The 72089-nt window shown below is 36.9% G+C and overlaps 1 protein-coding gene across 1 annotated transcript; it reads left to right on the top strand.

The window, feature by feature from the left end:
- Window positions 1–25025: 25025 nt before the first annotated feature.
- On the top strand, window positions 25026–71855 carry LOC102919158 (cytochrome P450 3A4-like). Its single transcript, XM_076560640.1, is given in 14 exon segments — window positions 25026–25332; window positions 27168–27261; window positions 34693–34745; window positions 36286–36385; window positions 43441–43554; window positions 43814–43902; window positions 44441–44589; window positions 59096–59223; window positions 60461–60527; window positions 62730–62768; window positions 62771–62889; window positions 64916–65142; window positions 67989–68151; window positions 71619–71855. Coding segments are annotated over 14 exon segments (1509 nt in total). The 5' UTR covers window positions 25026–25261; the 3' UTR covers window positions 71715–71855.
- The last annotated feature ends 234 nt before the right edge of the window (window positions 71856–72089 follow it).

Below are 72089 nucleotides of genomic sequence, written 5' to 3'. Positions count from 1 at the left end.
AAAAGATAATCACATTAGAGGAAATCTACAAATCCCATAAAGAATGTCAAGAAAGCAAAAATAAAACAAACAAACAAAGAGGTGAAGGAAACTATTCATGACATGAAAATTAAAATAGAAGCAATAAAGAAAACACAAACTGAGAGAATTCAGGAAATGGAAAATCTGGGTAAGTGAGCAGCTACTACAGACACAAGCATCACCAATAGAACAGAAGAGATGAAAGAAAGAACCTCAGGCACTGAAGATATGATAAAAGAAGTATATTCATGAGTCAAAGAAAATGTTAAATCTAAAAAAATAAAAGAAAAAAAACCTCTTAAAACAACTATCGCCACCTTTGACACTGGCTTTTAGTAGCACAGGGCTCAAAGGGAATCGAAAGAGTTGGCATACTATGACTTACTTTATCTGAGGTGGTAAGGGAATACTTACATATTCTCTTGAAGGTTTCCTTCAGACCTTTATATTCTTCTTTTTTATTCTGAGTCTGTATTCTGCATTTTTATTTTTCTTCTACACCTTATATACCCCAACATTAATCTTTCAGGGAATATCAAAATTACAACACAGTTACATTTATTTTTCAAGTAAATGATTACAATGAATAAAAGTCAAAAGCAGCATGGTATCCATAACCCTAATATGAGTAAACATTTTACATAACACAGGTGAAAAAAAATTATCCCCATGAAACCAGATAAATTCATACCCAAGCAATTTGTTATAGATTAACAGAGTATAAGCAAGCAAGGTATTTTTCTCAGCTAGTTTTTCTTTTTACTGGCAAGCTACATTTACATTTGCAAAGAAAGAACCAATCATTTTATTATTTATCTTAAAAGGCAATGTTATAAGGAATTTTAATGGGATGAAAATCCCTAAATTTTTACACATGAAAAATAATTGATCAGCCCTACTTTAAATTTTTAAGGTACATATCCACTCATCCATAGCTTTCTATATCAGCAGAGTGGGAGCAAAAATGGGTAGAAAGAATTAATCATCACCTTTGAACACCAAACAATCCTCCCAAGGAAAGTACATCAACTAATAATAACTGGGCTGCTTTGTTTTTGATCCCCAACCTCCAAGGTGTTATCACAATATCTTAAGCTACCAGAAGACATTCTAAAGCTTTGTTTCGTCTATGATGCACACCAAAACCCGAGAATACATCTCCCAACATTAGGGTTAAAAGAATTCTAGCCAACCTAGCTCCTGGAACTCATTTGTTTTTTAATCATTAACCTAAGCCAGAGTCTATAGGATTCATGTGTTCTAACTATGTGACAATTCCTTGTTTTATTTTTTATCCTCTGTAGCCTCTGCTTTATTAGGGGCAAGGGCAACATTTTGCCCTACCTTTACCTATGTTAATTTTCTACTAAACTAACCTCTATCATAATTCCTTAGTATATTTATTAAACAACCTCATCATCACAATCCTATTTAAACTAATACTATTATTGGATAAAATTACTGCTTCATTTAAACAGTAAAACTTAGGAGGAAATAATCTTCATAATAATCCACAGTAAAATACCAGTAGAATGGAATATTACCATGAGATAAATACACTACATTACAAGCAGTGGTGATCTCCCCACACCAATTCATACCAGGCCAGTCACCAGAGAAAGATGGCAACAGCAAACATGTATAGGTACAGCAGAAGCAAAAGACATTCTGCAGTTTGTTATCTGGAAGACCTGCTTATGTGAGAGTCACCCATTAGTGATTTGCCTTCTGGTGAGCTGACATTCTGAAGTCAGTTGCCATCCTCAGCTCCTCTGACATGGCCAATGGAACCTTTGAATTGTAATTGTGAGTTAAATATATTTTATTAACATGCCTTCTGAAATGACTTTATATATAAAAGCTTTCCTATTTAATCCATACCATCTAACCAAGCAAGTGAATGATACTAATATTTAAACATATATATTTTATACTAATATACATAAAAATATTTATTGTAGATGAATTTCTAAACAGTGTTATTAAATAAAAAACTCGGCACCAAATACAGGGCTGAAAGCTGTAGAAATCAGAGAAATAATGAGAATAACAAGCTAACCTTTGCTCACCAAGCTGCTGTAGCTTCCCAAGTAAATGAGCTTCTTCCTGTCTAACCTGCACTTTATTGCCTTGCTGTTCTGCCTTCTCATTGGCTCTTAGTACAGCTACCTCACTTCCTCATCACTGCCTGTCTGTACAGACCTCCAGGGCTCTATAATTGGTACTGGGTTTAAAGGTGTGGGTTATCACTCTTGGCTGTGTCCTTGAACACACAGAAACTCTGCCTGCCATGTGATCAGATTAAGGGTGTGTGCTACCACTATCTGACTTTTGTTTATGGCCAGCTATCTATGTCCACTGATCTCCAGGCAAACTTTATTTATTAACATACAAATGAAATATCACCACAATAAATAATATAAATATAAATAATAATATAAATAATATAAATATAAATGATAATATAAATATAAATATATAAATATAAATGATAATATAAATATAAATGATAATATAAATATAAATATATATAATTTAAAGACATTGAAGAAAAACACCAGAAAATGGAAAGTTCTCCCATGCTTAAAAACCAGTGAGATAAATATTGTGAAAATAATCATGCTCTAAAAGGCTATATACCGATTTAAAGCAACATCCACAAAAATTCTGATAAAATTCTTCACAAAAATTTAAAACAGCAATGTTCAACTTCATAGGGAACACACACACACACATAAACAAGAAAAAAGCAGAATAACTAAAGCAATACTGAATAATAAAATACTAATGGAGATATCACCATCCCATTTTTTAAGCATTACTACAGAACTATAGTAATAAAAACTGCATAGTATTAGCATAAAAACAAACATTGATCAGTGGAATTGAACTAAAATCTAGTTCACACACCTATGAACATCTGATTTTGAAAAAAATAAAATACACACTGGGTGGAAGAGATAATCTTCAGCAATGACACTGATCAAACTGAATGACTACATGAAGAACAATAAAATTAGGTCCATATTTAATTCTTTGCATAAAATTCCACTCAAAATGAAGCAAGGACAGCAACATAAGGCCAGATAAACTGAATATGAAATAAGAGAATGTGGAGAATAGATTTGAATTCATTGACTACAAAATTACTTCTTAATACTTCAGCTATAGCACAGGATTCTAAGGGCAAAGATTAAAAAAAAAGAAACCCCATGAAGATAAAAATATTCCATATTACAAGGAACACCATTATCCAAACAAAAATGCACTCTACAGAATAGAAAATTTTTTTAATAAATTATACAGAAAACAAACCATTAGTATCTAGAATACATGCAACTTAAAAACTTGAAAGTGAAATAATTTTTATTTGCATTTCCCTGATGACTAAGGATGTTGAGCAATTTCTTAAACGTCTTTAAGCCATTTGAGATTCTTCTATTGAGAATTCTCTGTTTAGTTCTGTAAAATAAGTAACCCAATGTAAAGTGGGGTATTGAAATAAGCATGGAGTTTTTTGGTTTGTTTTTTCAAAACTGGATTTCTCTATCTAGCCCTGGCTATCTTGGAACTCACTTTGTAGACTAGTCTGTCCTCAAATCAATGGCTGAGATTAAATAATGTGCCATCACTACTGAGTTAGCATAGAGTTCTTGAAAGATGAAACACAAATAGCTGAGAAACACTTAAGGAAATGGTCAACATCCATAGTTATAGGGGAAATGCTAATCAAAACAACGTTGAGATTTTGTTACACCAATCAGAATGCCAAAGATCATTAAAACAATAAAACTAATGACAGCATAAGCTGTTGAGAATGCATGGAATTGGGACAATATATTCACTGCAAATTGGAGTGCAAACATATATAGCTACTGTGGAAACCATAGCAAGATTCCCAAGGAAGCTGCTAATTGTCATACCTCAAGATCCTGCTATACTAGTGAGTATACACCATTACAAGGACACTTACTCATCCATGTTCAAAATAACCAGAAATTGAACACACCATAGATATTCATCATTGATGAACACATAATGAAAACATGCTGTCTTTACACAATTGCATAGTATTCAATAACTAAGATAAAAGAAATGCATGATAGAAGGAATGGAGCTAGGAAAAGGAGAGGTTTCTGGGCTGCATGAAGCATACACCCACTGCTTCCCAGAGTGACCAGTGAGCATGGTTCCCAGATCTGGCTGTAAATGCAGTTCCACCATGTTGAGAAGTTGAGGTGGGCAGAGTCAGCAGCCAAAGCTGCTATTTTAGCCCTAGTAATGCTTCAGTTTAAAGCAAAGATTCACAATAAGACAGGTTGTGATAAAATAAGACTTTAAATGGTTTACAATGTATGTAAAAATGCATGTATGCTTGAAAAAGAGAGGAAAAGGAATATAGACAGTTATATAAAGAAATAGTTTTAAAACATAAAGTCTTTAAAGAGACAGTAGAGGTAATATAAAAAAATAAGCCACATAAGGACAGCTATTACACAGAGAATCTGGATTAAGTTGTCTCTGTGATTTTTAACTGCAGAAAGATATTTGATTGTAAAAGCTGCTTAGTTAAATATAAATATTAGTTAAAGATATCTTGATTTCAAAATCTTTGTTTAAGGATATGTTGCTTTGGATAAGAGGTTCTGCTTTTGAAGACAAGTACCTGTGGGTTGCATCTAGACTAATATGATTTGACCAGCCAAGACCCCCTGAAAAATCTTCAATGACACCATGGCCCAGATCTTCCAACACTCAAAATCAACCTTCAGGCAACTGGCTCAGAGACTACAGGCTCACAGACTGCTCCAGTCAGGACTTGACCATAATCCTAAAACTTTCTTTGTATCCCCATAAGAATATAGTGCCCCTTTCAGCAGTAAGCAGCTTAGGAAACTACACCCACATTCCCAAAATATGGATTATGGATATTTGTGTTTGTTCAGGTTGTTGGCTACAAATTGTTATTGATCATAGTCAATATCTTTCTAAAAGAAGAAAGGGGGGCAGGGCGGTGGTGGTGAATGCCTTTAATCCCAGCACTCGGGAGGCAGAGGCAGGTGGATCTCTGTGAGTTTGAGGCCAGCCTGGTCTCCAAAGTGAGTTCCAGGAAAGGTACAAAGCTACACAGAGAAACCCTGTCTCAAAAAAACCAAAAAGAAAAAAGAAAGAAAGAAAGAAAGAAAGAAAGAAAGAAAGAAAGAAAGGGGGATATAATATGGAGTATCAGTATGTAGATATGATAGGATAAAAAAATAGATTGTTGAAACTACTTTTAAAGAACAACTTGTTTAAAATGTTTTACCTTGGTATAGATTTTAGTTTATTGATATAAATTTAAATTTGTTATACTGTATGTATACTTCTACTCTTTTTTTAAAGTATTATGTTTGTGTAGCTCATTTCAATTGTAAGGGATAACTAAGAAATAGAGATTAATAATTAGTCTTCTATGATAGTCAAACTTATAGTCATGTTAAGTTTTCTAAGTATACATAGATATATTTCAATTAGGTAGGTAAATCTTGAAACACTTCAAAGACCCACAGAATGTGGCATTTAAAATGTTTTAAAAACTTAGATTTTTTGAACATTGAAACATGTCTGCTCCTGGTAACACCAATCTACCTCAGAGAAGATAGTGGGCATTGAAGAAACTCATTATGGACTTTGCCTTCTTTGTGGCAAAATTTAGCCACTGGGCAAAAAAGTGCACTTGCTTCACCTGCTTGATAATATGTTGTATCGACTGGATATTCAGGGCCCATAGGAAGGTGAATACTGAACTTTGCAAGGTGAGATGGTCCTTCAGGTTGCTGCTTCACAAAAGAAACTGCCTGACATTCTATAGGACACAGGAAGAAGTGACTAAGAAACTTGAGGCCTGTGGCCTGAAGATAAATGCCTCAAAGTTGTAGAGAATCTTTGGATGTCTGCCTAGGCAGACAGCTTTTCTGTCATTCTAGATTTTTGAAAGTTGCTTACAATGCTATTCCTGTTTACTTAGATAATATTGTATCCTTCTGAAGTCTTTGATTTAGTTGAAGACTAGATAGTTATGATTTTCTTTGGTTATGATAAGAGATAAGATAGATATGAAACCTTAGACTCACAAATATAGGATAGGTAGGATATCTTTTTTAATTTTGCCAAATACAAATAGATTAGATACTTATTCATATAGTACTTGAAGTTCTAGCCAGAGCAATAAGACAACATAAGGAGATTAAGGGGATTCAAATTGGAAAGGAAGAAGTCAAGCTTTCCCTATTTGTAGATGACATGATAGTATACTTGAGTGACCCCAAAGATTCCACCCAGGAATTGATAAAGCTTATAAACACCTTCAGCAACGAAGCAGGATACAAGATCAACTCAAAAAAATCAGTAGCCCTCCTATATACAATGGACAAAGAAGCTGAGAAGGCAATTAGAGATACATCACCCTTTACAATAGCTAAAAATGACATAAAATACCTTGGGGTAACACTAACCAAGCAAGTGAAGGACCTATATGACAAGAGCTTTAAGTCGCTGGAAAAAGAAATTGAAGATGTCAGAAAATGGAAAGATCTCCCATGCTCATGGATAGGCAGGGTTAACATAGTAAAAATGGCAATCTTACCAAAAGCAATTAACAGATTCAATGCAATCCCCATCAAAATACCAACACAATTCTTCACAGACCTGGAAAGAATAATACTCAACTTCATATGGAAAAACAAAAAACCCAGGATAGCCAAAAGAATCCTGAACAATAAAACAACCTCTGGAGGCATCACAATCCCCGACTTCAAGCTCTACTATAGAGCTACAGTAATAAAAACAGCTTGGTATTGGCATAAAAACCGACATGTGGACCAATGGAATTGAATTGAAGACCCTGACATTAACCCACACACCTATGGACATATAATTTTTGACAAAGACGCCAAAAGTGTACAATGGAAAAAAGAAAGCATCTTCAATGAATGGTGCTGGCATAACTGGATATCAACGTGTAGAAGGCTGCAAATAGATCCATATCTGTCACCGTGCACAAAACTTAAGTCCAAGTGGATCAAAGACCTCAACATAAATCCAGCTACTCTGAACCTGCCAGAAGAGGAAGTAGGAAATAGTCTTGAAAGCATTGGCATAGGAGATCACTTCCTAAATATAACACCAGTAGCACAGACACAGATACAAACAATCAATCAATGGGACCTCTTGAAACTGAGAAGCTTTTGTAGAGCAAAGGATACAGTCAACAAGGCAAAGTGACAGCCTACAGAATGGGAAAAGATCTTCAACAACCCCACATCTGACAGAGGACTGATATCCAGAATATATAAGGAACTCAAGAAATTAGACATCAAAAGGACCAACAGTCCAATTGAGAAATGGGCTTTAGAATTAAACAGAGAATTCACAACAGAGGAAACCCAAATGGCTGAAAGACATTTAAGGAATTGCTCATCATCCCTAATCATCAGGGAAATGCAAATCAAAACAATTCTGAGATACCACCTTAAGCCTGTCAGAGTGGCTAAGATCAAAAACACTGAAGACACTTTATGCTGGAGAGGATGTGGAACTAGGGGAACTCTCCTCCACTGCTGGTGGGAATGCAAGCTTGTACAACCACTTTGGAAATCAATATGGTGCTTTCTTAGAAAATTGGGAATCAATCTCCCCCAAGATCCAGCTATACCACTCCTGGGCACATACCCAAGAAATGCTCAATCATACCACAAGAGCACTTGCTCAGCTATGTTCATATCAGCATTGTTTGTAATAGCCAAAACCTGGAAACAACCTAGATGCCCTTCAACTGAACAATGGATAAATAAATTGTGGCACATATACACAATGGAATACTACTCAACAGAGAATAACAATGACATCATACCGTTTGCAGGCAAATGGATGGATCTAGAAAAAATCATCCTGAGTGAGGTAACCCAGACTCAGAAAGACAAATATGGTATGTACTCACTCATAGGAAGATGCTAGATGTGGAACAAGGATGACTGGACTGCTACTCACATCACCAGTGAGGCTACCTGGAAAACAGGACCCCAAAAAATGACACGGAGAAGTGGACAAGATCTACATGAACAGCCTGGTCATGAGTGTGAACAATGAAGGGCGATGGTTGAGGGAAAGAGATTGGAAAATCCTAGCTTGATCAAGAAAAGAGAGGGAGAACAAGGAATAGGAGACCAGGGTAAATGAAGACCACATGAGAAAGTGAGAAGGGGAGGAAGAAGAGAGCTAGGGAGGCCCACGGAGATCCACAAAGATACCCCCGCAAAAGACTGCTGGCAATGGTTGAGAGATGGCAGGAACTGACCTACTCTGGTGATGGGATGGCCAGACACCCTGATAGTTGTGCCATAAGCCCCATCCAAGGACTAAGGAATCTGAATGCAGACATCCACGGCTGGGCCCCTGGTGGAGCACTGGGAGTCTGATTAGTGAGAAAGAAGAGGGTTTATATGAGCGAGAATTGTTGAAGCCAAGGTTGGATAAAGCACCGGGACAAATAACCAAATGAATGGAAGCACAGGATCTATGAACCAAAGGCTGAGGGGCCCCCAACTGGATCACGCCCCCTGAATGCATGAGACAGTCATTTGGCTTGATCTGTTTGGGAGGCAGCTGTGCACTGGTGCCAGGTCCTGGGCTCGTTGTATGAGTTGGCTGTTTGAATCCTGGGACTTATGCAGGGACACTTGGCTCGGTCTGGGAGGTGGGGGAATGGACCTACCTGGACTGACTCGACCAGGTCGACCCTGGTCCTTGGGGGAGACCTTGATCTGGAGGAGGTGGGTATGGGGGGTGGGCTGGGGGGAGGGGGGGCGAGAGGGGGAGAACAGGGGAATCTGTGGCTATTATGTTTAACTGAATGGTGTTGTAAAATAATAATAATAATAAAAAAAAAGATACGCCATTCAGAACCAATGAGTGACCTGTGGAGCAAAATAAAACCAAAATGCTTTCACCCTAAAACTAAGGCTTAAGATTTCTCCTTTTAGGTACAGGCCATAAGTTACTGGAACAGGCCATGAGTTACTGAAACCAGTCAATCTAGATTCTAGAAACCAGGAAGTATAAAAGTACAGAGTCACAAGATAGTCATGAGGTAATGACTGCAGGACTATGGAATACCTCCCTGGTTCCCTAGGTAACTTTTTGACCAAAGAACGTTCCAACCCTGATTTCCAGGGTAACTGATCATGGAAATGCTCCACCTGAGGGCAGCCAATGACAAATGGTGGCCCGCAATTACTCCCTTAGAACTAAGATTAAGCCATTATTTCTAGCAAGTCCCTAGAAGCGAGCAAATTAGAATTATATCCATACTAGCACCCCTAAATGATGTAACCTTGTGGTTTTTGCAGGTAAAACCTGAGCTTTCAGAGAGGCGGGCACTTCCTCCCGCCTCCACTACATTGTGTCTGTTGGATGAAGTCGCTCCCTAGGCTTGTATTGCTTTTGGATACCCCAAATTAAACCTTGCTTTTGCACTCTGGCATGCTTGTCTTCAGTGGTCTCTTTGGAGGTTGCAATCTGGGCACCACATAATCCACCTGTGAGTGGAACTGCACCACTCCCTAGATTCTATATTCTACAACCCTTCCCACAGCCTGTGACATCCTAGCTCCTCACTGCTTGCATACTGGACCCTGCTCCCAACTCCACTGGACTTTCTCCACTCTGGCATAATCCACACCATTCAGAACAGGCACAAGCTGTAGTAGTAACTCCCATGCTACCACCACCCATTCACCATGTCTGAGCAAGGGGCTGTGGATCAAAAAACAGAGACAGGAGACAGCAGGTCATTTGCCTCAGAAGAATGCCGAATGCCATTTATTGAAGGGAGGAAGAGGACTTAAATACAGGCTTATAGCACAATGGGAGAACCCTGAAGGACATAAATTTGCTACTGATGTTCTACATTCTTGCACCTAAGTTGTTAATGCCCAATATGCAGGATACACAAAGAAGGAACCTCAGTTGAGCATTCAGGAGGAAGGAAACCAGCAGGAAATCAGCATAGAGAGGACATCTGGTCAAGGTCAGCAAGCAAGGCAACAGCTACTCAAAACAGGGGGCCAGGGCCCTACAAGAAGCCACACCAGCTTGAACAGAATTCAGGTACTTGGGTGCAGGCCACTCCAGTCAGAAGAAGAGGTCAACACCACACCAATCAGAACACCTGCTGCAACAAATGACAAGCTAACCACAAAAGACTGATATTTGGACAGAGCCTCCCAGCTAGACCAGAAATCCAGGTCTCAAGTCCAGAAAACCAAGGTTGACAGAGACCAAGGAACAAAATCCTCACCTAACAAAGACAAACTCAGAAACCAGGGACTAGAACTAATCAACCCAAACCCAGATGAAGAAATGTCAGTATTATGATACAATCAACAACAGACAGGGCAATATGGTAATACCAGAGACCAGCTATCTATTGACAAAAAGACCTATACATTCCAACACAGCAGAAGCACAAGAAAACCTCCTTAAAAACAATTTCATGAAGATGATAGATGTCTGTTAAAAGGAAATGGAAAACTCCATTCAGAAGTCAAGGAAAAGATAATCACATTAGAGGAAATCTACAAATCCCATAAAGAATGTCAAGAAAGCAAAAATAAAACAAACAAACAAAGAGGTGACATGAAAATTAAAATAGAAGCAATGAAAACACAAACTGAGGGAATTCAGGAAATGGAAAATCTGGGTAAGTGAGCAGCTACTACAGACACAAGCATCACCAATAAAACAGAAGAGATGGAAGAAAGAACCTCAGGCACTGAAGATATGATAAAAGAAGTATATTCATGAGTCAAAGAAAATGTTAAATCTAAAAAACAAAACAAAACAAAAACAAAACTCTTAAAACAAGTATTGCCGCCTTTGACACTGGCTTCTAGTAGCACAGGGCTCAAAGGGAAACAAAAGAGTTGGCATACTATGACTTACTTTATCTGAGGTGGTAAGGGAATACTTTCATATTCTCTTGAAGGTTTCCTTCAGACATTTTTATTCTTCTTTTTTATTCTGATTCTGCATTCTGTCTTTTTATTTTTCTTCCACACCTTATATACCCCAACATTAATCATTCAGGAAATATCAAAATTACAACACAGTTACATTTATTTTTCAAGTGAATGATTGCAATGAATAAAAGTCAAAAGAGCATGGTATCCATATCCCTAATATGAGTAAACATTTTACATAACACAGGTGAAAAAAATTATCCCCATGAACCCAGATAAATTCATACCCAAGCATTTTGTTATAGATTAAGAGTATAAGCAAGCAAGGTATTTTTCTTAGCTAGGTTTTTTTTTTTTTACTGGCAAGCTACATTTACAGTTGCAAAGAAAGAACCAATCATTTTATTATTTATCTTGAAAGGCAATGTTATAAGGAATTTTAACGGGATGAAAATACCTAAATTTTTACACATGAAAAAATAATCGATCAGCCCTACTTTAAATTTTTAAGGTACATATCCACTCATCCATAGCTTTCTGTATCAGCAGAGTGTGAGCAAAAATGGGTAGAAGGAATTAATCATCACCTGTGACCACCAACCAATCCTTCCAAGAAAAGTACATCAGCTAATAATAACTGGGCTGCTTTGTTTTTTATCCTAAACCTCCAAGGTGTTATCACAATATTTTAATCTACCCGAAGACATTCTAAAGCTTTGTTTCATCTATGATGCACACCAAAACCCGAGAATACATCTTCCAACATTAGGGTTAAAAGAATTCCAGCCAACCTAGCTCCTGGAACTCATTTGTTTTTTAATCATTAACCTAAGCCAGAGTCTATAGGACCCATGTGTTCTAACTATGTGACACTTCCTTGTTTTATTTTGTATCCTCTGCAGCCTTTGCTTTATTAGGGGCAAGGACATTTTGCCCTACCTTTACCTATGTTAATTTTCTACTAAACTAACCTCTATCATAATTCCTTAGTATATTTATTAAACAACCTCATCATCACAATCCTATTTAAACTAATATTATTATTGGATAAAATTACTGCTTCATTTAAACAGTAAAACTTGCCGGGCGTTGGTGGCGCACGCCTTTAATCCCAGCACTCGGGAGGCAGAGCCAGGCGGATCTCTGTGAGTTCGAGGCCAGCCTGGGCTACCAAGTGAGCTCCAGGAAAGGCGCAAAGCTACACAGAGAAACCCTGTCTCGAAAAACCAAAAAAAAAAAAAAAATAAAAAATAAACAGTAAAACTTGGGAGGAAATAATCTTCATAATAATCCACAGTAAAATACCAGTAGAATGGGATATTACCATGAGATAAATACACTACATAACAGGTGATCTCCTCACACCAATTCATACCATGCCAGACACCAGAGAAAGATGGCAACAGCAAACATGTATAGGTACAGCAGAAGCAAAAGACATTCTGAGCTGGGGGTGGCGGCGGCGGTGGCGGCGGCGGCGCCGGCGCCGGCGCACGCCTTTAATCCCAGCACTCGGGAGGCAGAGCCAGGCGGATCTCTGTGAGTTTGAGGCCAGCCTGGGCTACCAAGTGAGTTCCAGGAAAGGCGCAAAACTACACAGAGAAACCCTGTCTTGAAAAACCAAAAAAAAAAAAAAAGACATTCTGCAGTCTGTTATCTGGAAGACCTGCTTATGTGAGAGTCACCCATTAGTGATTTGCCTTCTGGTGAGCTGACATTCTGAAGTCAGTTGCCATCCTCGGCTCCTCTGACATGGCCACTGGAACCTTTGAATTGTAATTGTGAGTTAAATATATTTTATTAACGTGCCTTCTGAAATGACTTCATATATAAAAGCTTTCCTATTTAATCCATACCATCTAACCAAGCAAGTGAATGATACTAATATATAAACATATATATTTTATACTAATATACAGAAAAATATTTATTGTAGATGAATTTCTAAACAGTGTTATTAAATAAAAAACACGGCACCAAATACAGGGTTGAAAGCTGTAGAAATCAGAGAAATTGTGAGAGTAACAAGCTAACCTTTGCTCACCAAGCTGCTGTAGCTTCCCAAGCAAACCAGCTTCTCCCTGTCTAACCTGCACTTTTTTGCCTTGCTGTTCTGCCTTCTCATTGGCTCTTAGTACAGCTACCTCACTTCCTCATCATTGCCGTTCTGTACAGACCTCCAGGTCTCTATGGTTGGTACTGGGATTAAAGGTGTGGCTCACCACTCTTGGCTGTGCCCTTGAACACACAAAGACTCTGCCTGCCATGTGATCAGATTAAGAGTGTGTGTTACTACCACCTGACTTTTGTTTATGGCCAGCTATCTATGTCCACTGATCTCCAGGCAAACTTTATTTATTAACATACAAGTGAAATATCACCACAATATACATAAAAATAATTTAAAGACATTGAAAAAAACACCAGAAAATGGAAAGTTCTCCCGTGCTTAAAAAACAGTGAGATAAATATTGTGAAAATAACCATGCTCTAAAAGGCCAGCTACCCATTTAAAGCAACACCCATAAAAATTCTGATACAATTCTTCACAAAAATTTAAAATAGCAATGTTCAACTTCATAGGGAACACACACACACATAAATAAGAAAAAGGCAGAATAACTAAAGCAATTCTGAATAATAAAAGTACTAATGGAGATATCGCCATCCCAGTTTTCAAGTATTACTACAGAGCTATAGTAATAAAAACTGCATAGTATTAGCATAAAAACAAACATTGATCAATGGATTGAACTAAAATCTAGTCCACACACCTATGAACATCTGATTTTGAAAAAAAAAAAGACACACTGGATGGAATAGATAATCTTCAGCAATGGCACTGATCAAACTGGATGACTGCATGAAGAACAATGAAATTAGATCCATATTTAATTCTCTGAATACAACTACACTCAAAATGAAACAAGGACTGCAACATGAGGCCAGATAAACTGAATATGAAAAAAGAAAAAAGTGGAAAATAGATTTAAATTCATTGACTTCAAAATTACTACTGAATACTTCAGCAATAACACAGAATTCTAAGGGCAAATATTAAAAAAAAACATGAAGATAAAAAGATTCCGTATTACAAAGGACATCATCATCCAAACAAAAATGCACTCTCCAGAATAGAAAAGTTTTTAATCAATTATATAGAAAACAAACCATTACTATCTAGAATACATACAGCTTAAAAACTTGAAAGTGAAGTCATTTTGATTTGCATTTCCCTGATGACTAAGCATGTTAAGCAATTTCTTAAACGTCTTTCAGCCATTTGAGATTCTTCTGTTGAGAATTCTCTGTTTAGCTCTGTAAAATAAGTAATCCAATGTAAAGTGGTGTACAGAAATAAGCATGGAGGGATTTTTTGTTTTGTTTTGTTTTTTCAAGACAATATTTCTCTATCTAGCCCTGGGTGTCTTGGAACTCACTTTGTAGACTAGTCTGTCCTCAAATCAATGGCTGAGATTAAATAATGTGCCACCATTACTGAGTTAGCATAGAGTTCTTGAAAGATGAAAATGCAAATAGCTGAGAAACACATAAGGAAATGGTCAACATCCATAGTCATAGGGGAAATGCTAATCAAAACAACTTTGAGATTTTATGTTACACCAATCAGAATGCCAAGGATCATTAAAACAATAAAACAAATAACAGCATAAGCTGTTGAGAATGCATGGAATTGGGACAACATATTCACTGCAAATTGGAGTGCAAACATGTATAGCCACTGTGGAAACCATAGGAAGATTCCCAAGGAAGCTGCCAATTGACATACCTCAAGATCCTGCTATACTAGTGAGCATATGCCCAAAGGAATCTATTTACCACTACAAGGACACTTGCTCATCCATGTTAATTGTTATTCTATTCAAAATAATCAGAAATTGAACACACCATAGATATTCATCACTGATGAACACATAATGAAAACATGCTGTATTTACAAAATTGCATAGTATTCAATAACTAAGATAAAGGAAATGCATGACAGAAGGAATGGAGCTAGGAAAAGAAGAGGTTTCTGGGCTGCATGAAGCATACATCCTCTGCTTCCCAGAGTGACCAGTGAGCATGGTTCCCAGAGCTGGCTGTATATACAGTTCCACCATGTTGGGAAGTTGAGGTGGGCAGAGTCAGCAGCCAAAGCTGCTATTTTCGCCCTAGTAATGCTGAAGTTTAAAGCAAAGATTCACAATAAGACAGGTTGAGATAAAATAAGACTTTAAATGGTTTACAATGTATGTATGCTTGAAAAAGAGAGGAAAAGGAATATAGACAGTTATATAAAGAAATAGCTTTAAAACAAAGTCTTTAAAGAGACAGTAGATGTAATATAAAAAAAATAAGCCACATAAAGTCGGATATTACACAGAGAATCTGGATTATGTTGTCTTTGTGATTTTTAACTGCAGAGAGATATTTGATTGTAAAAGCTGCTTAGTTAAATATTAAATATTAGTTAAAGATAGTTTGACTTCAAAATCTTTGTCTAAGGATACGTTGCTTTGGAAAAGAGGTTCTGCTTTTGAAGAAAAGTCTAGACTAATATGATTTTACCAGACATGACCCCCTGAAAGATCTTCAATGACACCATGGCCCAGATCTTCCCACATCCAAAATCAACCTTCAGGCAACTGGCTCAGAGACTACTGGCTCACAGACTGCTCCAGTCAGGACTTGACCATAATCCTAAAACTTTCTTTGTATCCCCATAAGAATATAGTCCCCCTTTTCAGCAGTAAGTAGTTTAGAAAAGTATGCCTGCATTCCCAAAATATGGATTATGGATATTTGTGTTTGTTCAGGTTGTTGGTTACAAATTGTTATTGGTCATAGTTAATATCTTTCTAAAAGAAGAAAGGGGGATATAATATGGAGGATCAGTATGTAGATATGATAGGATAAAAGGATAGATTGTTGAAACTACTTTTAGAGAGAAACTTGTTTAAAATGTTTTACCTTGGTATAGATTTTAGTTTATTGATATAAATTTAAAGTTAATTTTGTTGTACTGTATGTATACTTCTACTCTTGTTTAAAGTATTGTGTTTGTGTAGCTCATTTCAATTGTAAGGGATAACCAAGAAATACAGATTAATAATTAGTCTTCTAAAATAGTCAAATGTATACTCATGTTAAGTTTTCTAGGTATACATAGATATATTTCAATTAGGTAGGTAAATCTTGAAACACTTCAAAGACCTACAGAATGTGGCATTTAAAATGTTTTAAAAACTTAGATTTTTAGGAACATTAAGATATGTCTGCTCCTGACAACACCAATTTACTTTAGAGAAGATAGTGGGCATTGAAGAAACTTATTTGGACTTTGCCTTCTTTGTGGCAAAATTTAGCCACTGGGCAAAAAAGTGCCCTTGCTTCATCTGCTTGTTAATATGTTGTATCAACTGGACATATAGGGCCCATAGGAAGATGACTACTGAACTTTGCAAGGTGAGATGGTCCTTCAGGTTCCTGCTTCACAAAAGAAACTGCCTGACATTCTATAGAACACAGAAAGAAGTGACTAAGAAATTTGAGGCCCGTGAGCTGAAGATGAATGCCTCAAAGTTGCAGAGAACCTTTGAGTGTCTTTCTAGGCAGACAGCTATCTCTGTCATTCTAGATTTTTGAAATTTGCTTACACTGCTCTTCCTGTTTACTTAGATAATATTGTATCCTTCTGAAGACTTTGATATAGTTGAAGACTAGATAGTTATAATTATGGTTTTCCTTGGTTATGATAAGAGATAAGGTAGATATGAAACCTTAGACTCACAAATATATGATAAGTAGGATATCATCTTTAATTTTGCAAATATAAATAGATTAGATATTATAACTGTAATTCTTGCTTGATAACTATTTTATTATATGTAATATTGCTGTTAAAGTTAGACACTTCTTTTTGATTAGACAGAAAAGGGGATGTTTTGTGGGATGTTCTGTATGCTGTGAATATGTGTTGCTCTGATTGATTGATAAATAAAAAGCTGATTGGCCAGTAGCCAGGCTGGAAGTATAGGCAGGATAAGCAGACAAGGAGAACTCTGGGAATTGGAAGGCTGAGTCAGGAATCACCAGCCAGGCATAGAGGAGGCAAGATGATAAGGCAGTACTGAGAAAAGGAATCAAGCCACGTGGCTAACTATAGAGAAGAATTATGGGTTAAATTAAGTGTAAGAGCTAGTCAGTAATAAGCCTGAGCTAATGGCCATACAGTTTATAAGTAATATAAGCATCTGTGTGTTTACTTGGGTCTGAGCAGCTGCAGGACTGAACAGGACACAAAACAACTGCAGCTACATTACACCTTGTTGAGTATTGGCCAAAAAGGACCCATTGAAACCCCTAAAGATTACAATGTAATGCAAAAAGGTATTGGTTACCCTCCACAACCTGATGAAAATAAACTATTGCAGAATACAAGACCTACATTTGTCATCAAACAAAGCAAAGTCGAGTTGTTACCTTGATAGTAGTTGAATGTATTCAGAAGGCTATCAGAAAAGAAAAGTAATCATCAATATACCCCAGTTACACACCTCACAACCTACAACAGTGACCTTCCAGCAACATATACTGGTGCAATAGTGACACAAATATTATGGGAAGAAATAGTCTGGTGGGATATAAAGTCTACTCAATGAGATGGAACCCAGAGCTGACACTGCTAAAATGAAAAGTAACCTGAGACTAGATAGGTCATGCTCTAAGAAATAGGTATTCTAATACTATTGTTGTACTAATGGAACATAGCAATAAAATTACAGTATTATCAATTATATAGCTATAGATATGAGGTTTCTATTGCTGTGAAGACCCACCATTGCCATGGCAACTGTTATAAAGGGAAACATTTAATTGGGGTAGCTCACATTTTCAAAGGTTTAATACATTATCATCATAGTGCAACATGGTGACATGTAGGCATATTTGGTACTAGAGAGATAGCAGAGTTCTACATCTTCCACAGGAAGTAGGAAGTGAACCGAAATACAAGACATTGCTTGAGCAGGTATGAGACTTTAAAGGCTGCCTCTACAATGACACATGTCCTCCACCAAGGCCATACTTACTCCAAGAAAGCCACATCTCCCAATAGTGCCATACCACATGAGCTTATGGAGGATAACTACATTCAAATTACTACAGCTTCTAATGACATATTGCTATACCCATAGATCAGTGTGAGGTCCTGATGGGAGCTCCAGCATTTATTATAGGCATGTTGATGCAGTTTGTGCATATGAAAGTCAGAAGGGAATGGCAGATTCACTGCAACTGGTGTTATCGAGGGTTGTAAGATGGGACCCCAACTGGGTCCTCTGCAAGAGCACCGAGAACTCTGAACCATGAAGTTGTCTCCTAGCCCCTACTGTGTGATTCTTAAAAAATTACTTGTGGAGGTTGTCCCATTATGGTTGTGATGTGAGTTCACAAGTGACAGTGACAATCACCATAGAGTGATATTACTAAGGTGTTTTTTTTTCAGCCTGTGAATTCATCATGAGGGAATGAACCCTGAATAGTTATGACATCTATATAGAGCATAACCTTCAGTGGACCATCATGAACACATTTGTGACGCAAAAACACATCCAACCAACTTCACTACCCTAACTGGATGTTCAATTTGATTGGGATTGTGCTTTGATACAATTCTAGTTATCTTAGAAACTTATAAAAGACTCAACTCTCGATGGACCTTAGAGCCATAGTAATTGTTGGGATCATGTAAGACTTGCCCTGATACCCTACTGTGCACTCACCCTGTTTTCTTAACTTGACTATAAGAGAATATTACAGCTAACTTTACTTACCTTAGATTCCCATACAAAGGGCTTTTAAAACCTAAGCTAATGCACAGCTTTTATCTTACATTATGTATCCCCCGTGAATCTGATTCATAATAACACATCTTTATGTGTGGGTTGCAGTAATCATTTGCTTAAAAAAGGCAACAGATAGGAAACAACCTGATAAACAAATATTCACCATAAAAGATGTACTCAACACATAGATACAGATTGCTAGTGTATATCTGCTTTTGCAGTCTGTTTTTGTTTTCTGGTTGTTTCAGGGTTTGTTGGGGTCAGTAAATTAATTCCTGCTCTATAAACTCTGCTAAAGTTTTCTCTGAGGAATCTGCCATTATCCCTTTGCCATGCTATGTTTTCTGCAATGTCAGATAAATACAGAGCTAAGTGCTTTATTGGGCCACATACATAAGCAATAGGTACAGTCAGATTCACATGCACAGATTACAGATAGACCATCACATACCACACACAGAGGAGCGTGGAGTGGAAAGAGTGGAGAGATGGAGCTTGAGCTTCTCTTTGTCAAACTACTCCAAAGAAGAGTGCTGAGGTAACACAAACACAATTTGATGCCTCTTGGTGTTCATTTAACTGACACAGGGACTGGGAACATATTAGTCAGCAATGCCCAGGCTGTTTCTTTCATAACAATATTGTATAAGGAGAATATGAACAGAAACCATCAATGATGGGAAAAAATATATGTAACCAGGCATTGGTGGTATAATTTCTTTACTCTAGCTCTTGGAAGGCAGAGGCAGGTGGACCTCTATGAGTTTAATACTAGCCTATTTTACAGTTGAGTTCCAGGAAATCTAGAGCTACACACAGAGAAACTCTGCCCCCCCAAAAAAAAACAAATAAAATGATAGAAAGAAAGAAAAAGAATTAATAGAAATTCTTAGTTTATAAAGGATTGAATAGATTTTTTTGCCAAAATGATTTAAATACATAGTTCATCTTCTTTGTTTCAAAAGGATCCCATGGATAGGAATACATGTATGTAAAGATTCATACATGGAGCTTCTGTGCAAAGACTTACTGTGTTTTCAATGAAGACAGTCACAAAAAATTTAAATAAAGTTTAATGCCACCCATTCTTGTGATTTCCAGTTAAAATCCATGACCTCTGTCTTACCAATAATATTGGTTTAGTTATTTAATTTCCTACATAAAATTAACTATGAAAAAGTGAAAATGCAAGCTGGGTGGTGGTGGCACGTGCCTTTAATCCCTGCATTTGGAAGGCAGAGCTGCCTCACATCTCAGTGAGTTCAAGGCCTGCCTTGGCTACAGAGTGAACACCAGGAAAGGCACAAAGCTACACAGAGAAACCCTGTTTCAAAAAAAAAGAAAAGAAAAGAAAGAAAGAAAAAAGAATAAAAGAAAAATTCAAAATGCATGATATTGTGTACTATCAACTACTGTAAATTGAAGAGGTCACTCATATTCTTCATACCAATGATAGATACACAATTGGTCTTTCTACTGGCAGTAGTGACTGCTCCATCCCTTTCCCAGAACACAAATACTGCAAATTGGATTCACGAATTCACACTTGGACTCAGAAGAACTGAATTCCTCACTAATAATCAAAAGTCAGAGAGCATATTTCTTTAAGGAAAAGAGCAATGGACCTGATTCCAAACTTTTCCATGGAAACATGGACACTGCTGGCAACCTTCCTGGTCCTCCTCTACCTGTGATTAATAGGTTAAATGCCTCTCCTTCTGGCATCAGAGTTGGGATTATTCTCAGGCTTTTTCCTTGTCAGAAAACCAAAAGGTAATTCATACTCCCACAGCTGAACATATTTCTGCAGTAAACTAAACCATGTAAATCTCTGTGCTTTTTAGCCAAATGTCCCCAACTCTTGATAAGGATTCAGTGCTGTGGACAATCAGGAGAAGGCTTGAAATGATTATGGTTAGCTGTTTCTCTTGGTTTGTTTTCTGTCACTTGCCTTATCATTTTTTGTCACTTTGCAATAGGAGAGTTTGAGGGCCCTAGAACTCAGAAGGTCGGACACTACACTTGAGATATACTTACACTCAAGCTTTGCCTTTCTAGAGACTATAATCATAGAGTTTGCTGGAATACCTACATAATTAATAATTAAATGCCTTGTGACAGAGCACCTTAGTATAGAAAGCTGCTACTTTGCCTTCTAGGGTCTTGGAAGAAAGAGTACATAGAAATGATGCTTTCTGTGTTTCATCCCCTTGTGACTTCATTTGGGTAACAGCTAGTGCTATTAGACTTTTCTGGGAAAGATGGGAGCAAATATCTCAGTAGGACACAGTTGACAGATCAATGCAGCCATTCCTCCAAAGTTCATCTTGAAGAGACATGAGGTTATGAATTTATCACAGGAATTTACTTGAAAGATTACTTGCAGAAAGGCAGCTGCAACATCAAAACCACACATCTGAACAGAAGATGACTCACAAAATATGTATCTTTAAAGTATATACTTATTTATCATTATGAGCTTATGAATGTTTTATATGCATGTTGACTTAATAGTATACATGAATACTTGAGTGAGTACATAGGTATATATATATATATATATATATATATATATATATATATATATATATATATGTGTGTGTGTGTGTGTGTGTGTGTGTGTGTGTGTGTGTGTGCATCTGTGTCATAGTTAAGGTTTCAATTTCTGTGAAGAGACACCAACACCTCGGTGACCATTTGGGTAACACATGTTGTGTGTTTGAGTTTTCTGGGAAAGACTGCAGCAAATACACTTTGACCTCAGTAGGACACAATTGACAGATCACCGTGGCCATTGCTCCAAAGTCCACCTTGGAGAGACATGAGTCTATGAGGTTACTACAGGAATTTGTTTAAAAGATTACTTGTAGGAGCATGAATGGTTGAAAGGCAGTTGCAGCATTAAAACCACACACCTGAACAGATGATGCCTCACAAAAGCTGTAATCTTAAAATATATTTATTTTTCATTTTGTGCATATGAATGTTTGGCATGCATGTATGTATGTGTATTCCATGCATGTCTGATGTGGATCTAAGTAAAGAAAAGTCATTGGATTCCCAGGGACTGTAATTGTAGACCATTGTGAGCAGTGATTTCCTGCCTGGGAACAGAACCTGGGTCCTCTGCAAGAGCAGCAAATGCTCTTAGCTGCTGAGCCATCTTTCCAGGCCAAATGCTACACCTGGGAAGCTGTGTACAATTTTCAGTCTGAGCGACAGGAAAGGTCAGAGAGTCTTGTCAGTGAGTTGTGAAAGTAGGCTATCCTCCCCCTCTGAGCAACCTCACTGTTCACTGTTTATAGTTCAAGAGGGATCATGTGGACTTTGATTTGCCGGTTACCCATGTTGCTGATGATTGCTTATTTGCAAAACCTGGTGAGTTCCTCAGTAACATTCAAACTCAAGGTTAGAAAGTTGTATTGTATATTAACTCTAGGAATAGGACCATCAAGGGTTAATCTAAAAGTTTAAAATAAAATAGCAAGTGGAGGGAATTTATGCTTTGAATTTATATGTTATATTCTTCCCTCCAGTTATCTTCCTGGATAATTTCCAGTAATTGTCAATATTTGTATCCAAAAATGTATATGTACATATTTGTATATATTATATTTAAACATATATGGTTAAAATTATTCAACATAACTCAAAATTTAAATATTGGCACTACCTTGTAAGTTCAGAAGTCATATAGGGGACAACTACCCTAATAGTTCCCAATGTCCTCTCTCCATCATGAACCACCATGTTTCAGATTGGAATAGAAATACATTGTTTAGATGTCTGAAGCTGATAATTTCATTTATTGTGTGTAAAACCTAGTCATAATTGACTTCCAGTTTTACTAAATGAAAATTAACTTTCTATGATTTTTAAATGCGTTTGCTTTTCCACAACTGTGCTTTACAAAAGCAGATGCTTTTACTTTATATTTAAATTTTACATAAATTAGGAAAACATACTATCTAAATTCTCAGGCCTTTTACAAAACAGGAGCTCAATATATCTGTTGCAGTATGAATAGATTGAAGCATGTTTTATTTTTTTGTATAAGCTAGTCAAGATGTATCATGTTAAAAATCATATATATTTTGTATAATGATTGACTTATTTATTTCTGGGAAGCAGTCCATATTGTTCAGGATGATACAGAACACACTGTGTATTTCAACAAGCCTTAACCTTGTATTCCTCCTCCCTCTTACATCTGAGTGCTGAATGCTAGGGTCACAGCCATGTGAAAACACAGGAAGCAGCCACATTGTTCTTAATATATTGGGTCTACCAGCCTTCTGTGAAATATGATGGTTCATTTAACTTATCAATGTATTATTCAACTATTTACAGGTTTCCTTGATATTAGGTAAGAAACTATTCTTTCTCCAGAAAAACCTGTTGTCCTGAAGGTTGTATCATGAGATGAGACCATAAATGAAGGTTGATTTTATGTCAAGTTATGATGGGTTCTCTGCAAGAGTGCCAAGAGCTTTAACCATGAAGTTTGTTCCCAGACCCTCCGGTGTGATTCTTACTAAGTTACCTGTGGAGGTTTGGTGCAGCCATATCTGAATGGAATGGCAGAAGTCATAAAGCCAGCACAGCTGCTTGACAAAGATCCAGCAAAGCTGAGGTGCATGATGGCTGCCATGCCACCTTTGGTTTTTATCTCCACCTTTTGCATACTTGAAGGAATTTTAATATTTGTACAATTTGGGGATATTGGATCGATGGAAATTGTTTTTGACTCATTTATGCCTAGTCCCAGGAATGCTGCTTCTAAGCTTCCCCAGGACAGTCCTGAATATACTACTCTCCTGCTTTTAGGGAGATATCCTAATCTACTCGAAGGTCTTCCTTATGGTTGTGACACATAAAGAAGCCAGAGGTCTCTCCATGAGACTATGAGACATCCCTGAAACATCTGTCCCTGACTTACTCAGTAACAAGATAATCAAAACAAAGTAAACTTTAAAAGGTCAACATGATTTCATGGGCTGGGAAAGTTGTCCACAGTTCACATTACAAGCCTCTTCCCACTGTACACTCAGAAAATTATGTGGCAAATACCTCTGCCTTACAAAGAGACATATTTTGAGCAAAGTATGGAGTGAAAAGATGATAAAAGAATGAGATGTTAGGAAGTCCCGTCTTAGAAAATTTACCACATGTAGAGGCACTGTGATGTCATATTACCAAGGAACAGAGTGCCAAGATTGCTGGAAAATGTTGGTCTTTATGCTGTGGATGTGTGGTTGATAAATAAAATGCTGATTGGCCAGTAGTCAGGAAGGAAGTATAGGCAGGATAAGCAGACAAGGAGAATTCTGGAAAGAGGAAGTCTGAGTCAGGAGCTGCTAGTCAGACACAGAGGAAGTACGATGACAAGGCAGAACTTCGAAATGGTACCAAGCCACATAGCTACCATAGATAAGAATTAAGGGTTAAATTAAGTGTAAGAGCTAGTCAGTAATAAGCCTGAGCTAATGGCTGAGCAGTTACAATTAATACAAGCCTCTGTGTGTTTACTTGAGGGACACGAGTGGGAGAGATTTGTCCCAGACAACCAGCCGGCCAAGACACAAAGAAAACTTCCAACTACATAGGATTAGACTTATAAATAAGTTTTATAAAAATATAAATGTGAACATTACATTATGCCAGGATTTGAATAATAATTGTAGCTACTTGTGCCTGATGATTTTTCTTAGGCACTCTGACCATTAAGTGTTAATGTTACAATGCTTGGGCATGGTAAAATTCTTGGGTTTGCTTAAAGCTTTTGTTTTGTACTAGCATCCTTGAAGCTAGTAGCCTGACAATGGGATGCCATATGCCTCTAGATTCTTAAAAAATGGGTTATAAGGTTAATTAGTAAGAATGATAACTCTATTAATGATGTCAAAACTTGAGGGAAAGTGTTTGGAAATGATAACTGTGTCTTGTCACAGTTTATCAATGATGACTAAGAGATGAACAAAAGGAAGTGAAACGCATGTCCAAAACCAAAAATGATAAGATCTTTGTTTTAGAACAAATTAAATGTCACCCATTGTATTCCATTTCTGGTAAACATCCATGACCTCTGATCTAACCAAGACTATTGGTTTAGTTATTTATTAACTTCTTGCATAAAATTAACTTTGAAAAGTCAAAATACATGTTACTGTGAACTATCAACTGCTATCAACCGAAGAGGACACTCATATTATCTATACCCATAATATATAGTCTGTTGGTCATTTTATTTGCAGTAGTGACTGCTCCAACCCCTTTCCTAGAACATTAATACTGCAGATTTTCTTCACGGAATCACACCTGGACTCAGAAGGAGAACGCATGTCCTCACCTACTAGGAAAAGTCAGAGAGAAATTTCTTGAAGAAAAAGAGCAATGGACCTGATTCCAAACTTTGCCATAGAAACATGGGCACTGCTGGCTACCATCCTGGTGCTCCTCTACCTGTGAGTAATTGCCTGGATGCCTCTCTTATGTGGCCTAACCATTGGAATGATTTTCTGGCCCTTTTTCCCTGTCAGAATGCCAAAAGATATAAAGCAATGGAAATTCATACCCCCTAGCTGAACACATTTTGTTTGTAAACTAAACCATTTAATTCACGTTGCTTTTCAGACAAATGCTCTCAACTCTTGTTAAGATGCCAATGCTGTGCACAATCAGGAGAAGGCTTAAAATGATTATAGTCAGCTGTTTCTCTTGATTTGTTTTCTCTCATTAGTCTTATCATTTGTTTGTCATTTTGCAGAAGGAAGATTTGAGAGACATAGAACTCCCAATGAGAGAAACTACACAAGAGATATTAATGATTACTTAGACTCAGGCCTGTCTTTCCAGAGAGTATTGTCACAGAGATTCTTTGATTACTGACATAATAACTAACTACGATGTGACTGATCACTTTAGTATAGAAAGCTGCCATTTTACAGTCTAGGGTGTAGGAAGAACCAGGACAGTGAAAAGATGGTTTATGTAGTTCATTTCCTCCTAAGTTTATTTGGGTACTACATGGTGCTATTCAACTTTTCTTGGAAAGATGGGAGCAAATACCCTTGTCCTCAGTAGGACACAATTGACAGATCAATATAGCCAATCCTAAAAAGTCTGCCTGGAGAGACATGAGTTTATTAGTTTATCACGGGAATCTGTTTGAAAGGTTACTTGCACAAGCATGAATGACTCAAAGGCAACTGTAACATCAAAACCCTACACCTGAACTGATGACTTGCAACATCACTATCTTAAAAATAAATATTTATTTTTATACTGTCCCTATGAATGATTTGCATGAATGTATTATGTGTATCACATGCATGCCTTATGCTCATGTAGGTTAAAGCAAGGCACTGGATTCTCAGATACTGGAATTATAAACTGTTGTTAGCTGTCATCTGGGGACTAGGAATCCAACCTGGATCATCTGCAAGAGCAGCAAATACTCTTAACTGCTGAGCCATCTCTCCAGGCCAAAAGCTGCACCTGGAAAGCTCTTCACAGTTTTCAGTCTGAGGGATAGGCAAGGTCAGAGAGTCTTGTCAGGAAGTTCTGCTGGTGGGCTATTCTCCCCTTCTGAGAAACCTCATTGTTCACTGCTTAAATAAAGTTGAGGCAGGATCATGTTGACCTTGCATTGCAGGTTACCCACACTATGATGTGTGTTTTAAGTCTGGTGAGTCTTTCAGAAACATTCAAACTCAAGTTTATACAGTTTTATTACATATTAACTCAAGACTGAAACCATCAAGTATTAACCTAAAAGTTTATAATAAGATGGCATGTGAAGGGGATTATTGCTCTGAATTTTTTTTTTTTTTTTGGTTTTTTTCGAGACAGGGTTTCTCTGTGTAGCTTTGCGCCTTTTCCTGGAGCTCACTTGGTAGCCCAGGCTGGCCTCGAACTCACGGAGATCTGCCTGGCTCTGCCTCCCGAGTGCTGGGATTAAAGGCGTGCGCCACCACCGCCCGGCTATTGCTCTGAATTTTTATGTTATGTTCTGCCCATCTGTTATCCTCACTGGATAAATTCTCATAATTTTCAGTGCATCCATGAATATTTATATATATTCACATATACATGCATATCTACTCATATATTAAATAAATAATATAAATGAATTAGTATATATATATATATATATATATATATATATATATATATATAATTATGTGTATATGTGCGTATGTGGGAATGTGAGTATTTATGTATATCTATGTGTATGAATATGAATAACTATGTGTATGATGAACAAGCCTGTGATCTGATTTTCTCCTTCATGTTTTAGTTATGGGACCTCTTCTCATGGACTGTTTAAGAAGCTGGGGATTCCTGGCCCCAAACCTCTGCCTTTTGTTGGGACAATGCTTAACTACAGGAGGGTGAGTGCTATCGGGTTCCCTACTTTGCTTCTGTGATTGTGTCACTTATAAAAATATCATTAAACCTGTGCCAGTTCATCTATGCAAATGGCCAGTGGGATTAATGGTAAGACTTTCAGTTGGCAAATTGGGTTACACTGAAATTATTGCCAGGTTACCTTTGGTTATTAGTGACATGTGTTTTTGACCTCAGGTTTGTATCAGATCTGGTGAGTACCCTAGCTGTTGCCACACTAAGACTTGAGCCTAAAATGCTGATGTGTAGATTTTGGGAGCCTCAAAGACTTCATTTGTTTTTCAGTACAGCTTCCAGAAATATAGTTATTCTTACTCTTTCTTTAAAAAAAGAAATACATGAAGGCCACTTAGTATAAACTCTTCAATGTAGTAGGAATCTTAAAGAGTATTTATTAATAAAATCAAACCTGAACCAGGTATTGGGGTGAACTGGAAGATCAGAGAACCAGAACAAGCCACAGCTACCTTACCTTGCCAGATCCTCAGCTGGTCTTGTTTCCTCAGACTGGAGGACTCTGAGTCCTCATCCAGAATGGGTCTCAGCTGAACTGCTGCTCAAAATCCTGAATGCTTAACCAGGCCAAATGCTTCTAGTTTCTGGTCCTCATAGCTTATATATCTTTCTGCCTTCTACCATCACTCCCTGGGATTAAAGGCTCGCTTTCTGGGATTAAAGGTGTGTATCCTTGAACACATGGATTTCTGCCTAGCTCTGCCTCCCAAGTGCTGGGATTAAAGGCGTGTGCTACCACTGCCTATCCTTTATGTTTAATATTGTGGCTGTTCTCTCTCTGACCCCAGATAAGTTTTTTAGGGTGCACAATATTTTGGGGAACACAATACTACCACACTACAACCTGAGTGATTTATTAACATCTGAGTACAATAATAATATTTACCCACCTTGCTGAGTATCTCTGGAACAAGCCTATCAGGAGGCATATAGGTACTTTGGGGGAATATGCACATACTTGAATTCTCAATTGAGCTGTTCAATCCCATTATTATTTCCAAGGCTCTAGCCAAGCATTTGCCACCAACAAGAAGATTTGCCTTTTACTCCTTTTCACTTCAAGGCAGAACCCTATATGTAACTCTAAGCAGCAGGAATGTGGAAGATGAGATGATGTTGCCTATGAACCTAGAATATTTAACCAGATTGTGAGGGTTTTTTTTTCTTGAAACAGAAGCAGAATTATTTATACAAAATCACTAGTGGAAGTATGATTTGACAAATCTGTGAAAAAATATATGTAGTGTATGGAATATAATATGTATAACTGCATACATATATCCCTATACATGTAACACTATAATACAAATTGTGACTTTACACAGAGTTTTTCTGGATGCTTCCTAAAGGCTGGACTCTTGGCCCGTCCTTCCTAAGCTTATGCCCAGGAGCAGCGCTTACGTGCAGACTGCTTCTCTGAATGCTCAAGGTTTACTTATCAGATCATAATTCTTCAAAACCAAGGACTCCATTGCTTAAGTTCCTAAGATTTCCATGCTTTCTGCCCTCATTTGAAAAAGCAATAACTTCTTTATGATTTTTGGATGACCCATTTTTTAAGGTATTCTTTGAAATACAGTGTTTGTATTTGGGTTTTGTTTTTGTTTCATGTAGTGGCTCCTATAGACAAGACTAGCCTCAAACTTGCAATTCAGATGATGACCACAGATTACTTAATCTCCTTACTCAGTGTTTGTGCATACCATGATATCTTATTTGTAGGTGACTGGGTACCAATTCTAGGACTGTGATTATGCTATGCTGACCCAAACCTGCAGGAATAAGAGACCCAAAGGTGGGGTTTTGAGACAGAGGACCAAGTGAGAGAAATAAAAAAGACAGATATCTGGGACTTGGAGAACTTACATAAACTGATGAATTAAATTATGTCAAGCAAGTTTGATGATCAGCCTACCTTGTTTCATGCTATTCATAGGGGAAAATAGTCAAGGTCAATTGAGAGACAAATAAAAAAATGTTCAGCAAAGAGAACCCAGGATACCTCAAACACAGCTACCTTAAGACTGATAACCACAACCCAGTGTAAAGAGTAGGATCCCCAGAAACTGAAACCTTAACTTCCTAGAGGCCCCAGTTTCAGACCCAGGGAGAAGTTTGTCAGATCTGTTCCTGGAATGCCTCAGAACTGACATATGTTTGTCCTTTTGCAATATTGTCTGACAGAACTTTGGATTAGTCTGAATCACACAGGATCTCCCCAACTTTTTACTTTACATGGCCCAATGGATTATTTGTGTCTAAATGTTTAAGAGCCCCAGATACTCCTTAAACAAGCAAATGTCTCTGAATATTGTCAGATGAATTACCAACACAAGTAATCTGTGGAATATACTCAACAAATATTTAACAATGTTTAAGAGATGACATATTTGCAGTTTGTAATAAATCCTTGTTTGCCTGAAGAGTTCAATTGAATGTGTGATGAGCAAGGCCCATGTCAGTCACTTTTACTTGAGGGTTAAGAAATCCAACCTAACATTCTCATGTTTCATATTCCCTGAAAATGATTTTTAATTCCTCCATTTCCATTTCTATTCATTATAATTTAAAGGAGCAGCAGAGATATATCTAAAACCAGCATGACACTGTCAAGATGATTAATGTTGCATTGCTTGTATTGTATCTCCTATGCTAAATGCCAAAAAATTTAAAGCATTTAACTTAACTTCTAGTTGTTATTTTTATTTTTATCTATGTTCTTGTGATACCAGAGCTACAGAAATGTTATAAGGAATATGATTTTCAAAATGAGCACTATGCACTTGTTTGGCAAGGGCCACTGTGGAAACAGCCTCTGACTTGAGAGCTGTAAGTACTACAAAAATTATAGTTAAAATAATATCTAAAAATCTTTTTTAGTAAAAGCCTAATGTAGTTCAAAGAGAACCTGTTGTTCAAAGTCACAATACTTGAAGTATTATTAGTTTGTACAGAACCATAGTAAATGAAGACTGTTAAAAGCAGGCTCCCATAAGCAACAGCCTCTATACAATTAGTGAGGATATGAGTAACATGTAATTTTAAAGTCCCTTCCTTTAACAAGGGACTCTCAGTCAGTTACATACATGGACAGGTAACACAAGCAGTGAGGCAAAATACAAAATGATATGCATGCCATGGTTGGTCATCTTCTCTAAAATCCCATTGATCACTCCATTATCCAGGATGGTAGCTCACAGCCTAAGGTCCCTTTGAACCTTTTCCTCTAAAGATAGTCTAAACAGAACATGGCCAATGAGAGGATTCTAGGATATTATCTTCATCCAGACTAGATGGGCAACTCAAAGACAATTCAACCAGTACTTCAGATCATCTATTCAAAGGCAAGGAGTACTTTAGAATCATGGAGCAAGCCACCCACAGGGATTCCATTCTGAACCAGGGCACAGGATTATCACTGCATTCTCGGAAATGTCCACACAAACTGGTAACTTATGGGTTATCAGAATGATGAATGAGTTGATGATGCTTGATTTTTGATCCCACATACCCTCTTAAACTATAGGCCTTCCCAGTCTCTTACATGAGAAGAACATAGTCATACTGTCTCATTAGTGACAAACAAATAGGAATAATTTATGATATACCAATATAGATAAAGTGAGCACTGCTAGGTACCACATGTGAAACATCAGAATTGTGAAATAAACAAGCATATCATTAGTAAATACTCTAGAAGGCAGGTCTTCCTATGTGACTGGATGGGCCAAAGAGGGTGTCAGTTATACAGGCAGTAGACTCTCACACTTTCCACATGTGTGACAGAGAATATGTCAGAAATGCTAAAAAAAATTGAATGTAATTAACAGACTTTTCTGTCTCCTTGACCACTTAAATTCTTCTTCAGTGAGAGGTTCAATCTGTTCCCAAGATGGGAGTGGGCTGTCCATGGGGGACTGCAAGGGATATAGCAGACTGCATGCTCCCTTCAAACTCATCATCATCTGCATCCTCAGCTTCTGGGACCTGTACCCCAGCAAATGTCTTCATAGCCTGGGAATGCAGGACAAAGTGCTTTGGGAATCAAAGTGGTCTATCAGCTTCCTATGGGAAAATACAACATCCTCTTCCATACATGAGCACAAGGTCATGACCAACCCATTTATCCTATAACAGGATCTTTCCACAAAACCTCTCCTGGAGCATGTCTACTCATATATGCTCCCCAACAGTTAATCCTTATTGTTTAGTTCTCAATGTGTTGAAATAAACTAGAGAGTAGTATTGGAAAATTTGAATTAAAGAATCGGCAGGCTATAAATTATGAACCTGGCCCATAAGGTCAAAGAGAACTAACTATCAACAGTCATTGAAGGCCCAAAGTGAATCAAGTTGTGAAGAGGTGAAGGGGCAATCTATCATGTCAATTTATCATGTAATAAATTCATGGGCTTGAGAATACCTATGTTCTTTATAAGCCAAGCAAGAATTTCATAATAAGAAGTCAAGGGACAGCCAGGATCAGTGGGCAGAAAAATCCATTCTATGGGTACCCTAGATTGCAAGAGTATGCCAGAAGGGTATGTGGGAGTAGGTAATAGTATAGGAGATAAAAGAAGCTTCATACCAATACTGGTCAGCTGCACATGAGCAGTGATTTGATGTACTAATTGTAAGGTCTTTTGATACTTTGGAGTAAGCTGTCTAGAAGTGGGGTCATTATCTCCATTTAAAAAGGGAAAAAAAAGAGTCAGATCTTTTCTAGTATGTTACAGGGAAGGTCTTAAACCTATCATATCTCCTGGCATCTTTTGAAAATCAGTTAATGTTAGGAATTACATGTGGATCTTTGTGGGTAAATGGTACTGTCTTCTGTAATATGATCTAAATAAGAAAAGGGAGCTGTAACCTGTGATATTTCTAAGGAAATTTCCAGCTGAGACTGTTGGAAGTGATGCTGGACTGTGAGAAATAACTGAGTAATTAAATTTTCAGTAGGTACTGAAATCATGTAGGTAATAAATCAATTAGGTAATAAATAATCATGAGAGAAGGGTACTTTTGTCTAACTAGGAGCAAGACTTGAGTAATAAATTGTTGACTCACGTTGGGGCTATTGGCCATACTATGTAGTAGCATCTTCTACTGATCTTTCTTCATGAGTTTCGGAAAACTAGAGGAAGGAAGGCTAAAAGCAAAATGAGGAAAGTCCTGAGGAGAATGGGGTTTGCTCAGTTAAACAAGTAGGAGCTGATTCAGGTGATTTTATAACTGTACCAGCAAAAAAGATGTTCCTCATCATCATCTGAGGTATCCTGAGGTTAATGTAATTCAAGAAATTAACCTCTGTCCTCATCGTCAGGGCCTTTTATCTCTATTTTTGACATCTTATTTTTATCTTAGTCCCCAAGTGTGTTTTGGAGTATACTGGTAGATATACATGGATGTTGAATTAAAAATGAATATGTGACAGTATTAAATCCTACAGTACAACCCCCAAATAGGAAACTCTTGTGACCCTCATAGGTGTTATTCTGTCTTTAAGCTTTCACCTACTGTTCCCATATCTTTAAATTTATAGAACCTTATTCTGGAAACAAAGAACATATTTCTCATTGAAAGTAAGGAATTTATCTAAGTACCATGGTGATACATGCCAAAGTAGAAGCTGATGCATCATATGAAAGAAAAGAGATTGTTCTTTAGAATCTTTTAGTCTCATGTTTTACTCTCAGCTATTCCTCCATTCTTTCTTTCTTACAGGTCCCCAAGTCTGACTCTTTTTGTATATTTAGCATAGTAACACTCAGTCTTGATGATTTCTATTAATCTCAAGCCCACGCCACATTAAGTGAATAAGAAAGAATGAGGATCACAATGGGCAAGGTGGTGAGATTATTTGGAGAAGGACCATGTGTGACAAATAAAGAAGATATGTAGCTGTCCCCAGGAGGTCTCGCATAAAATGATGAGTTATGTTAGAAGTTTATTAAGCAGCATAGATTCTTACATGCTATTTATAGAGGGGAAATGGCCAATGTTAGCATACAGCTAAATCAGACAATGCTGGCAAAGAGAACACAGGATGCCTCAGACACAGATGTGTTAGGACTGAACCACAGCCCCAAAACATCAAATCCTCAAAAAATACAACCTTCACTGTTTTGAGGCACTGGCTTAATCTCTAGACTGGACCTTCCCACAAGTTCAGTTCCTGAACAGGAAACAGAAGTAATGTTCTCTTTGTCATTTCATTAGAGTCCTGAAGAATGCCTTGGATCAGTCTGGCTCTACACACTAGGCTTCCACTATACAGACTGGGCTCTATCATCTGCCTAGAGACAGTTTCATACAGTTGAAATTCACAGTGACTGAATGCAAATTTCCCTGTTGGAAAATGCTTACCTTGAATGGACAAAGCCCTGGGCTTGATCCAACACCATATAAACTGGACATGGGGGCACGTACCCATAATGCCTACATTCCAGAGTATCAGAATTTCGAGGTCACTTTTAGATACACAGATAATTTTAGTCCAGGCTGAGTTACTTGGGATTCTATCTCCACAAATTAAATTGCTTGGGTTTTTTTCTCAGGTTTCCGAGGTGAAAGTTCAAAACAAGCATTCAATTTTATGTTTTATTTATGTGGGGCAGCATATCCTCATCCTCATCTTTCCACGTTGAACAGGGACACTAGGTGAAAATTCATTTGCCTCTACTTCCTTGTTACATTTCTTTTAATATAATGAGCAGCAGTTATGTATATCTAATATGCCACATACATCTCTGTTATTTTAAATTTCCTGACTATACTGAAATCCTAGAAAAGTCTTAAAGCGAGTGAAAAGGGAAGCAAATACGTTTTGTGTTTTTCATTTGTTTGTTTTGTTTTGCCTTTTTGAGACAGAGTTTTTCTGTGTAGCTTTGGAGCCTATCCTGGAACTCACTCTGTAGATAAGGTTGGCCTTGAACTCACAGATATCCCCCTGTCACTGACTCCAGAGTGCTGGGATTAAAGGTATGCACCACCATGCCTGGCCACAAATACATTTTGTACATTTATGGCAATGTCCCTGACTCTTGGTACCCTCAGGCACTCAAGAAAGGGAAAAGACAGAGTGTTCCAGGATTGCACAGTCAAAACAAAACCGGACAACTACCACAAATAAAGACAGTTACTACTTTTAATAAAGAAGAAACAATTTTGGACTGGGCAATATCCAGAAAAGAAATCATGAATATCTTTAAATCCACCATGTCAAATATCTCCTGCATTTTCTTTTTTCTCTCAGAGAACTTGGAAGAATTCCCATTAATTGCTTGGTAGGAAAATTAAATAACGAGCCTGAAGTCCCACAATTTGAATCATTTGTTTCCCATTTTGTGACCGATATAGGTAGAAAAGTAATTACTTTTATTTTTCCTTTCTTTTCCCAGGGCATATCGATATATGATATAGAATGCCAAAAACAGTATGGAGATATGTGGGGGTGAGTATTCTGCAAATGTCCAACATGTACATTTGTTATTCTATGATACCAAACTGCATGAGAGAACTTTGTCAGTCCAGAGTTAATTGGGACACCTTTGCCTGTTTTAAAGTGTCTGAAATCCTATCCTGCCAAGGTTCCATATAAGCATTGTTGCTCCAGTCTGAAGTAAGATGAGGACATTGCAGGTAATGATTTGTCTGCATCCTTTGATGTTCCAGAGACACCTAGCCTTACTTTAACCCAATGTCTTATAAGGTTCCTGCCTCTATTTGTTCTTCCTCAAGACTTTTAAAAATTGTAATTAATGCATTAATTCAGATTCTTTGAATATATGTTCATAAATTCAGGAGAGTATCTCCTGCCCATACTGATTTATACTTAGATAAAGGCAAAAAAAATTAAAAAATATTTCCAGTAAATCTGGACTTTTCAAAGATACGCTGAGGGGAAAATGAGTATTTGTAGTTATTATTTTTGTTTGATTTAATGTTTGTATAAAGTATGTTTTTTATTTTTATTACTTTATTTTTTATTTGAGGTTATAATTGCATCCTTTCTCCTCTTCCTTTTCTCCTTCAAATACATCCTCTGGTTTTCATTAATTGTTACATGACTATATGTATATGTAAGTGTATTTATATTCATATGTATGACCTATTCAGTCTGTATAGTGTTTTTTATATGTATGTTTTCAGGGCTGATCATGTGGAATTGCAATACCAGTTTGTGTGCTCTTCCCTGGAGAAGACCGTTTCTCTCATTCTCAGTAATCCTTACCTGCCTGTACTTCTTTCTATAGGTGTGAGGCATCCCAGGCCTTCACCCATGGTTTATTTTCTGAGACCAGGTCTCAATATATCCAACGATGGTCTGGAAGTCACTATGAGTCCATATGGGCCTAGAAGTCTCTGTCTTCCTTATCTGCCTCCTGGCTACTGGTCTTAGAATTCTGCACCTTCATACTTTGTTGAATTTTCTTTTACTTTTCAATTTTTATTACATGTTTTAGAAGGCATTGATTGTTTAATAAGAATGTGTATGGTTATTCCCTCTCAACATATACTATTCACTTTGAAGAAAAGGTGTTGGATATGCTACACCATGCTCTTGACTTCTGGGTTTGTTTCATTAATTATTTTGTGTGACGATTGAGGCAACTGGGGATTTGTCTAGAGCCTGTCAAGAAGTGACATCACTAGGCTATGTGCCACAAGCAAGGCAGAAGAGGTTCTGCCTCTTCATTTCTTATCCATCATCAGAAAGCACAGCATTAATCTCAGGGTCTGTTGAGCTCTCTTGCCGTGAGACCCAAGGCCATGGGCTTTCTGTGCTGCATTTGTAATGGCTCCAATTGAAAGTTGCCAGAAACATTATTGCTTGTCAATTGTTAATAATTTGCCCTTGGGGCAGTAGAGTAGCAGTGAATAATCACTTGGCATTCTTACAGAAGACTAGTTTCAGTTCACAGAAGTATGTATTATAGAACCAGAGGTAAAATCAGAATCAATATGTAATCATCTCCATTTTCCCAATACAGGCTATATAATGGGCTGCTCCCTGTGCTGGTTATCACAGAACCAGATATGATCAAGAATGTGCTAGTGAAAGAATTTTATTCTATTTTCACAAATCGACATGTAGGTATTCTTTTTTTATGTGAAAATTATACACACCAAACAAGTTATATACATATATATGTGTGTATGTAAATATATATATATATATATATATATATATATGTGTGTGTGTGTGTGTGTGTGTGTGTGTGTGTGTGTGTGTGTGTATTCAATACATTCAATAACAATTATTGAAACAACCAGGCATGAATATAAAAAGAGAAGAAAAGGGTATATGGAAGTATTTGGAAGGGAGAAATGTTGAAATTACATTATAATCTCAAAAATAAAACCTCAAAAGGTGAGTATTCATTTAATTTTTTATGATCCCACTTTGTCTAGCAGTTAGGATTTTGTGTTTTGCTCAGGAGGCCTAGCTTCCCCTTCCAGTATAGGAACACCTGTATCTTTCAAAGAAAAAAAATCAGCTGGCTTTGGTACAGTACACCTTTAATCCCAACATTCTGGAGGCAGAGACAGGTGGATCTCTGTGAGTTTGAACCCAGCCTGGTCTACAAATCAAGTTCCAGGACAGCCAGGGATACACAGGGGAAGCCTGTCTTGAAAAGAAAAAAAAACAAACAAAAGAAATTATTATGAGAGGCTGAAGATGTTGATTTGTAGTAGCTTAACCTGACCTAGAGTTGAATCTCAACCACTACAAAATGAACAAACATTTTGTAATAAAATTATTATGGATTCACTGTAATTTGCCAACAATGTACAAGTCATGCTATGTGTCTTCATGCTGTTTTGTTCAGATGGGGAACATCAACCTTTCCCAAGGAGAAATTCTCAGCACTCAGAGATAAGCAGAAAACTTCTTTCATTGGTTCACAACCATCATTTAAGCAGTCCCAACTTGCTGTCTAATTGGGTATTCATGGTGGTCACTTCTCAAGGGGGAAGGACAGATGTGACCCTGGTCAGTAGGGAATGGACAAGCAGGGTCACAAAGCAGAAGTCACTAGTTCATTTTAGCCTCTCTGCTGTCTCAGGGCAGAGGATGGTTTACTGTCTCCTTATACTTATGTCACCCCATAGTCCCTAAGGAAGCTTGGTAATCATAATTAAGGTTAAAGTTGGTGTTTTCCTGTCTCCTTCAGTTTTTTCAAGGCAGTTTATTATTTATTTTATTTGGCAGTGTGTTTAAGCTTTATTAGTAAGTGTGAGTGCTTGCATTCAAACTGAGTTTGGTCTGATGACAGAGCTAAAATAATTTATCCACATTTATATACCTCCTGGTATAAACAGCTTTGAATGGTACTTTTAATTTTTTTTAGTTAAAATACAAATATTTTATTTGCTTACTCCTACTCATTCCCCCCTCGTTCCCACCCCAGCTCCCTTTAGATAATATAAAATATTTAATCCCTAGGAGTCATTAATCATTCCCTCTTCCCCTCCTGTATTTTCCTCCTTCTTCCCTCTCTAGTTAAGAGTCCCTCCCATTTTCCCCATTTCTCCTTTATATTACCTGTGTCCTGCCATTTCCCTCTTTGGGATCCCGTTGTCATAGCCCCATTTTAGTTTCCTCCTTTCTGTGATCTCTCTGTTGTATTCACACATATGGAGATTGAGGGCTAGGAACCAATGGTATGAAATAACATGGGGTATTTGTCTTTGCGGATCTGGGTTATCTCACTCAATATAATATTTTCTAGTTCCACTTGTTTACTGCATGGTTTAAATTTTATTTACAGCTAAATGGAACTCCATTGTATACATATACTGCATTTTTAATATCTATTCACTGTCTATTAGTTGAAGGATATTTAGGTTGTTTTCATTTCCTAGTAATTGTGAACAGAGCATAAATGAATATATCTGCACAAGCATCTGTGGAGTAGAATGTTGTCTTTTTTGAAGAATTTCCAAGAAGTGGTAAAAGCTGGTTTACATGGTAGATTTATTTTTAGTTTATTGGAGCACTATCCACAATGATTTTCAGATTGCACCAGTTTGCAATCACACAGTAGATTATGATTCCATTTTCCTACATTCTCACTAGCATTTGTTGTTGTTGGTTGTCTTGATTTTAGCCATTCTGAGATTGGTAGTATGAAATCTCAAAGTTGTTCTAATTTTTATTTACCTAATTTCTATGGGTAATGAACAATCAGTAGATATTTTTTAGACATTTTTATGTCTTCTTTTGGGAATTTTTCAACTCTATTACCCACTTTCCTTGAGACAGAGTCTCTCTGCAAAGCCCTGGTTATCCTAGAACTCACCATGTAGACCAGGCTGTTCTTCAAATCACATGAATCCACCCCCCTTTACCTCTGGAGTACTGGTATTAAAGGTGTGAGATACTATGCCCATCTCTCATATCTCATTTTTAAATTGGGTCATTTGTGTTTTTAAGTCTTTGAGGTTTTTTTTTTGGGGGGGGGGGTGTAACATAAATTCTGATATTAAGCCATTATCAGATGTGTAGCTGGCAAAGATTCTCACTTTGTAGAGTTTGCCTTCACTCAATTGACTGCCTCCTCTGCTGTACAAAGCTTTTTAATTTTGGGAGGCAATATTTGTCAATTGTTGACCTTAATTTCCACACAAATGGAGTCCTATTCATGAAATCCTTTCTTATACCTACATTCTTTAGGGTACTGCTTCAGTTTTCTTCTGGAAGATCTCGAATTTCAGATTTTACACTGATGTCTTTGATCTATTTGTAGAAAGTTTTCAGTAAGATGATTGATATGGGTCTAATTCATTCTTTTCATGTGGACATCCTGTTTTCACAGCACATTTGTTAAAGATGCTGTCTGTTCTCCAGTGTGTATTTTTGGATCTTTGTCAAATATCAGGTGGCTATAGACATGTGTACTCATGTTCTAGTTTTTTGTTTCCTCCATTGATCTATATATCTATTTTTCCACCAGTAAGATACATTGTTTTTAATACTGCTGTGCAACATATTTTGAAATCTGGAATGATAATTATTTCTGCATTGTTCTTATTATTAAGGATTGCTCTGGCTATCCAGGATCTTTTTTGATTCCATGTGGATTTTAGAAATTTTTTCTAGTTCTGTGAAGAATGCTGTTGTGATTTTCTTGGTGTTGCCCTGAGTCTATAAATTGCTTTTGGTAGAATCATCATTTTCACAATGTCATTTATACTAGTACAGAATCAAAGGATGTCTTTCTGTCTTGTGGTGTCTCAATCTCTTTATTCTGAGATTTAAAGTTTTAACTGTAGAGTTCTTTCCCCTCCTTGAATATGTTCATTGCAAGGTCAATTATATACTTTGAAGGTATTTTAAGTGGAGATGCATACATGATCTCCTTCTCAATCTTCTAGTGTACACATTGGCTCTCTGCCTCTTTACTGAAATTGTTCATCATTTATACATGTTTTCTAGTAGAATGTATATTTGTATATGTATAAATATATTGTATATATATTCTGCAAATAAGAATAATTTGACTTTTTCTTTTTGTATAATTTCCTTCTCTTATTATTTTACTCTAGCTAGTGCTTTGAGGATTATATTGAAAAAAGAGCAGGGATAGTGCACAGCCCTGTCTTGCTCTTGATTTTATTTTATTTTAATGGTATTGCTTGAATATTTCTCCATTTAGGATAATGTTGGCTGTGGGTTTGCAATATAGAGCATTATTATTTTGTTGTGAATTATATATTTTATTTGATGTATGTTTCTGTCATTCTTACTCTCTCAAGAACTTATATAATGAAGGCATGCTGAATTGTTTTCAAAAACTATCTCAAAAGTATCTCCTCTGCCAATATTGGAACTCATTATGTAGTTCAGGATGATGTTGACCTCCCAGATATCTACCTGCCTCTCCATCCTGTGTGCTGAGTTTAAACACACAGCATCACTGTGCTGAACATTTTTAACCATTTATTTATTTATTTATTTATTTATTTATTTATTTATTTATTTATGTGTTTATTCATTTATAGACTAATTCTTTTTAATTTTAAAATTAGTTGTGTGCATGTGCATCAGAATGTGGGTATGTGCACATAAGTAATGATAGTAATTCTTATTTTATGTCTTCATTATTTCATATATGTGTGTATTATCAATTTTATTATGATATTATTGCAACAAATACAATACATGATAACATGGATATATAATACACACTCCTATATACATATATGTGTGTGTGTGTTGCTTATATTCACCTCCTATTACCTAAGCTTGTCTCTCTCCAATTCTTACTATTTCTCTTCCTTTTCTAAATTATATTTCATTCTGCTCTAGTGTCTTTAAAAAATTGGATGACTCTAGTGAATCTAGTAAGTGTTGATTACAAGAAAATATATATTATAAAATTATTTTCAGGAACATAGAGACCCTATCACTCTCTGCACTGCTAAAGTAAATGGTTTCCCCCTTCTCTGGTTGCCACTACCTACCTATAAATCCTAAGGAAGAGACAGAACCTCATGAACCTTTCCCTTCTCTATGGTGGAATGTTGATGGGTATTATCTTGCGAATGGACTTAGGCCAATAACTGCAATTCTGGAACTGCAATGATATTTCATGCACAGAAGTGAACTTTCTGTATGTCTCTAACCTTCCTGTTGTTCAAAAATGTATAAGAAACTTTATTTATGTTTATTTAAATATGTGTATGTGTTTGTGAATATGAGTAAAGTACCCATGAAACCATAAGAAGTTGTTGGATTCCCTGCTTCTAGATGCACAGGCAATTGCCCTACCTGACAGGGGTTTTGGAGACTGAACTCAGGTCCTTGTCAAAAGCAGTATATTTTCTTAACTAGTGAGCCTCTTCTGCTCCTCTCCCTTTTTCATTCTCCCCTGAGTGGATTATTTAGATGTCATATTTAGGAGTGATCATTCTGAATTCACCTTTTTTATATTGCCTAGTTATAAATTGCTATATTAATCTTTGGCCATGATAAAATGAAACTTCTAAGACAAACACTGACAGAAGTAATCTGAGGATATAAACATAAGAATCTAGAGGGCAATTAGATGAGCATCACATTCCATTTTGTAGTGCAGAAACAGTTGTTTCTGCACTAGGGCCTATGACATGCTTTTATCAGTTTTAAAATACTGCATATGGAAAGATGGCTCAGGCATCAAGAAAACTAACTGCTATTATACAAGACAAGGGTTCAATTCCCAGTAGCCACATGGTACCTGAACTCAACTCTGAGTCCAATCTCATTGGATCTGATGCCCTCTACTGGGATCTACAGACACTGCACATTTTTAGTACAGATGTGTTGAAGATATACATGGAAGAATGCTCTTGCAAATATTAGTAGCTCCACAGATATGGTGGGTGACATCACAAGCTTCTTTCCTGTCTGTGCTGGATTTGTAAAATTTAACTGATCTTCTAGAAGTCTAGTGGGGATAACCATAGCAACCGTGAGTCCATGTGAGTAATACTCATGTCATGCCCAGAGTCAAGACCTTCATGGCACTCCTCTGGGTCTAGGAGTCTTTCAGCCATGTCTTCCACAATGTTTCCTGAGCCTTGGGGGTGAATGGTTGTAGAATGGTTATTCTATCACTTTCAATTTCCTTATTTTTTGTATACTTTTTTTGTTCCATGTAGTTAATAACATATCTATATGGAAATATTTCCACTTGCAGTGAAATCTGAGTGCCTTTTAGTTTATATTTGCCTCTCATTGCAAAAGCTAGATGTCAGGTTAGGATGTAGTAAAAGGTGAGAACTAGTTGTTTAAAATCATCTCTTAATGGGAAATTCAGTGTTTCTTAACAAAGTGAAGTGCTGGATGAAGAAGGTTTTGCTCGATATAGTTTTTATCATATGTATGAGGTTTCCCTCTCATTATTGATATGTATTTATATCATCAAGAACTATTGAAATATTCCAAGTTAGAATCAAATACAGGAGCATATGGTGGAAGAAACTTTCCAAGGGGAAAAGAGAATTATAGTGCTCCTTTGCTTATATTTCATGATAAACAATGGAGAGATATTTACATGATATTCAATTAATGCTTTGGCTAATAATACCCATTTCTTGGTATTTATGTTAATTTAATAATTACTGTTTCATGTAACTTCTTTTTAAAATAGCTCAAGCTGAATATACTTGGAAGTGCAAAACTGGTCTAAGGAAAATTTGCCAATATAGCCCTCCTCTATACCCTATTGTTCTGGTTGCATTTTGGCAACATGAAACAAACATAGGCATAGCTAGGAAGAGAAACCTCAGTTGAGAAATGCTTCCATCAGCTTTCTTGTAAAAAGACTGGAGCATTTTCTTCATTAGTAACTGTTCAACTCATTAGAGTTTGGTGCCACCTCTGGGTAGGTAGTCCTGGATTGTATTTGAAAGCAGGCTGGAAAAAAACATGGTGAGCAAGCCAGAAGGAGCATTCCTCCAAAACTCCTGCTTCAGTTCCTGCCTTCAGGTTCCTGCCTTGAGTTACTGCCTTCACTTTTCTCAGAGACAGAATATGGCCTGAGAGTTGTAAGATTACTAAATGCTCTCCACAAGAAGTTGCTTTTTTCCATGGTCTTTATCACATCAATCAAAATCTAACTAAGAAATCAACTTTCTCTCTACTGACATGGAGAATACTTTTAGTCTTCTACCTGTTTTTTCACAGAAAAAGGCATTTTTTTCTACAGAAGGATTCACATTGAAATGAATATTGTAATATAACAACTTTATCCCACACGGATGGTGTATGTATCCATACTTTAACTTTGAAGCATTTTATATGTTATTTATCACATATGTTTGCCTGAATGTATGTATGTGTACTGCATGTGTGCAAGTACTCACAGAGAGTAGAATAGGGCATCAGACACACAGAACTGGAGTTACTGACAGTTGTGAACCACCTAATGTAGCTCCTAAGAATTTAACCAGAGTCCTTGCAAGAGGATCAAGTGGTGTAGACCACGGAGCCATTGCTTCAGCCCTAGTTTGAGGAACTGCTGTTGAGGGACTAGTATGAAACCTGCCACCTAGAAGAGGGTTAGTAACTGTTAAAGAGTGTTGTCTACTTTATGCAGGTTTTGTAACTGTTAAGATAACCAATCTAATTCAGGGCAAAATTTTTCTTGGTATTGTAGTTTTTTGGTCCACTTGGATTTATGAAAAAAAGTATAACAACTTCTGAGAATGAAGAATGGAAAAGAATCCGATCATTGATGACACCAGCCTTTAGCAGTGGAAAACTGAAGGAGGTAAGCTTATGAAGAGCTTTTTATTGTAAATGGAGTAGATTTTATCAGAGGAATGGTAGAAATAATATCACACTCTTTAAAGAGATGTTCCTTTGAGAATTATATTGTTAAGAGTGGTCTTTGTTTTGTTTTGTTGTTATTTTGTCTTGTGTAGTCATTTTAAAAATATGATGATCTTTATATAATTTCAAAAGACCTTTTATTTTAGAAACTCAGATGTTGCCATTTATCATGAGACTGTGTTGTGTTTTGTGCTTAGATGTTCCACATCATCCAAGAATATGGAGATGTGATGGTGAAAAACATGAGTCGGGAAGTAGAGAAGGGCAAGAGTGTTACCATGAACAAGTGAGTAGTGATACATGCATTGTCATGCCCCATCTGGAAATCTCCCTCTGCCTGATAAGTAGATGAATTATTCTGGAGCAGAGTAAGGGAGAGGCATGAATTTACCCAAATACCTTGTGAGTAACAAAATTAGGTTACCAGTTATCATCTTGTATATTCTAGAATAGTTTAGAATGAAAGAAGAAAATTTAGAAATGGTGCAGATGAGGGGTTAAGAAATGTGTGAGGAAGATATATGTGCTACATAAGAGGTCATTGATTTGACAAGTGTATTATAGCTATAACTTTCAACTATCTAAATATTCAGTTTTTGCTGAGTGTCTTAGAAAAATATAAGCAAGAAACAAATTCCTTCTACCTTTTTCATCCAACAGAAGATGTAGAAGGTTCTGGAAATGGTGTGGGTAGTAAAATCCTATTGATTTCTGAAGATACAACAGTAGTAAACTCAGGCTTTGTTGATTATACTGCAGACCAATAGTCACATAGCTTAGAGGTTGTGTGAGTAACACATTAACTCACCTGCTTCTCTCCTTAGTGTATTTGGGGCCTACAGCATGGATGTGCTCACTGGAACCTTATTTGGAGTGAAGGTGGATTCCCTCAACAACCCCCAGGATCCCTTTGTGAAAAACACAAGAAAGCTTTTTATATTTGACTTTTTCAATCCATTGGCTTTCTCTACAGGTATATAGTCTATTTTTCAACTATATTAAGATCTTAAACTTATTTTAATTACCATAAAATATAAAGTTTCCTCATAGCATATCCATACACAATTATTATCTCCCCCATCTTGCATTCACTCCTTTATAATCTGATTATTTTACCCCCCTTTGAATTTTCATATCACATGTTGTTACCCATCATTGCCACATACTTTTGTACTTTTTGATAGACAGAAGATGATTGTGTAATTTCTGTCTTTGAGCTATTAATGTCATGATTTATATTTATACATTTACATATATTGAATCACTCACTCCTCCATCTCTTGAATGAATCGTGAATCAAAGGTAAATTAATGTTATCTACTTCCAATGTTTCTCTGTTTATTATATTATGGATAATATATTTATTTTAAGAGTGGGTGTAGATGTCACTCACTATTATATTGCAGAATTTATTGTGACATTATATCTATTAGCATTTTTATGAAAGTGAGTGCACATATTGATACATACACATTTAGAGTTGCAAAACCTTGTGGATGGATAGTTTCTGGAAAGTATATAAAGCAATCTCCTACATCCTTGTGACTAGCTTTAGTTTGATATTGGAATAATGATGCACGCTTGTTTCTTGTGTTGATATTTGGTGGTTGGTAACAATTCGTGGGTCAGGAAAAAACATTATGATTGATAGGCAAATATGCTAGTCTCTGTATTATTTACTTACTCATTTATTAAAAGACAGGTTCCATGTATTCCTAGCTGGTCTAGAACTGGCTATATAGATGAGAATTGTCTGAATCTCACAGTGATCTGCCTGCCTCTGGCTGTTGAGTGCTGAGATTAAAGGATGTATCACTATCTTCAGCCTTAGTCTGTGTCCTTAGATAAAGGAATATAGAATGTTAATATTAAGACTTCTTATTGAAAGTCATGCATGGATTCCTGACATGTTATTGATTTTCTACTGTCTGACATTGTTTTGACCCTCTGTTCTTAACAGGTTTCTCAGCATCATATTTTCCTCTAGCATGTTGGCTGTGTTTGTTTTTTTCCTAGGTCAAACTGATCTGTACATTATATAATGCAATCAGACTTTATATTGTAAGAAATTCTTTAGCATGACATAGCAGGGAAAGTTTTTCCTCCTTTGATTATAATAAATAGCCATATTTATTACACACACACACACACACACACACACACACACACACACATATATATATATATATATATATATATATATATATATAATATTCACCAGTTACTGTTTTCTTATCATGAAAAACATCTTTTTAAGACATCCTGGCATTTTTATTTTCCTTTTGAAAATACAGGAGATATGCTCATTGACCTGTCCTTATATGTGACATCATCCTTCCTTTGGCACCTTCCAGTAGGCTTTCTTTATTCTGCGAGTTCACTGCATTATCTTCAATGTGAATAGGGAAGTTTCTTCTCCAGTCTTCATATCAGTGTTATACTCTTTTCCATTGTGCATCATGGCGAACATTTCTTTCTTTCAGTCTGGGAACTTCTGTTCTGTCATTTTTTATTTATTTTTTATTTCATTTTACAATACTATTCAGTTCTACATAACAGCCACAGATTCCCTTGTTTTCTCCCTTCCTGGCCCCCTCCCCTTCCCCCCAGCTCACCCCCCATTCCCACCTCCTCCAGATCATGGTCTCCCCCAAGGACTGAGATCAACCTGACAGACTCAGTCCAGGCAGGTCCAGTCCCTTCCTCCCAGATTGAGTCAAGCGTCCCTGCATAAGTCCCAGGTTTCAAACAGCTAACTCATGCAATGAGCACAGGACTTGGTCCCACTGCCTAGATGCCTCCCAAACAGATCAAGCAAAATGACTGTCTCACCTATTCAGAGGGCCTGCTCCCTTAGTCTTTGGTTCATAGTTCATGTGTTTCCATTCGTTTGGCTCCTTGTCCCTGTGCTTTATCCAACCTTGGTTTCAACAATTCTCGCTCATATAAACCCTTCTCTTTCTCACTAATTAGACTCCCAGGGCTCCACCCGGGGCCTAGCTGTGGATGTCTGTTTCTGGCACAACTATTAGGGTGTTTGGCCATTTCATCACCAGAGTAGGTCAGTCCCGGCTGTCTCTCGACCATTGCCAGCAGTCTTTTGTGGGGGTATCTTTGTGGATTTCTGTGGGCCTCTTTAGCACTTGTTTCTTCCTTTTCTCATGTGGTCTTCATTTACCATGGTCTGCTATTCCTTGTTCTTCCTCTCTTTTCTTGATCCAGCTAGGATCTCCTGCTCTCTTTCCCTCAACCCTTGCCCTTCATTGCTCCCACTCATGTCCAGGCTGTTAATGCAGATCTCATCCATTTCTCCGTCATTGGGTGATCTCCGTGTCTTTCTTGGGGTCCTGTTTTCCAGGTAGCCTCACTGGTGATGTGAGTAGCAGTCAAGCTATCCTTGTTCCACATCTAGTATCCTCCTATGAGTGAGTACATACCATATTTGTCTTTTTGAGTCTGGGTTACCTCACTCAGGATAATTTTTTTTCTGGATCCATCCATTTGACTGCAAACCTCATGATGACATTGTTTTTCTCTGCTGAGTAGTATTCCATTGTGTATATGTGCCACATTTTATTTATCCATTCTTCAGCATGATGTCATTGTCTTTCTCTGCTGAGCAGTATTCCATTGTGTATATGTGCCACAATTTATTTATCCATTCTTCAGTTGAAGGGCATCTAGGTTGTTTCCAGGTTTTGGCTATTATAAACAATGCTGATATAAACATAGCTGAGCAAGTGCTCTTGTGGTATGATTGAGCATTCCTTGGGTATATGCCCAAGAGTGGTATAGCTGGATCTTGGGGGAGATTGATTCCCAATTTTCTAAGAAAGCAGCATATTGATTTCCAAAGTGGTTATACAAGCTTGCATTCCCACCAGCAGTGAAGGAGAATTCCCCTAGTTCCACATCCTGTCCTTCATAAGGTGTCTTCAGTGTTTTCAGAGTTGTTTTGATTTGCATTTCCCTGATGATTAGGGATGTTGAGCAATTCCTTAAATGTCTTTCAGCCATTTGAGTTTCCTCTGTTGAGAATTCTGTTTAGATCTAAAGCCCATTTCTCAATTGGACTGTTGGTCGTTTTGATGTCTAATTTCTTGAATTCCTTATATATTCTGGATATCAGTCCTCTGTCAGATGTGGGGTTGGTAAAATCTTTTCCCATTCTGTAGGCTGTAGCTTTGCCTTGTTGACCATATCCTTTGCTCTACAAAAGCTTCTCAGTTTCAAGAGGTCCCATTGATTGACTGTATCTCTCAGTGTCTGTGCTACTGGTATTATATTTAGGAAGTGATCTCCCATGCCAATGCATTCAAGACTACATCCTACTTTCTCTTCTAGAAGGTTCAGAGTAGCTGGATTTATGTTGAGGTCCTTGTTCCACTTGGACTTAAGTTTTGTGCACCGTGACAGATATGGATCTATTTGCAGCCTTCTACACAATGATATCCAGTTATACCAGCACCATTTGTTGAAGATGCTTTCTTTTTTCCATTGCACACTTTTGGCTTCTTTGTCAAAAATTATATGTTCATAGGTGTGTGGGTTATTGTCACGGTCTTCAATTCGATTCCATTGGTCCACATGTTAGTTTTTATGCCAATACCAAGCTGTTTTTATTACTGTAGCTCTATAGTAGAGCTTGAAGTCAGGGATCATGATGCCTCCAGAGGTTGTTTTATTGTACAGGATGCCTTTGGCTATCCTGGGTTTTTTGTTTTTCCATATGAAGTTGAGTATTATTCTTTCCAGGTCTGTGAAGAATGTGTTAGTGTTTTGATGGGGATTGCATTAAATCTGTAGATTGCTTTTGGTAAAATTGCCATTTTTACTATGTTGGTCTTGCCTCTCCATGAGCATGGGAGATCATTCAATTTTCTGACATTTTCTTCAATTTCTTTTTTCAGGGGCTTAAAGTTCTTGTCATATAGGTCCTTCACTTGCTTGGTTAGTGTTACCCCAAGGTATTTTATGTCATTTGTGGCTATTGTAAATGGTGATATATCTCTGATTTCCTTCTCTGCTTCTTTATCCATTGTATATAGTAGGGATACTGATTTTTTTGAGTTGATCTTGTTTCCTGCTATGTTGCTGAAGGTGTTTATAAGCTGTATCAGTTCCCTGGTTGAATCTTTGGGGTCACTCAAGTATACTATCATGTCATCTGAAAATCTGGAAAGCTTGACTTCTTCCTTTCCAATTTGTATCCCCTTAATCTCCTTATGTTGTCTTATTGCTCTGGCTAGAACTTCAAGTACTATATTGAATAGGTATGGGGAGAGTGGACAGCCTTGCCTTGTTCCCGATTTTAGTGGAATTGCTTTGAGTTTCTCTCCATTTAATTTGATGTTGGCTGTTTGCTTGCTGTAAATTGCCTTTATTATGTTTAGGTATGTTCCCTGTATTCCTGATCGCTCCAAGACTTTTATCATGAAGGGGTGTTGGATTTTGTCAAATGCCTTTTCTGCATCTAGTGAGATGATCGTCTGTTTTTTTTTCTTTGAGTTTGTTTATATGGTGTATTACATTGATGGACTTTCATATGTTGAACCACCCTTACATCCCTGGGATGAAGCCTACTTGGTCATGGTGGATAATTTTTCTGCTGTGTTCTTGGAGTCTGTTTGCCAGTAATTTACTGAGTATTTTTGCATTGATGTTCATGAGGGAGATCTGTCTGTAGTTCTCTTTCTTTGCTGTATCCTTCTTTGGTTTAGGAATCAGGGTAATTGTAGCCTCATAGAAGGAGTTTAGTAATGTTCCTTCTGTTTCTATTATGTGGAACAATTTAGAGCGTTTTGGTATTAACTCTTCTTTGAAGATCTGGTAGAATTCAGAATGGCTGAAACCATCAGGTCCTGGGCTTTTTTTGGTTGGGAGACTTTTAATGACTGTTTCTATTTCCTTAGGGGTTATTGGACTATTTAAATAGTTTATCTGGTCTTGATTTAACTTTGGTATGTGGTACCTATCCAGAAAATTATCCATTTCTTTTAGATTTTCCAGTTTTGTGGAGTAGAGGTTTTTGAAATATGACCTGATAATTCTCTGGATTTCCTCAATGTCTGTTCTTATGTCCCCCTTTTCATTTCTGATTTTGTTGACTTGGATTCTCTCTTTCTGTCTTTTGGTTAGTTTGGTTAAGGGCTTTTCTATCTTGTTGATTTTCTCAAAGAACCAACTCTTTGTTTCATTATTTTTTTGTATTATTCTCTTTGTTTCTATTTTATTAATTTCACCTCTCACTTTGAAAATTTCCTGGCATCTATTCTTCCTGGGAGAATTGGCTTCTTCTTGTTCTAGAGCTTCCAGGTGTGCTGTTAAGTCACTAGTGTGAGATTTCTCCAACTTCTTTATGTGGGCATTTAGTGCTATGAATTTCCCTCTTAGCACTGCTTTCATAGTGTCCCATAAGTTTGGGTATGTGGTGTCTTCATTTTCATTGGTCTCTAGGAAGACTTTAATTTCTTTCTTTATTTCTTCCTTAACCCATTGGTGATTCAGTTGAGCATCATTCAGTTTCCATGAGATTGTAGGTTTTCTGTAGTTTTTGTTGTTGTTGAAATCTAACTTTAAACCATGGTGGTCTGATAGAACCCAGGAGGTTATTCCAATTGTTTTGTATGTGTTGAGATTTGCCTTGTGGCCAAGTATGTGGTCTATTGCTGAGAAGAAGTTATATTCTTTTTTGTTAGGATGGAATGTTCTGTAGATATCTATCAGGTCCAAATGGGTCATAACACCAGTTAAGTCCTTTATTTCTCTGTTAAGTTTCGATTTGGGAGATCTGTCCAGTGGTGAAAGTGGGGTGTTGAGATCTCCCACTATTAATGTGTGGGGTTTTATATGTGGTTTAAGCTTTAGTGATGTTTCTTATTTATATGTGAGTGCCCTTGTGTTTGGGGCATAAATGTTCAGAATTGAAACTTCATCTTGGTGCATCTTTCCTGTGATGTGTATGTAATGCCCTTCTTGATCTCTTTTGATTGATTTTAGTTTGAAGTCTATTTTGTTGGATATCAGGATGGCTACACCCGCTTTTTTCTTAAGACCATTTGATTGGAAAGTCTTTTCCCAGCCTTTTATTCCTAGGTAGTGTCTGTCTTTGAATTTGAGATGTGTTTCTTGTATGCAGCACAAAGATTGGTCCTGCTTTGGTATCCTTTCTGTAAGCCTATATCTTTTTATAGGTGAATTAAGTCCATTGATATTAAGGGATATTAATGACCAGTGATTGTTCATTTCTGTTATTCTTGGTGGTAGTGTGTGTGTGTACTTCTCTTCTTTGGGGTTTACTGCTGTGACTTTATCTATTGCCTATGTTTTTGAGTGTGTATCTGACCTCCTTCGCTTTGAATTTTCCTTCTAGTGCTTTCTGTAGGGCTGGGTTTGTGGATAGGTATTGTTTAAATCTGGCTTTGTCTTTCAATGTCTTGTTCACTCTGTCTATGATGATTGCAAGTTTTGCTGGGTATATTAGTCTGGGCTGACATCCATGTTCTCTTAGTGTTTGCATTCCATCTGTCCAGGTCTTTCTGGCTTTCAAAGTCTCCATTGAGAAATTGGGTGTTATTCTGATGGGTTTGCCTTTATAGGTCACTTAGCCTTTTTCCTTTGCTGCTCGTAATATTCTTTCTTTATTCTGTACATTTAGTTGTTTGATTATTATGTTGAGAGGACTTTTTTGGGTGCCTAGTCTGTTTGGTGTTCTGTAGGCTTCTTGTATCTTTATAGGCATTTCCTTCTTTAAGTTGGGAAAGTTTTCTCCTATAATTTTGTTGAATATATTTTCTGTGCCTTTGAGTTGGTATTCTTCACCTTCTTCTATCCCTATAATTCGTAGGTTTGGTCTTTTCATGGTGTCCCAAATTTCTAGGACATTTTGGTTCATGACTTTGTTGGCTTTAGTGTTTTCTTTGACTTATGATTCTATTTTCTCAATCATATCTTCAATGGCAGAAATCCTCTCTTCGACCTCTTGCATCCTGTTGGTTATTCTTGCATCTGAAGTTCTTGTTTGTTTACTCAGATTTTTTATTTCTGGTATTCCCTCTGTTTGTGTCTTCTTTATTTTTTTGTATTTCCCTTTTCAGGTCTTGGACTGTTTCCTTTATTTGTTTCATTGCTTTTTCATGATTGTCTTTCAGTACTTTATTGTTTTCTTCCAGTACTTTATTGTTTTCTTCCAGGATTTTATTGTTTTCTTCCAGGACATTATTGTTTTCTTCCAGGACTTTATTGTTTTCTTCTAATTTGTTTGCCCTTTCCTCTAGTTGTTTACAGCGTTCTCCCCATTTTCTTGTCTTTAGCTCTACACAAGCCTCTACCTTCTTCATGATGTTATTCATAAGGCTGTTTTCCTCTGCTTCTTCTAATTTTTGATGTTCAGGTCTAGATGTTGGAGGCGGGCTAGGTTCTGGTGATGCTGTATTGCTCTTCATTTTGTTGTATGTACTTCTGCCTTGACGTCTGCCCATCTCCTTGTGGTTCATTCTTGGTCTTATCAGCGCACTTGGTTCAGACAAAGCTGACAGATTCAGGAAGTCTCTCTCTCTCTTGTCCAGATGGCAGCTCTCTTGTCCAAATGGGAACTCTGGGGTATGATGGAAGCTCTTATCTGTATGGGAAGTCGGGGGTAGGATGGGAGCTCTCTGGTCCAGAAGGGAAGTCGGTGGCAGGATGGGAACTGGGGGCAGGTCTCTAAGTTTCAGCTGTTTTGTGATTTTATTGAGAATATTTTCTATGCCTTTGACATGGAATTCTTGTAATTGTTCTATGATGAAAATCATAGACTTTCTCTTATCTCCCCAAAACTTACAGGTTCCATTCAACTCTTTAACCAATTGATGACTAATCATGACTGAATAATGTTATTACTCTGCCTTGTCTTCAAGCCTACAACTACTGTTGTCTATATGATCCATTCTATCTCTGAGGCTTTCCCATGAAATTTGTATTTGACTTAATTGTTGAGGCCCACAGAAGTTTCCTAGTGAGACCTGAGCTTTCTATTCTTAGCAAGGCTCCATAAGTCGATGGACTGAACATGTGTGTGGTTACTAGGTGTTTGCAAATGTCTGCACTTGACTGTGAAGTATGCTTTGATCTAGCAAGGGGGAGGATTTTGGCACCACACCTTGGCATTGTTACACAAAGCCCTTCTGAAGAGTCCAAAGGGACCACTGGTTATTAACTCAGGCCCTTCCAAAGCTATCCTTTGTTTCTGTCTTTCTTCTAGTTGGCTAGTCCTCTCTTTCTACCTAATATGTCTTATTCCTTTCTCCTTAAGAGTATCCTGGAAAAGATGGGAATAGGCCCCCACACTTGATGATACTTTCATTTCTGTCATCGTTTCATTTTGTTTTTCTTCTGTATATCCATCTCTTTATCAAATTCCATCTTAATGCCATTATTCAATTTCCTTATTTCTTTCGACATTTGGTGTTTCCTTGGGATTAATTCAGAAGATAGGCATGTGTTCACTGAATTCTTTGAACATAATTTACAATTACTTTGATCACTTTTTTAAATTACAAACTGGTCTATGGCTCAGAATTATTGTTAACTAGTTCCTTTCTCCTAAATCAATCCATTTCTATTCATCTATGTATTACCACATGTCTCGTGGCTTTACCTATGTTACCCTACAAACTTGCTGCTCTAGTGGCCTTCAGCATCTTTGCTGACACTGTCTTTCTTCTCACTGTAACTTTGTTTGGATTTCTTACCTGCTTTAACTTTTCTTGCCATAGTCTAAAGCAAAGCAGTTTCTTTATTAACTGATGGTAGCAACACATATTCACAGCATACAGAAAGACCATCCTACAACACTTCTTCTCTTCTGTCTAATCAAAACAGAAGGTTTTTATTTTAACATAGTAAAATTACATATAACAAAACAGCTACCAAGCAAGAATTAAAATTACAATATCTAGTCTATTTATATTTGGCAATATTAAAGAAAATATTCTATCATCTATCCTATATTTGTGAGTCTAAAGTTTACTTTTTATCATAACCAAGGAAAACTATAATTATAACTATCTATTCTTCAACTCCATTAAGACAACAAATGATATAATATTAGCTAATTAAACAGGAAGTGCATTACAAGCAACTTCAAATTCTAGAAATGACAGAGACATCTGGCTGCCTGGACAATCACTCAAAGCTCTTCTGTAAAATTTGGGCCTAGAGAGGCTGGCAGTCTATTTAGAGAAGCAGGAAATTTGAAGGATTGTTTATCCTATTGGCAAAGTTCACCAGTCACTTATCTCTGTGTCATGCAGAATGTCTGGTAGATTCTCCTGTGAAGCAGGAACCTGAAGGACCATCTCACCTTATTTAAGCAAATTTCGGTGTGCACCTTCTAATGAGTCATGCATGTCAAGTTTATACAACATACTGTTAAGCAGTCCAGGCAAGAGCAGTTTCTTGCCTAAATGGGTAGCCTTTTCCACATTGTAGGAAGACTTCATAATGAGTTTCTTCAATGTCCATCATCCTCTTTGTAGTAATTGTTGCTGCCAGGGGCAGACATGTCTCAATGTTCAGAAAAGTCTACATTCTTAAATCATTTTAAATGCCATATGCTGTAGGTCTTTGAAGGTGTGAAGATTATCTGTCTAATTGAATTATACCATTGTATGTCTCAAAAGCTTAAGTAACATGACTATAAGTTTGACTATTATAGATGACCATTAATTTATTTTCTTTACTATACATTACATTTATGAATGAGCTACATAAACATAATACCCTAAACGAGAATAGAAATATGCATACAGTACAACAAAATTAACTTTAAATTTGCATCAATAAAGTAAATTCCATACTGGTGAAAAATATGTATGATTGACCATTATTTTTTTTTGGATTAAAGTACATTTAATAATCTACTCTCTCCCCATCATTTCTATATCATATCTCCCCTATTTTAGAAAGAGGTTGACTATCATTAACCATTTATAATCAACACAATTAAAATAAAAACAAAATAAACAATATTTTGGGAATTTGGGCATAGCTTTTCATACTACTTCCTGCTGAATGGGAGCCACTGACAATCTTATGGGAGATCCTGAGAAACTTTAGGATTATGGTTAAATCTTGGCTGTAGTAGATTGCAAGACTGCATCATCTCAGCCAGGTGCCTTGAAGCTGCTCTGGATGTTGGATCTTCTGGGACATAGCTCCCATTGGAGACCTCTTATGGGGGTCTTCCTTGATGGAACCATATTAACCTGGAAGGAATCCACAGTTTCTCATCTTCTATGGAAACAAAAGCAGAACCTCTTTTCCAAGGTAACATGGTTCTGACTTAAACCTTGGAATCAAAATATTTCTAAAATATATATGCATTGAATTAATCTAGCCGCCTTTGCAATCAAATGTCTGATAGCAGTTAAAAAATACCAAAAACAAAGCAATAATATACACTCTCCAGACTCTCTCTATATTTTCCATCTTTATATGGCTTATTTTTTTTTACTTTATTTCTTATTTAAGGACTTTCTCTCCCCATTTTCTTCTTTTCTCTGAAGCCTATGTATATTTTTAAACACACTGTAACAAGTTTAGAGATTTTTGTCCATCTGAATTTGTTTTATTATATATCTTTAATCCCTTTCTGACAAGGAGGGTTTTTAAACTGCTAAGCTAGTACTGAAGCAGCAGCCCTGGCTGCTTTCCCCTTGTTGGGCACCAATTACAGATTGAAGCTTCCCAGTCCTTTACAATCCTGCCTGGGCAGCAACTGTTTTTATAAAACAAATACTCAGAGGCTTAATATTAATTACAAACTGTTTGGCTGTTTGGTCTATGGCTTAGGCAAAGTGCTAACTAGTTTTTTTTATCTTTTTTAAAAGATAATTTTAATTCAATTTACATATCAAGAATCCCCCTCTTCTCTCCTCCTGCTCCTTACAGCCTCCTCCTCCCAACCTACTGCCATTCCCTAATACAAGAGGTTAAGGCCTCCCATAGGGAGGTACATTTAGTGGAGTCAGGTCCAAGCCCTTCTCTTCCCCTCAAAGCTATGATGCACAGTGTTCCATCATATAAGTGGTCTCCAAAAGGCCAGCTCATGAACCATGGATGGATTCTGATCCTACTGAAAGGGGATCTCTTATGCAGATCATGCTACACAACTGTCTCCCTATGCAGATGGCTAGTCCAGTACCATGCAGGTTGTACAGCTTTGATCTAAATTTCATGAGTTCCCACTGGTGTGGTTTGGTTGTCTCTGTAGGTTTCCCCATCATGATGTTGATGCCCCTTGTTCATAGAATCCCTCTTCTCTGTCTTTGAATGGAGTACTGGAGCTCATCATGGTGTTTGGCTATAGATGTTTGCATCTGCTTTCATCATTTACTGAAGAAAGGCTCTATGATGACAGTTAGGGTATTCACTAATCTGATTACTGAGGTAAGCTAGTTCAGGCATGCTCTACACTACTGCTTAGAAGTCTAAATTGCGGTCATCCTTGGGGATTCCTGGGAACTTCCCTAGCACCCAGTTTCTTTCTATCTCCTTGATGTCTCCCTTTTTCATGGTATCTCTTTTATTACTCTCCCACTGCATCTCTGTTTCAGCTTGATTATTTCATTCCCTTATGTTCTCCTCCCCCACCCCCTACCCAGGTCTGGGAGCCTGCCCACAGGATTCTTCACTGCTGGCTCCTAACTGGGGCATCAATGGGTGGGGAATCCAAGGGACTGGTTGTGTTCCAACACCTAGGTCCTAGAGGCAGGATTCTGTGTAGGAGAGTCACTCACCTCTTGGTCAAATGAGAGCTAGTGAATTCTGTGTCTCATTAAGCCACTGTGGTTACAGGGGATGTGGGTAGGTTTGGAGTAGGGTATGGGACTGGTAGATTGCAGGGCTCAGTGGAGAGTTTAGTGGGGAGCCTGTTCCCAGGAGTCTTCACTGCTGACCAGCATCTGGGCAGCAATGGGTAGAGGTTCTCAGGGACTGGTTGTGGCCCCCCTTGGTCCTGGAGTCAGGACTCTGGGTGGGAGAAGAGTCACTCACATCTTGGTCCATTGAGAGCTGGCAGATTCTATGTCTCAGAAAGCCAATGGTTTCACAGGGGAATGGATATGTTTGAGTTAAGGCATGTGTCTTGTAGATTGCAGGGTCAGATGGGGGTTTTGGTGGGAGATCCTGCCCATAGTAGTCTTCCCTGCTGTCTAGCAACTGGGGCATCAATGTGTAGGGACTACAGGGGACTGGTTGTGTCCCAGGTCCTAGGTCCTAGAGTCACTTTGATTTCTTATCCTGTGTTTTGTTGTTTTGTACATTACCTTTATGTGTGGTTACTCTGTGATTGATGTAGTTTTTCATGTTACTTATGATTTACAACTAAGAATTGCCCATCTGTGGTTACATCAATGGTTGTGTTTTGTTATTTTTTTAATTTTTATTATCTGTCCCAAAACTATTGGAGATTTTCAGTTTTCATGAAAGCCTGGGATGTACTAGGTTTGAGATGATATTTTCTTCTGTTAGGTTTATGTTCAGGGTTCCAAGCTCTTCTCCCAGTGATTCTCTGGTAGTTGATCAGTGTTTGCAAAAATAATTATCAACAGTCAGCAAACTCTCTATGAAAATAGAGTAGCAGTTGATTTAAAAGCAGTCATTAGACATTTTTTAATTGCCAACCATTTTAGGGGAAAAAAGCATACTCCATTCTCTCTACTCTGACATGTTAGTTATTGTGGGTATAAGTATGAATAAAGGGGAAAAAGAAAAATAAGTTATGATAGGACTAGTTATTAGTAGAACGTTGCTAAGTGGGACAGACTGGAGCAGCACAAATATCATAGTAGAGTAAAAAAATGTGGGATGCAGGAAGAGTTTATAGTTTGGGTTAAAGATAACCTAGATAAAAGAGAGGACAGATTGTACAGTCATATCACGTAGAGTAGTCCCATCTTTCAAGAAACGTAACCACAGAGGTCCTTTAAACCAAGAAAGTCTTTGTTACTAAGATGAAAGAAACAATGTATGGAAATATTCCCAAAAATATGAAATTACAAAAGATTTGAAAAGTTAGAAACAGGGATGCCTTCCTACATTATCCTTGGGTATTCTATAAATAAGGAATATCTGTAGGGGGAAATGACAGTGGAGTTTAGCTCTTGGACAATACAACTAAATGTCCAGAATATTGGGTTATCTCAACACTGGGAGACCCTCTATATTGTTGTCCCCAACTTCAGCATCATGTTCTTCCTGGACCATTCTCCATGATTGTGATATGGGCAGTTGGACCATGATTAACTATATCTTGACAATTTTGTAAATAATGTTTTCTTGCTAATCATTGGCCTTGTTTTGTTGCATTAGATATGAGAACACCAAAGAAAAGGGACATAGCCTTTTCAAGAGCATTGAGGAATATATTTAATCCCTGCGGTAGAGCAATAGAGAATGGAAGATTTCAATTCTTGCCCAAGCCAGCATTCAATCAAGATGCTTCCTCAAGCCAGAGGCTAGGGATGGTGCCTGGCTAGCATATATAAGGATATGGCTTTCATCACTAACACTGCAATTTTTCTTTATTTTTAAACAGATTTTTCTGCTAATCAAGTCAGATTTCAAACTTGTGTTTCTCTGACTCAGGCTCCACAGCACATGTTTACAATTTATTTTCATGTATGTTTTGTGTATTAATGTTGTATCATGAAAGACATATATGCACCTGATTTTTGGTTCTAGTCACTGGGTGGAAGGAATGATAGCATGAACAACCTTTCATTGCCTTTTTCCAAGCATAATGGAAAAGACTTACTCCCTCAATTTCTATGTTAGCCCTTAGTTTCCATTGACAATTCTCATAAAGTTAGGGAAATCACTGCTGTTCCCAATTTTCTGAGAACACTGAATAGGAAAGGATGTTGTTTTTTCCCTGAATTTTCTGAAAATATTCCATCTCTGCTTGCTTGTATGACTTGGCTTTATTCTGTGTTGTAGCTCAGTGGGTAGCATACAACATAATTCTTTTCATGTTTCTGTATTCAGTTCATAAGAATTTTGCTGATAAAATCACTTTAATACCTTTAAGTCACATTTCTACAAAGGTTTCCTTCCCAAGTTTTATTCTGATTTTAATAATGGGGCAGTAGAAGCTTCCAGATTGAATTCTACACTTTCCCCCAGTTTTCTAAGTTTTGGCAATGCCTGTGTAAAACTGGTAAGAATTATCTGTTAAATATATCATAAAATTCCACACTGAATCTTTCTGGAAATTAACTGTTCACTTTTTGTTTTTATTTAGAATTCAATTATTTTTTGGTGTAATATACTTTCTATAACTTACAATTATACTAATTTCTACTCAAAATACTCACAATTCTTCCTGTTGTTTTGATATTTCATTTAAATTATTGAAATTTTATCATTGGTGAATAAAATAACTGTCAGAAGTTTCAGTTTGCATTTTCATCATGTTTTTTTTTCCTTTTTCTCTACAGCTGTGATTCCATTCCTTTCCAGAATATATGACAAACTAAACATCTGCATCTTTCCAAGTGATGCTACATCATTTTTTAAAAAATTTATAGAAAAGACCAAAAAAGATCGGCTTGAAAATACCCAAGAGGTAAAATATGGCACAATTTATTGTAATTCTAAGTCAATGATATCAAAAGATAAACATTTCTTATAGAACACCCTCTTCAGAGAGTGAATTTAGTCTTTTTAATTTGAGTTGTATTGTGCTTAGAACTTCGGCAGTATCTGTGAGCATTGAGATTTTCACTTTTATAACCCAGTTTTTCCTAATAAGAGTTTATATGCTGGACTAAGAGTAAAGATCTTGGCAGAAAAATGCTGACAAAAGGCTGTCAGGGAGTCAGTATCATGTCTGAGGAGGTGCCATTGCTTATTTGTTAGTATTCTGATGATTGGAGCATTTGTGGGTATGTTTGTTTGAAAGAAATTTGCTCACAGAGTGTCACTATTAGGAGTTTTGGATTTGTTGGAATAGGTCTCGCCTTTTTTGAGGAAGTGTGTCAATGTGGAGGCAGTCTTTGAGGTTTCATATATGCTCAAGCCATGCCCAGTGCCTCAGACCACTTCAAGGTGCCTGTCAAGATGTAAGAACTCTCAGCTACCACTCTAGTACCATGTTGCCTATATGCTGCTTTATATCTGACATGACAATAATGGACTAAATCTCTGAACTTTAAGCAATCCACCAGAGTTAAATGTTTTCTTTTATAAAAATTGTTATAGTCACTGTGTCTCTTCACAGCAATAGAAAATCTAAGACCTACTGACAATAACATAAAACCTAGCAATGTGTTCCAGAAACAGCAGTTGTTGAATATGAAATATTGATAAGCAATATGTCACGGAAATGAGATATTGATGTGTAGGACTTATTTCTAAACAAATGCCTAAGAAAGGAGAAGAAACTCATAACCATTCAGGCACAAATCTGTCCTCAGTAGCTATAGATGGTTATAATGAGGGAAAGCCATGAGACATGTTGTTAGACTTATTTTTTTTTAAATTTTTCATGACAAGTTTTCTCTGATTAGCCCTGACTTTCCTGGAACTCATTTTATAGACCAGGCTGGACTCAAACTCATAGATCCACCTGCTTCCCAAGTGCTGGGATTAAAGGTGTGTGCCATCACCACTGGGCTCATTTATAAACATTTTGTTCCCCAAAACTGATGGATCAGTGTTTTGTGTTACTAGTAATTCAGGTAACATTAGGTGACTTCTTATGTAAAACATTTCCTCACAAGAGAGTTTAACTTCTTTGATTCATACTTATTTTTGACGAGCCAAACCACTTTCTGCTTTTGAAATTTCTGTCTCCTTTTCAGCACCGAGTGGATTTTCTTCAGCTGATGATGAACTCCCAGAATTCCAAAGACATGGAGTCTTATAAATGTAACTAAGGATAATTTAGGGTCAAAGGGGAATGAACAGGGGGAAGGGCTTCTTCTTGAAATGTAAAGGTGTCATTCAAGTAGAGAAAGACTGTCAAGCTATGTTATATGAAGCAGCCTAAGGAACTTTCTAAAATCCTGGAGGATATGCATACAGGAAACATCAAGGTTATTTAAACTTCCATCTAAGACAGGGAAGCTACACCCATGAAATATAATAAACATGGCTGCCTAACTAAGACTTGAATTGCAACAATAACAGCTGACCTTCCAACACAGATGGAGAAAATGTCATGAGAACCCATCCTTAGATGGTAGTTCAGAATAACTGAGAGAGAGATAATTAGTCTTCCCAAGTGATGAGTCCCTGAATGTTTATTCAATTCTAAATGGTCAAGCCAGAAACAAGTACAAGTAGACAAAAGTGAATAGACTGAGAAGGTTGTATTTATGCTTGTTTATCAGTATATGAAATAAAAATGGTTAAAGAAGAGGTCCTAAATTTGAGAGTGAGTGGAGAGGTGGCATGGGAGGGGTAAGAAGAAGGAGAGAAAGAAGGAAATGAAATAATTATAAATTGATTCAAATTTTTTAAATCTGAAGTTCTGTTATGAGCATTGAATTTTACACTCCAAGAGTCCTCAGTGATGAGTGGGTTACCTACATTGATCAAATGCTGATTCTCAGCCTCAGGTAGGGCCACTGAATCAGAACCTCTACTTGCAAATCAGTGTCCAGAGCACCCAATCAGGAAGCACAGTGTCCAAATAGCAACTTTCACTGTGGTTTATTTACTGGAAGTGTGTTCACCAGCTTATGGGACTGTGGAAAATTATTTTTCCTTTCACACTAACATAGTACATTAAAGAAGAAAAATCACAGTGTTTATAATATATTTCTTCTGCATTATTTTACTCACTGTGACTGGGTTTAATATTTCAGAGTAAAGCTTCTTTCTATTCATTGGTACTATAATGTATGCTTTGAAAATTTTAAATAATGAATTCCATTATTAATCCCACATTTGAAGTCAATGCCCAATTTTTTCTTATTTTCTTTTATTAAACAATTTTTAAATTTGAATATATTTTGATCATATTCTTCCCTTCCCAAAGGCCTCCTGAATACTCCACCCTGTGAACTTTAAGTTCCAAAAACTATCAAAAGCCCAATTAAAAAAAAAGCCTAATACAAAAGGAAAATTTACGCAAAACCAAGAAAACAAAATAAAACAATACTAAAACCAATTACTCATTATTTTTTTAAAGGAACAAAATAAAATGCATTAACATAAATAACTAATGAATCAAAATTAGTGAAGACAAATTAACAGAAGAAAAAATTGCAAGGGAAGATACAAGAATCAGAGACCCCGCTCATTTGCACACTCAGGGATCCCATAAATACACTGAACTGGAGTTGCAATATACACACAGAGGACCTGCTAGAGACATGTGCCCGCCTTATGCATGCTTCCTCCGTCTCTGTGAGTTCATGTGATAGTTCATCATGTACATTTGGTGGGCCCTGAATTCTTCGTATTGTGGGTATTCTCATGTTGACGGGCTATTATATTCATCTTGACACCTCTTCTATGGTATTCCCTGGGCTCTGAGGAGAGGGATTTGGTAGAGACAACCCATTTAGGATTGAATGTTCCAAAGGCGCAGATCTCTGAGTTTCAAGCTAGCCAGGGATGCAGGGACACCTTGTCTCAAAAAAACACCTTAGGTTCTCACTCTTTGATTAATATATGGTTGTGGTTCTGGACATTTGTTCCCTTATGCTGCAGCAGGAAGCTTCTCTGATGATGGCTGAGCAAGGCACTTCTCTACAATTATAGCAGAATACCATCAGGAGTCATTTGATCTCTACATTTCTTTTTTTATACCACTATTATTTGTTTTTGCCCTTGACCTCTGGGATATCTAGTATTAGGTTGTAGATCATCTAAGCAGCACCAAGTCTTGGTTGCTTTTCATAGAGTAGATCCTAGTTCACATTAGTTATTGGTTGGTTACTCCCACATGTATTGTGCCACCATTGCCCTTCTTATCTTGCTGCAGTATACCATTGTAGATAAAGTGCAGTGCATCCTCCTTCACCAAAGATGGTAGAACAAAGCAGGTGTAGGCTCTGTGTAGTCACCAGCTTTTATCATTAAATGTCTAATTTTATCATAAAATGTCTAATTTAATTTTAGCTCTTTCTGATCTGGAGATCCTTGCCCAATCAATCACATTTTTTTTGCTGGCTATGAGACAACAAGCACCACTCTTACATTTATTACATATTTACTGGCAACTCACCCCAATGTTCAGGAGAAACTCCAGCATGAGATTGATGCAGTCCTGCCCAATAAGGTGAGTGGATGGTGCTGGGAGCCACAGGGAAAATGTCAAACCTCAACAAGAAACACTAATTCCACACTTGCTTTTCGAATTATAGTAAATACAGTAAGAATTATTTCTTTGAGCAATAGTCACTGAAAAATCTAAGACAAAGCAAAAATTATGTGTAGAGAAAATCTAACCTTAGTAATTTTGTACTGACCCTGTCATAAGCACTATCTCTAACTACAATGACACAGTCCAAAAATGCATAAAATCTCTTTAGATTTTAGGAATAAGCAAGTGTCAGTGAAGTGTCTTCTTTAAACTTAAATGGGTGTTGTGCCTGCATGTATATCTGTGTGCCATGTGCATATATGAAACATGAGGAAGCCAGAAGAGGATCTCAGATTCTCTAAATTTAGATTTGCAGGAAATGTGCTCACCATGTGGGTATTGGGAACTGACCCTGGTCCTCTGAAAGAACAAAAAGTGCTCTTATCCACTGAGGCATACCCCTAGAACTTAAACAGTGGATCTGACAGCTGTATTATTACTAAAAATGCATTGGAATGACTGCTGTCAATGGGGCCTTGCATATCTCTGCTAGGCAGGCTAATTCAATTATCTTTTTTTATTATTCCTCTCTTGAACTACATAATTAGATTTAAACAAAGCACATCATGGCAGCTTCCAACCTAAACTGTTCACCTTTATATTACACTAGATTTAGTGTCACACAATGTGACAGCCACACATCAAATACACTATCTTTTTATGTATGTCCAATACTGGATGCAATGGGTTGTGAGGTACCAGAAATCTGGGATTGGCTGGGTTGTTAATGAAGTACATACGAAGCATCTTCAGACCTCATACTCACCCCCTCTTCTTATTTCATTCTGTGACTATGACAAATGTCATGATCCAAAACAATTATGGGGAGGAAAGCATTTACTTCAGCTTACATTTTCCCATGACAGACTATCACAGAGAACAGTCAATGCAGGAACCAAAGACAGGAACATGTAAGCAGGACTTCCTGCCACTCTACACAGCACTTCTTCTGACCAAGGTACTTATAGTCAAAGAAGCACAGCAGGGACTATGGAGGATACTTGCTGCTCTCTGGCCCCTCACTGACCTATTATTATCTAGATGTTCTCATGCAGCTCAAGGTTATCCAGTCAGGAAAGAATACTACCTGCAAATTGCTGGAACCTACTCCATCAATGAGTAGTCAGGACAAAAACTCTCCTAGACACATTCACAAAACAATCTAATCTAGTAACCCCTAGTCTTTCAATTTAGACCTCTTTCCCAAGTGACTCTAGCATGTGGGATGTTGAAAGTTAAAGATTTATAAGAACAACATATGAAGTAACAAGGGAAATATTCTTTTAGAAACTGAGCATGGATTGAATGGACCTCTCACTAGAATAGAAATTGTTTGCTCAATTAGTCTCAATTTTTAGGCTATTTAACCATAATGTGTTTCAAATGGAAAAGATCCTACTGAGGTTAGTCACTGAAATTTCATATACTATTCTTGTTGAATAGGACATTCATCTTCAAATTGAACATCTATAGTATTATTAAATTTAGACATAGGATTTAAACTGTGAGTTGTACTCTGAAAGGATTGCTATGGAGTTTTAAGAAGGAACTTAATGTTCCCCACATTATATTTTTTCAGTCTGGATGAGTGGTCTACTTATATTAAGTTTTGACACCCTCAACAGCTAATTTATGTTAAATGAGATGGACATAATATGCTGTTCATTATTACTGAAGGAAAACAGTACAAAGAAAAACTGAAGATTTTGAACCTAAATGTAAGCTTATGTAAATGTCCTTCCATGTTCACTTCACCATGTATTTCAGTGGACTTTTAGTATGTCAACACCTTGGACTGTGTTCAAGAGCACTTATCAATGGTAAATCCACTCATTAATCTGGGTTTAATATGGAGTTTCTAAAAACCTAATAGTAATGTATAGATTGACTTGAAAGTTAGTTTTAAAATCAAACCAGCAAAGTGTCTTTTTAATCTTCCCAGGCACCTGCCACATATGAAACCCTGTTAGAGATGGAATACCTGGACATGGTGGTGAATGAAACTATGAGATTATACCCAGTTGCTACCAGGGTTAACAGACTCAGTAAGAAAGATGCTGAAATCAATGGTGTGCTCATTAGCAAAGGGACAGTGGTGGTCATACCTGTCTTTGTTCTTCACCGAGATCCAAAATACTGGCCAGATCCTGAGGAGTTCCGTCCTGAAAGGTACAAGGACACTGAGAAGGGGAATATACACAGAACCAGACTTCTTTATTTATGTTAAGATGTCTTTACTATAATCACATAAGTATGAATTTATATTATTGCATGTATATATGATTTTAGAATATATGTAGTACAATTTGATAATTATTGTAAAAACTACAGACATTTTAATTGACCAACAAATGACAGTTCTATATTTAGTAATTTTGTTTTAGAGTCTTACACCTGTCTTAGTCAGGGTTTTTAATGTTGTGAAGAGATACTTTCACCACGGCAACTCTTATAAAGGAAAACGTTTATTTGGGGCTGGCTTACAGCTCAGAGGTTTAGTCCATTATCATCATGGAGGGAAGCATGGCAGCATGCAGTCAGACATGTGGCTGGGAAAGTAGCTGAGAGTTCTACATACAGATCAGCAGGCAGCAGGGAGATAAGATTGAGACACTTCATTTGGCTTGAGATCCTGAGACCTCAAAGCCCACTACCAGTGACCACTTAACCACAAAAGGCCAGACCTCCCAACAGTATCAGTCTTTATGAGCCTATGGGGCCATTTTCTTTCAAACTATCACAAAACCTTAATAAAAATTCCATTCGTATTATGACATCATTGGATATATGTTGAAGTGTGTTGGGATTAAGAAATTAGAAAAACATCGGTTTTCTCTTGTCTTTATAATTGCTGATTACTTTCTGTAACCTATAAATGGTATTTTACGACAAATGCTCGTGTGTGTGTGTGTGTGTGTGTGTGTGTGTGTGTGTGTGTGTGTGCCTGTGACAAAGAGAGCAGGTACCAATTACCATGATTAGAAAATCACTTATATCTTTCTTAGGGTATTAGGTTCCTATTTCCTTGATGCTGTCCATATTGTCACAAGAAATCTCTGGACACATCCTCAAATATAGGCATAATTTCCCAAACAACCCATTTTATTAGGCACTGGTATATGTAGAAGGTGCAGAAAGCCTGCTCTTAGATGATTTAAGCTGCATCATTGAGGATGAATTCTAATATAAGTCATCTTAGTCTTATTTCTGTCTGTTTTGTGAAGGAAACTCTCTCACTCTCATCCAGTGGGTGACTCCTCCAAAGTCAAGTCATCTACTGATAAGAGAGTTGATATTTACATCCTTCTTGAATCTGAATCAGGATATTCTGTTATTGGAAAGTAATAAGCAGACTGTGGGATTTGTATGTAACATGGAAATAATTGTTAGGTTGCCATAGTTACCTCACTAAGAAAAATACGGGATCTTATTTTATCTTATTTTGTTTAAGTTTCAAGATTATTATTTGGAATAACATTTCTTCATTCACTTTTCTCCCTCAAAATTCTCCTATAGATCCCTCCCCACACTTCAAGTGCATTGCCTCCTTTTTTCCCCAGTTGTTATTTAGGTGCTCACATACACCTGTGTGGATATACTTATATATTCCTATAAATAACCTGTCCATTCCATGTCATGCTACTCATGTAAAAATTATGTACACTATAGATGCAGTTGAATCAGGAGGCCAAGAATTTAGACAAATAGTAGTATCTTTTATGAAGTTCTCAATGCCCAATACCTTATATTCTTTGCATGTGTCTCTGATGTTGGCAGATGGTCTATGTATAGTACTTATTAGAGGAGTACAATGGAGTCACCTAACTCCTCTTTTCTAGTTAGGTGAATTCTATATCCTTACACGTAGCCACCAATTCCACCTCCTTTAGCTTAATGACCAAAAATGGGCACATTATTCATTGTGCATTTCTATTGTTGGTCCAGCTTTCAATCAAATAATATAGACTAAATGGACATCAGTGACTAGACCAGGGAGGAGGAATGCAAAAGTTAAAAATACTGAGGTTATAATCAAATGCTATATATCAGATGTCTACAGACGAATGCTAATGTTTAACATCTGTCTGTGTGTATGTGTATGTGTATTTGTGTGTTTAAAATCTTCCTCAACAGGATGTTATCAAGTTCACCTTGCACACATGTATGAGTACAATTTACAATGAACTCCATTGTTGTCCTCTAACATAGCGTAAAATTATTTCTCAACCTTCCCTAATACTTAATAACTTTCGGAGAATAGATAGTTATTAGTCTTCTAGAATGTTTCCAGAATCAGCATTTTTATTTAAATAATTATTTGAGAAATCAAATTCTAATTGGACATGGGTCTGTACTTTCAGTAGTTTTTTTTCCCATAATGGAGACAAAACTCTGAGAAAACAGAGTAGAGAAGCAGCATGTGTCCTTGCAAACCACTTCGGTTGATAACTCTTGGAGGAGGGAGAGACAGTCAAAGATTTTGTGAAAAGGGATTAATGAGGGAAATGGGAGGCTGGAGAGGAAGAGCAGGAAAGATATTAAAAATATTAGGATGAGTAGAGTGAAAAAAGGACAGAAAGAAACAAGAGGATGTTGACGAGAGAATGGAATAGAAACATTTCATTTGTAACATACATCTTCTATTTCCCCAATGAGCAAATACATAACTCAAGTGTCAGGGCAATTTCTTCCTTGTCCTTCACTTGCACTTTGTAATGTTTACACACTGGGAGCACATGACATTCTTAATATTTTTAACTTTAAAAACACATTAATTTGAATGAGCATTAACCACACATCATCGTATAACTTTGGGAGCTCCTTTAATATAAATTTGTACAAAGAACTTTAACTTCCAAATCTCATAATGAATCAACTCACCCTGATTGCAATAGTGAACCCACTGAAGTGCCCTGTATGATTCTGGCTGAGGACTGTAGGTGAAAACTGTAAACATGTCACTCTTGTACACTTCATGTTTCATTATTTGTATTCTTGTTCAATTGTGACACCAGGTTCAGCAAGGAGAATAAAGATAGAATCAATCCTTATACATACCTGCCTTTTGGATATGGTCCTAGAAACTGCATTGGCATGAGGTTTGCTCTCATTAACATGAAACTTGCAATTGTCAAAGTCCTGCAGAACTTTTCCCTGAGACCTTGTGAAGAAACAGAGGTAGGCAGAACATAACTATTTAACATGTTTTTGTTTTTTATTCATTGGCATTTTCATAAACTTGCATATATATATATATATATGGAATATATTGATTATCTTTTAATTAATGTTTTCTCTGTCAAAAGATCTATAAAGTCATGCTTGAGCCCTAGGGCCTTTGAGTTCTGGAACAGTTAGTCTGTGTCTAAGTGCAAATGTTAAGCTCAATGTAGAGTCAATGAAGATTTTTTTATGATTATGTATAGTATCATTGAATTTGAGAATCTTTCTTGTTCAATAATATATACATTTTAAAAATAATAGTCTTTTCAAAGCATTTTCATACTGGTATATAACATATATGGAAAATATTATGTGCTTTTTATTTGTTATTCTCTCCTAAAATACATCCTGACCACAGCCTCCTCTCTCCTTCCTCCCATCCTCCCAGTGCCCCATTTCCACCTCCCCGACCTCCCATGTCTACTGCTCTTCCACTTTCCAGCAGAAAAGAGCAGGCCTCCCAGGCATATTAACCAAACATGGCATATCAAGATGACATGAGACTAGCCATAAAAGCTCATATCTAGGCTGGGTGAGACAACTTAGTAGGAGGAAAAGGGTCCTATGAGTAGGCAAAAGAGGCAGGACAACCCTACTCCCACTATTAGGAGTCCTACAAAAACACCAAGCTAAACAACCACAGCATGTATGTAATAGGCCCTGCATAGACCCATGCAGACTCCATGATTGCTACTTTAGTCTCAGAGCTCAAATGTGTTTTGTGCAGATTCTGTGGAAATTTTTGGTAGCTTCAACCCCTCTGGCTCCTAAAATCATGGAACAGATTTTTAAAGTGTGTTTCAGTTTATGTACATGTTTTGTGTCCAAGAGTTGTAACTATCATCTTAGGATACCTGTGTCATCTCACAGTGTCAAAAATCCTTCACCCACCAGAGGGTCTTTAGACATTTCACAGTGGTTTCCATTTATAGCCACAGACAAAAGTCACTGCATTAAATCATTATTCATGGATATGAAGGACTCCTTTGTTTGGTCATTTTTATACATGTCCTCACACTTTAGGAACTCAGTGCTAGACCAGTGGGCATCCACTTATATTCTTATAAATTGATGAGTTTCTTCCCTTCTTTATTCATCATTATATTTTATCCTTCAAGTTCATATCAATCAAGTCCTCTCCAATCCAAGAACCTTCACTAGATTTTCTCAGTGCATTTTACTCCTGTCTTCTAGATATGGTATCTTCAGGCTGCCACTGCCTCCCAACCCTCAAACCCATGAACTACCCATATGTACTTGCTGCTGTTATTTTCTCTTTATTCATTAAAGCATCCCCTAATTTTATTCTTTCCAAAAGTTAAAATGGTGCCTTGGAGGACCTTTGTATATTAAATCTCTCAATAAATACATTAAATATTATAAACTATTCTAAATACTAAAAACAAATCATTTTAATAGATGTATTTCTTTATGTATACTTTTATACATTGTTATTAATTCTTGGTAAATTCATATTATATATTTTGATCACATTCACCATTACTACAATTTATCCCAGATCCATCCCCACCTCACCTCACACTCAGTATGATCTCTCTCCATTTTTCTCTCAAATTTTTAAGTCAATCAAGTCCACTTTCTGTTGGATGGCTGCTCTAATGTGTGTGACCTGGCCTGGAATCTGGTTGATTTAATTGATGTAACAGCCTAATAAAGAAAACAGACAACCTTTCATAGCAACTATCAAACATCAAAGCTTTTCAGCCATGGGTGAGACTATAATTCTTTCCACACAGACACACACCATTTAGTTTGAGTTTGCACATGTCATATGTCTTGTACAAACTTTCACATTTTTGTAAGTATATATATGCATCTGCCCTGTTCTTTCTGGAAAATACTGTTTCCTTGAAGTCAATGACCATGTGTAGTCTTACTAATTCTCAGCCTTCTTCTGTGTGTACTTTTAATATAAGGTGTTACTTTTAGAAACATGTTAGAAAGGTCTCATCTGAAGAACTTAAGAATATCTTGTCATTAACTTAAATGATTCAATGTCCAACAAGTTTAATTTTATGACTTTTGTACTAAATATTACCCAAATATGAGTATGTTTTCCTCAAGAGAGAAGAATATTATGTGGTCATTTTCTACTCAATGACTTTATGTCAGCTGTCTTCCTACTCCACATGTGAATAGAGTTGAGTGGCTTGTTTTGATGATATGCAACCTTCAGGCATCTGGCAATCTTTGACACACTCTAGTTACCTATCAAATGGCCTTTCTCAAACTACAAGGCTACCTGTTGGCTCATTCTTCTGCTGATACAAGATTATTACTCTGTTGTATGGCACTCTCTTCAATAAACTGACAAGAATATCATTTAAGAATATTAGTCAAAATGAGTGTTAATCACCTTTTGCACCATTTTGGAATTTCAGCAGAGATACACAGGATTAATGCCATAGTGGTACCCAAAGGCATTCCATCTATCATGAACTCACATGTACAAGATTGGAAAGTAAATGCATTGTTCCAAAGTCAATGTATGGCAGTAGTATTTATAATGTACCAAACTTACATGTGGTTTTCTTTCCAGTTTTACTAAATGAACATTAACTTAATATAACCTTTTAAAATGTGCTTGCTATGTGTCCACAAATGTGCTTTACAAAGTTCAAACTTCCAATTTTCAGTTAAACTTTAGAACAATAAGGAAGACAACCATCACAATTTTGTCTTAGACCATTTACAGATTTGGTGCTCAATATATTTGTTGAAGCATGAATAGATTGAAAATTCTATGTTTTCATCTTCCATAGAAGCAATTCAAGATGTTTGTTGTCTGTCTTAGTTGGAGTTTCTTTTTTATGAAGAGACACCATGACCATGGCAACCCCTATAAAGGAAAACATTTTTATTTTGGTGACAACTTACAGTTTTTGAGGTTTAGTCCATTATCTTCCTGACAGGGAGCTCATTGGTCTTCAGGCAGACATGGTGCTGGGGAATTATTTATCTTTATTCATAGACAACAGGGAGTTGCCTGAGACACTGGGCGTGTGTTGAGCATATGAGAACACAATGCCTAACTCCATAGTGACATACTTCCTCTAAGACCACACCTACTCCAAAGGCCACATCTCCTAACAGTGCCACCATTTGGGGGGACCATTTTCTTTTAAAATACCATAGTATTAAATGTCATTTATTCACTAATAAATATAGATTAATTTATTTCTAGAAGGCAGTTCATTTTGTTCAAGATGGTACAGAACATGCTATGTAGCTAAGCATGCTGTAATCTTGTTCCTTCCCCCTCTAACTTCTGAATGCTATGGTCACAGCTATGTGACAACAAATGAAAAAGCTATTACTGTTTTTAATATATTGGTTCTACCAGCCTACTTTGAATTTGATGATTCATTTATCTTACTAGTCTCTTTATTCAACTATTTCAGGTTTACTTGAAATTAGGTAAGAAAATGACTCATACTGCAGAAAAGCCTATTGTCCTGAAGCTTATATCAAGAAATGGAGCCATAAATGAAGGTTGATTTTATCTCAAGTTCTGTTATGTTCTTCAAAATGTGCATTCTAAGTACATGGATTTTAATTTATTACTGAAGAAAATCTACATTAATATGTATTTAATCTACCATGTTTCATGATAGAGTCATCAATTATTCTTCATTGTCTTGATAGGGTCTCAATTATTGTGTATGGAAGGAAAATTACTATTTAAAAATTTTGATGTTCTCTCATAACAAAATTTGCCCATTTTCCCAAAGATAGGACAATATGTTTACTTTCAATGCTTATAAAATATTTCTCATTAATTTTGACAATATTGTTTCCAACATAGAATCTTTACTTTTCTATTCGTGCCTGGGCATTCCACTGACAATTATTCTTTGCACTTTGATGAGTTA

The sequence above is a fragment of the Peromyscus maniculatus genome, chromosome 23 (assembly GCF_049852395.1).
Source record: "Peromyscus maniculatus bairdii isolate BWxNUB_F1_BW_parent chromosome 23, HU_Pman_BW_mat_3.1, whole genome shotgun sequence".
Taxonomy (NCBI): domain Eukaryota; kingdom Metazoa; phylum Chordata; class Mammalia; order Rodentia; family Cricetidae; genus Peromyscus; species Peromyscus maniculatus.
This window is presented reverse-complemented; position numbering and strand designations above follow the sequence as displayed.